Raw genomic sequence first — 72,089 nt, 5'->3', positions numbered from 1 at the left:
TCCACCAGTCGTAGCTGGGATGGATTTGAGCATCTGGCCGAGGGAGTCTTTGTAATGGAGCTAAACACGGAGCAGAGCGGGGCTGATTAGTAAACATGGTGTACACCGTTGGCTGGGACATCTGGAATGCAGTTAGGCAGATGCTGTGATGTACAGTGGGGCCTGTTACTTTCAGGGGGTGAGAGCATCTGGTGCGTGTCACCAAATCATTGGTTTAATTATTTCTTTCTGATCCCTACAACATAAAGATGGGCAAATTCAAACCGACTCTGATCACATCTGACTCCTTCCCACACTTTGAAGAATTTGGACAGTTCCCCAAAAGCTTCCTCCCTCCAAAATGGCAAGAATCATCTCTTCAAGCAGATTCTCAAATATTACAATACAGAAGGACTGACTGGCAGGATCAGGCATTCAGATACCATGGTGATGGGCATAGAATAAGAACCTAAAAATAGTCTAGACTAGAAAAAACTGGGGGATTTTATTAGTGAGGGGGGAAAAGAAACCCCAAAACATATGTATATGAGGAAATCTGAGTTGAGTCGAACACTGACTGAGAGCCCAAACTTATCCTGAGACTTTCAGATATGACTGCGATCGATGTGGTATTAGAAGACACATAGACACAGTGTCCAGTTCTAAAGCATCCGGACCACAGAAAGGCCCACTAAAGCAAAGTATATACAGATGGAAGACTTGCCTCTAGGAGCACAATGTCCTAGACTGCGGGGGGTGTTCAGAACATTCACACTGGACTCAGTTGACAAGATTCTCCATACGTCTCCCATCTGCAATTATCCCAAAGGACTACAGATCTCACAGATATGACAGTTCGCACACCGCACCAGGCCCTTGGCTTTGCTATCCATTCCAGAAATCAGTGATGCCCAATCAAGAGTGCGCCACGTTTTGGCTTCGATCTACTGTCATCGGTGGAAAAACTCTTGTTGATTATGTGCTGGATGAGGCCCTGATCCGCTACCCAGTGAAGCAATGGAAAGAGTGCCGTTGCCTTCAATGAGTGTTGGATCAGGCTTTTACCCAGCTCCCATCATACCTCACTGTGGTGCGTCCTCTCCCCTGCCCAACGCTGACAATGGAGTATCACTGAAGCTGCCAGCAGATTTCCGCCATGGGGCAGCAGTGCTCCAGAATGTTTGTCTATGTTTTCTATTTAACATTCCAGCACAATGCGCTCACAGGCAGCCTTGAGGAAGCAGTGATGACTTCTTCCATGGCATCCATCTGTGCATTCCTGGAAATCACGACTGCCTGTCAAAACACAACCAGGGAAAAGGCTAACTTGGAAATCAGGCACTGCCCATTCTTTAGCGACCGTTCTCCAATCACTATCCAATTTGGCCCAGCTCAGGGAGATTGCTATGGAGTCAGAGGCTACATTCACCTTTACATTGATTGAGTATGGCTTTGGTTTACTAAAGGAGCCGGAGTGAATTAGGCGCACAGCTCTACTGCATTTCAGTGACTCCTCGCATGGAAGCCGTGTAGAAAAGAGTAGCCCTAGCAGTTTGTGACGCTGGCCAGTATTCGCAGTTTAGCATGAAAACCAATGCCGCCTGTGGGTGATGAAGCAGGAGTATGCTGATGATTTTTAAATGCTCACACCGGCTACACAGCAGGCTGGAAAATCATGCAGGGACTGCAAATAGATAGATTCGTGACCTAGAACAAGGAGGGTTTTTTTAACCAGAGAATAGATTCCTAAGGGAAGCTTTTATCTAGGCTGATAATTGGCACCCCGTGGCCCACCCCTGGCACAGCACAAGGATGCAGGTAGTACAGCAAGCTTCTGGTTTGGGTCTCCCTTTGATGCCAGAACAGTCAGCGTGGGAGCCTTTCATTAGCACTTTTTGGGCCCTGGCAAGTTCTCAGCTCTCACACACTGCAAAGGGGTCAGCACCTGCCTCTTGTGAGCGCCCTGTCTCTGGCTGATACGTGCCTGCACTCACTCAGCTTTGCACGGGGTGGCACCCGCCTCTCATGAGCGCCTCCTTCTGGTTGGGTGCAAGCCTGCTTTTCTTTCAGGTCTTCCAATGGGGTGGCACACACCTCTCATGAGCACCTCCCCGGCCAATGGGTCTTTTGGCAGGTCTTCAATAACTCAGCCCTCTGGCCAAGTCACACACACTGTCCCTCCCTTCCAGAGTATACAGTCTCTAGCTCTTTCCCGCAGCCCTGGTTTGGGCCATAGCACCAAGGTTTCTTTCATGGAGGCACTGCCTTCTTTAACAGCCCAGCTGGGGCCCATCTCAGTACCCTCAGTTGGTGTCCTGTCGGCAGCCCTTGCCTGGGTTCAGTCTTCAACCAGACCAGGAGGGCCCATCATGGTACCTCACCTGGTCTGTCTAGGTTCTGGCTCAGTCCCCTAGGCTCAGTCTGCCTATGTCCATGGTCCTGCTGCTCTTCCAGCCACCCAAACACCTAGTCTTTGGCAGCCTTTCCTGAGCTCAGTCCTGCGTGTAATGAGCTGTCCACCGGCCTGTTGCTCTTCCGGCCAGCTACCTAGTCCAACCTCTTCAAGCACCAGGCAGCAACTAACTGCTCTGCCTCTGCTGTGTCCTTTTATATGGCATTTCTGGCCCCCTGACTGGTCGCTCCAGCAGCCCCTCTGATTGGCTTCTTCCCTGCAGCCACTCTAGGCTGCCTGGAGGACTTCTCCTCTGCTCTTTTCTGGGGCGGGGTGAGGCATGGCCATGAGGCCTCCAGCAGGGGGCCTCCAGACCCAGTCCACCCGCTCACACACCCACTCAGACAAAAGTGTATTTTCTAGCCGAGGAAAGTATGTCAGACTATCAATTTCTTGGATCACTACACCACAGAATAAAAAGAGATAAACTCAGTGATGCACTGGGCTGCTGGCTGGAAATCAAACACAAATGAAAAGTGCTTTCAAAGGGAAAGAAAAAGGAGATACAAACCACATTTTGGTTTTCCTGGTACATTTAGAAAATAACCTTTCTGTCCTTCATTCCCGCTCAGTCTTAAATTTCTCCGAAAAAACAGGAGGCTCTGTTTGGCCTTCTCCATCATTGCTTTCCAGAATTCACTTAGGCATTGTCTGAAACTGCAGTGAGTCATGCAAAGAGGGGGGAATTATATTAATATAGCTCTGAAAAAACTTATGGACACTCAGCTCATTAGATCTGACCTTTCAATATGGCATTTTCTCTCTCTCTATACCATTTCCCAGGCAGGAGAGGAACACAAGCCTTGGATGGTGTATCTTCTCAATCTCCATTTCAGCCCTGGGATTTCAAGTCAGTAAGAACTGAAGAATTATTCAAATCAGGTGCATATTTAGGAGCCTGGCCCAATCTAAATCCAACACTATTGCCAAACATCTTCTCTACCACCTGCATGGCACAGGTGTGTGAGTTGCACACAAAGAGACAGTACATCAGGTGTCTCAGGTCCTCAGATGAAAGGTTCTTTAGTAGTGCAAAGCATGATCACTCCTCTCCCAGGGTGAGATTGCGAATGTGCCCTACACACAACCTCCCCTGCACTACTGACTTCGCAGACGGTCAGCCAAACAAATGAGTCCAATTTTCAGCAAAATTGTGCAAGCCACAAGAGGCACGGAATTGTTTGGCATGAAGTGGGGCTGATGTGCACCGCCAGGCAACCAAGTCGGTCAGCTGAAAGGAGTGGGGAAGTCAGCATGTGATCGCTGATATATTTGTCTGTATGAATTTCCAAATCGGCCCACAATGCAGCTATTAAATGCAACTTGTTTTCTTTTGCGATCTGTCTGCAATGCGGTGAAGGCAGAAAAATAGCTAAACAGATCAAAAGTTAGAGCTAAATTTGGGGACGGAGGATCAATGGGGAAGCTTCAAAGTTAATCACTAGCCATAATAATTGATTTCTCTGGTGACGTGCAATGGAAAGGCCAACGCAGAACAATGGTATATTGCTTTCCTTCTCAGCCCCCGCACAGCCAGCTATTTCCCCATCTCCTATAGCACTCTGTTTATGGTAATATGCTTGTAATGATAGTCCACTACTCTGTACTGTCTAATCTGGATGGACCAATATTGTATCTTTTGATTTATGCAGCACTTAATTGTTAGGGGGACGTTGTGTAGCTTCATGTCACATCTGATCAGAGAAAAGGATTTGGCTCTGTTCCTAGCAGCAACACCGTGGATAGCAAATATCAAATGATTTCCCACCTGATCTGTTACCTCTGAATCCTCTCCAGGGCTCCCTGTGTTGTGCTTCGTATGTTTGCTGCATCTCAAAGGATTTTATGTGCTTTTATTGCACTCATGGACAATTTTCCCTCTGGCCTCCTGTGCTTTTGTAAGATTTTGTTGGGGAAAGATTTGCACCCACAAGAAGTAAGATTTGTGCTGCTGTTCTGTCAGTTATACTGTGATTGCCAAATGCCGATGAACCACACACGATTGGTTGGCAAGATGCTGCCATCGGGGGTTTTGTTTTCAACTGGAGGCACCTAAGTGGCATCCATCAAATGTTACAGAACCAATAAACTCCTATTTTCGGCTCAATTTCCAGTATAAATGAAGTAACTGCCTATGAGCAGCTATCTCCATGCACAATGAGCTGATCTGCAGCAGGAATACTTATTTGTATCCAGAAAGGTGAGGGCGGAAGCTACGCTGGCTGCGTGGACCAATTTTGTGGGTGCAACTCGGTTGCTCACCTCAGAAATTCTCGCCTCCAGTAAGAGTGAGCCTGGAGTCTGAATACTTTCACCGGAGAGCCATAAAAAGTAGCTGAGGCCAGGGTGTCTAACTAGAGGCGTGTAAACAGCCAAACTAACTTTGTCAAAGTTTCTCTGGCAGACAGGAGCACAAATGGACTGTGTCTCGCCGGGTCACAGAAGGCAGCTGCTATTTAGCCGATTGGTGAAAGAAACTTTTTGATCGCTCTGAATCCTGAGTCTTGAGGTCAGTGCGGGTGGCGTAGTCGTACAGGAGGCTGGAGATGGTAATAATAAAATGAAGGAAACATTGGATTTGGGCCCTGGCAACATGATCAAAATTGCAGAATCGCAGACATGGATGAGGGGCTTTGGAAAGGAGGGAGGGAGAGTTCATATTCAAGTCCTTTAGAAGACTTGGGTGTTCAAAAACTCACATGTAGGCCAGGTCTTGTCCTAGCCTCTTATCCTTCTTAGCAGAATGGGCAGGGCTGTAATTAAGTCCCTCCATTGAAGGGTTACTGTGTGAAATTCTCCAGCCTGCGTTGCATAGAAGATCAGACCAGATGATCACAGTAGCCCCTGGCCTGCTTTAAAGTCCATTAACCTATGAATCTGTGATGCCACTGCCAGGATTGCTGGGCTTGACGCAGGACTTTCGGGAAAGGTGTTCCAGGATGAGCAGGCTGATTAGGTCACCTCTACCCTGTAGAGACACTACAGTGGATTGCTCAGCTGCTCAGCACTGGGAAATGAGAAGGGAGGATAGATGTTGGCCCTTCCTGCCCTCCAGCTACATAGCCTACTCACCCACAAGTCTTCTTCCCCCTACCATGGGATCATCTCCACCTTGCCCCTTTGTAATGTCTTGGTGGTGCGGAACGGACTAATAGAAAAGTGGCTGTTCCATTTCACACCCATATTTCTCTCTTTCCTTCAGCATCTGGACAGCTGTCGTAATTCTTGAGTTTACCACAAGAATTCAGACAGGAACATGTGACCCTCTGACGTTCCTTCCAACCTTAATAGTCTATTCTATGTGCCTCTTGCGAGATCTCGGTTATACGTCACAGGTAGATGTGTTATGCAGCCGTCTTGTTGTCCTCCCTGTATACAGATTGCTGGACTTGCACGTGAAGGCGTTGGCAGGTGAACAAACATTGCCTTCTCTATCCCAAATAATCAGATTGGGTTTTTTTCCTTTTATGTCCCCTGACCTTCCCCTGTGAGTTTCACCAGGTTATAACCAGCTAGACTTTCACTATAAGCAGCCATGCCAAAGCTGATTCTCTAGCCATACAAAACAGGTCTCTACATGCAAGGCCTTGCATATTAATACACAAAAACACGACATCACATGCGAGTCAAGGTCGCTCTGCACATACCACTCAAGCGAGGAAATGAAGTTACTGTATCTAACTACCTACCTTCTGTTCCTCCTCCCAGAGAAACACAGCTCACCACTACAGCAACCACCATACAACACACCCAATTTTAACTCTGCTCCACTAAGATGCCAGTGGCCCCTTCCCTGAACTCTGCTCCAATGTAAACAGACCAGAGTACCCCTTTACTATTTGCTCAGCACAGTTCTGGAAAATCAGGCTCAAGTCTGGGGAAGACCGGCGACCCTTCTGGGACTGGAACCTTGTCTGTGTATCCTTCTTTTCCTTGGTGATTTGGCTAATTTCCAGGGCTGGCCAGAGCACAGACCAATTGCCAAAGGTAGACCTTGGAGTTCAGCAAGGCAGTGTGCGGTATCCTCATTTTTCACACAGAGGCATGGCATGCAGATCTCAGCATGCCCCGTGCTCTCTTGGGCCAAGTATTCAGATCACCGCACGCTGGACACAGATGGCCTGACCTGCCTCTCACTCATGCTGGTGGATAATGTACTGTAATAGCTGTTTATCTGAGCTACTTATGAGTGTAAACAATTATCTGACCCTAACTATTAAATGAACCGATCAATTACACGTAAAGAGATGAGTAGGAAGTACCAATCTACAGAAATGATTGCAGACACTACAGTGCAGCCCTCTTACATTTATCTGAAAGAAAGAAGGAAAGAAAGAAAGAAAGGAACTGATCTCATGTACAACCTGAGCTAATTTTCTGGACCATTTAACTTTTATTAATACTAATGATAGTGAAATCTTTTTTTTAACTTTTAAAAACAAAGTGCACGTTTAAATAACACTCATAGGAAATATCATTAGGACTAAGAGACACCCCACACAGCGTTTTATTGCAGACATTATTTTCATGCTTCCATTTGCTAGAACTGTGCAAATTATTTTTAAATATCTGAACTACAAAAGAAGGAATGGGAGTTATACGAAAGCTAGGATTGAAATCTATTATTTCTCTTGCAAGACTAGTAATAATACTCTTACCTGGTCCAGAGCACTTTGCATAAATAGAACTCCAAGCGCCCTACAGAGCAAGGTAAGTGCCATAAACACCATTGGACAGATGAGGAAACGGGCTCAGAGAGGAGATGTGACTTTGTCCCCAAGGGCACCAGCAGCTGAGCAGCAGAGCTGAGACACCAGATCCTGACCCTCAGCCCACTGCCTTGTCCACTGCTTCTCTAGTTGCTCTTTCTTGACAGTTTAGGTTTTGTTTTAAGTGAGACGCTTTTGAAATAAGTGACACACCTGGGGATTTGAAAGTCCCAGGGTGCGGGTCCCAGGTTAATACATCCCTCCCATCCTGCTACAGAAGCTGACAGGCATCATATGTGCTTTCACAGAGGAAGGCCCTGGCTTCAACATGTGACTTCAGTGGAACTTGTCAAGCCTTTCAAGTTTGGCCGATGCACAAGTATCTTGCTGAATCGAGGTCTAATCTAGATTGGGGATGGAGGCTGTTGATCTGGCTAAGTCCTCCCCTGATAGAATGGTTTTGCTCTAGTTACTAGACTGTTTCCATTTCAGTCCCTCGGGAGAGGAAAATGCATATAGGAAAATTCACCCATGACCAACCCTTTGCTAAGGTCAAAGGCTGGGACTGGGGAAATAGTGACGCTTCCATTATATGCCACTTCCCTGCAGAATTTCAGGTCAGGAGCTGAGAACAGTGGGTGCAGCAGAACCAGTACAGTTATAAAAGAAAGTCAGAAACAACGATAGGCTGGCCTTGCTCAGGGTGAGACGGGGCATTCCCATCCGGTTCCATCGCGTATTCCAAACTTCACCCGCTTCCCGGTGAATGAATGTATTAATCACTTCAAAGAAACCAGACAGCTTCGCTAAAGCAAGAAGCTACCCCAGGGCTGGCTGTTCCTCATAACATTGCTCAGCCTTAGCTCCCTCTCACCAGAGGTCACTCTCCCGCTTCCTTTATGTATATCTAGGGATGGGTTATGGAGAGGCCCCTCCCAGAGTGCGTCAGCGGGGCTCAGCTTGCAGCTCCTTGCAGAGTCCCAAGAGCAAAACTCAGCCATGCTGTCACACACGTGTATGCCTAAAAGCACTGCACTCCATGACATTCAACTGCATTTTGTAGCTGTTCCATCTCCTGGGATGCCAAAGGTAGGAAATCAGAAGTGTAGAAAGATCTGCTAAAGGGTCAGAGTTATTTCATTGACATGAAAGTATCTAAAAAGGAGGGAGGAGAGCTGGGAAATTAAAAAAAAATAAATAAACCACATGAGAGGTGGTTCAAGAATACTTTTCACAGAAATGTTATATAATGAACACCTGGGGTGGCAGCTTCTTTTATCAACACTTGCTGCAGGTTTAATTATGTGTATTAAATGGCAGATGGATGATGTTAGGGAAATGACACCAGAATAAAGTCAGTAAGTGAATTAATTGCAGCATGTCTGACAGCTCTGCTTCATAGCACAGCTGAATTTCCAGATCTGATATTTACACATTATACAGTATTGATTTCCAAGGATAAATTATTGTATGCAATGACAGCCAATGACAGATGGGGGCCATATCTTACCAAATACCAGTGGATTGCTTTGTCTGAGTAATTTAAATTGAAAAAGAGAGCCTGCTGCAGGAGAGTGATATTTGATTTATGACTGTAAGGGACTTGATTTATTGCATTTCTGTTCATATTTCAGCAAGGTTTCTTTACACAGGGAAATAATGAAGGCTTTTAATGAGGAGGCCTCCATTTCTTCTCCGTTCTTCCGCTGGCGTGAAAAATCAGAAGCCCAGGCTGGCAGTTTGGGGCCCCTCCCAAAAAGTGGAAGCTAAAAGTGGGGAAAGTGAACTTTGACTTGCAAAGCAAAGAGAAGAGAGCTCCATGGGCTCTCCAGCATCGCCTCAGTTTGACTTCATCGGGCGTAATGCAGCAGAGAAACCAATGGAGGCAAGTGACTAGAGAGGCAGGTGCAAATCTGTCAGTTGAGTTCAATGAGAAGGGAACTGCTGTGAAACATCGGTGAGTTGGCAGAGCCCTGATGTGACCCAGGTGCGCTCTGGGGAACAATGACAAGCAGATCTGCTCATGATTGACTTCAGAATCCCTTGATCCAACATAACCATGGCAAGGAGGAGAAAGCAAGACTATCCGGGCTGGGAACACAGCTATGAGCACATCTTTCTGCTGTGGCTCATCAGGATGGCATAGCAATCTAGACAAAGCTAGACATATGCCAGAACTCAAACACCATGTGACCAATTATAGCCTCTAATACACACATGATGCTTCCAGTGATGTGAGGTCAAGTTGCATACCCATGCTGCAAAGCAGAATTAGCTGGAGAAAGGTATCTCAAAGTTCTTTAGAAAGCAATGAGTTAAATACTGGCATTGAGTGAGTCCATGCATTGTATAGGCATTATACACTCAATAATTGGTCATGCTTAACCTAAGGATTTATTTCCCCCGAGGAACAATTGACTGTGGCACTAGGATTACAACCTATGCTTTGCTTTAAAAAAAAATGGCTTCATAGATTCCAAGGCCAGAAAGGACCATTTTGATCACCTCGTCTCCTATATAGTACAGATCAATCACCTGCCTAATTTAAGCATGCAATTGCTATGAATGTGTGTGCAAAAAGGTCACTGCACGTGGAAATGGCCACAGCTGCACAGGCAATTTACAAAACGTCAACCTTGGTTTTTCAAGATGCCATTCGACATGGATATTAAAAAGAGGCACTTTGGCATGCCCCTAGGATTATGTCAAAGTTCCTGTCCTCAAGCATTTTCACAGAAGGCATCATATAACGAGGAAAAGAAAATTAAATCAGTTCAAAACCCAGCATCGACCAAAGGCAAGTCTGCAAATTAGGATCTAAGCTTTATTTTCAAAAGAGTTTTCTAAAATAATTACCCCGAAAGCACATCGAAGCAGCACCCAGGAGGACTTTGATGCTTCCATTAAATCATACAGAAAAAGAACATCATAACACATAAAAATGCACATGTCAACTCATTTTGTTTCTATGGACCCTGAGCCGCACACACTCCAGGGTGGATTTATTCCTATTGAGAGAAATCAAAGAAAACACACGTCGGTCATTTCTTCACTCTCAGCTCTTCTACGGATTCAATTAAGAGTGAGTTTATTGTATTTCTCTTAAGAATAGAGCCTCTAGAACGATCCCTGGCTAACTCCCTTGCAGCTGAATGTGACCTGTCTGGGCAATCAGACGATCTAGAAATAAGCCTGTTTTTTCACATCAAAGTGACTTTCTCTGCTACGTGTGAAGTCATGTCCACAGAGAAATGCCCCCAGCCGTTTTATGAACCACAATTCTGGATCTGACATCCCCTTTTTCACCCCTGCTGGCTCACTTTCTCTTTGATTTTAGACCCATCAGTGCCCGGGAAAGCTCTCTACTTCCAATGGACAGGGAGTAAGACGCCAAAGCAGTTCAGGCTGATCAACTTTCACCAGATTTTCCATCCCACAAGTCTGTCTGCCCAAGATAACACTGCTGGGCCCAGCAATGATGGGACCCTTTCTTCTGGACACCGGTGCCCTCTGAATTCCAAAGTGCTGTGCCAAACCATTAGGGCTTCCACCATTAGACAGGCTATTAGGGTTAGGGTTAAGACTAATTTTAATTAATTGTGCACGTTAAGGCTGCACAAAGAGGCTCCCGGGCCCGTCAGGGATATGAACGAAGGCTCTGGGCCTGCAAAGGCTTATGCACGTGCTTAACTTTATGCGCGATGAGTTGCCCCGTTGACATCAAGTTGTGGAGGAAAGTTAAGCATATGCAATCAAGGAGCTGCGCTAGGGACGTTTTGCCTACGCTAACCAACCCAAATATTGCTCAGCTCAGTTCAGATCAGAGACCGGGCTGAGATTCAGCCTACTTCCAGTTCCAGCAAAATTAGCCCTCATTTTCAGGACCATTAACTTCCCAGTGTGAATAAAACCATCTGATAGGTTAATCACATTCTTGTGCCGCTGGTCTGGGAAGCCCTGCTAAGGCAGAGCTCCCACATAGGGGGCAACATCAGCAAAGGAGCTGCCTGCGTTTGCGCATGCACCCCCGCTTCAGTGAAGTGACACCGGGTTCCACCAGCCACGGAGCTGTGGTTTGTGGACGCAAATAAACCCTGCTGGCACAAAGTCACCCCTGTGCAGAAGGGCAGGGACGCAGACCATCAACAGCTTCGATCCTGCTCTGAAGGCCTGCATGGGACGTCAGTGGTGGTTAGGGTTGGTGCTGGCCCTGCACGCGGGGGCGAATTGCACCCCAGGGGAGTAAAAGGCCTTGTGTGGGACCCACTGTGCAACCAGAACAAGACAAACCCTTAATGGATGTAGGGCTAGCCGGTAGAGGGCACCACGATCCCTGGTCAGGGCACAGAGGGGTTGGTGGTGAGGGTGCAGTGGGACCAGCGGTCGAGACGTTGGTGATCAGGGCCCGGCGGGGTCAGCGGTCAATGCCTCTGAGGAATCTCAATAAGCAGCACTCCACAGCTGCTCCTGGATGCACCTGCCAATGCATCCCAGGGCCACCCCAGGGTTCTTAGCGGCCACAGAACGTGCTGGATATTTGATGAGGCGAGCTCCTGAGTAGCCAGCACGGCCCAGTGCCAGAGCTCAGCCCTTCCTTCACCTCCTCGATGGCGCTGGACGACGTGCGAGGGGTCTGTCAAGAAGGCGGAGTGAGTGGCACCCCAGGCCGGCCGAGCCTGCGTTCGGGCGTGCGTCTCCGGAGGCGTTCCGCGCTGGAACTGACCGCTGCGCTGGCAGAGAACAACGATCCATCTAGGCCAACGCCCTGCGCCTCCAGCGAGCAAACCACGGACGGCAGACGGCCCAGCCCCCGGAACCCGCCTCAGGGTTATCGGAGAGACGGGAAAGCCTCATATGAAACAACCCCACCCCCTTGAGGTCAGAATCTTGCAGCTGCTGCTGTAAGCCACGAGCACACTGAGCCGGCTGGCCAGCGCTCTGTGGTGTCGCCCCCACGGACTCGGAGCTCCCTCCGGGGATCGGGCAGCGGGAGAGCCGTGATGTAATGGCCATTAACAAGTCTCAGGAGGCCTAGGGCCAGATCCTCTAGCTTGGCTGAGCTTCGCTTGGCACAAGAGCAGAGGAAGGGTATAAAAGTGGCTTTAATCAGCCTCTGCACTCCCCGGTTCCGGGGCCGCTGGGCACCATCCTTTTCCCCAGGCTAAGCCAGAGCAGCCAGAGTCAGCCCTACTCTTGGGGGAGTGACATCAGAACTGCTCTGCAGCCTAACAGGCCCTAAAAACTGCCTGCTCAGACACTGCTTTGCTCTCCAGGGGAACTGACTTCCTCCCCACTTCCTCTCCAAAGATCTACCCTGTCAGCCTCCTTGCCTTGACCCTTCCCGCCCGGCCCCCTCTGCTCCCTAGACGCTAGACCCCTGCTGTTCAGACAGTCACATCCCTCAGCAATGCTAATGAGGATGACAAGATGCCCTTTTGTCTCAGGCACAGGAGATTTTTTTTTTTTTTTGAGCCAGAGCAAATTTTCATTGCGTCAGCTCCTGGGGGTCCAGACAGGGCCATCGCCCACAAGGGCAAAGCAGCAGGAAAGGTGTCGGAACAAAATGAGACGGGACAACGGGTGCCATGGTAATTTGAAACAACACTGCTGAACAACCATGTCTCTCTCCCCCAGTGACGGCTAATATTCTCCAGGGACAGCCCGTGCGTTCGGACACCATCCTGGGGTGGAGGACAAATGAACTGCTCAGGAAGCTAAGCAATGATTATTTCAAGACCATGACAGGCATGTAGACATGGGCTCTGTCATACACCCCTGTTGGGGTGCAGCTGCCCACCTTTTACTCAGATCCCACAAAAAGGTCAGCCTTGATCTTTTCCTGGGAGTCAGCAGCAGTGCAAGAGTAACTCAGCCAGAGTGGCAGGTGAATCTGCAATCTTACATGGGATGTTGCCCTGTCATTAAATCCACATCTTCACTGTCTGCCACCTGTACAAATGCACTGCCTAATTACCAAAGCTTTATCGTCACGCTACATCATGCAATAGCCATCATAAAGAAGCAATGAATCTCATGCCAAATTTGCAAAGAGAAGAACCTATTTCAGATCATCAAGGCTGCGTCTAACTCTTGGAGGTTTGTAAGGGGGAGTATCTGGTGGTAGTAACAATACATGGAAATATGAAAGTACCAAACCGGCAGAGGGACTGCAGGGCAGGGAGTATTTTGTTCTCTCTGGGGCCAGATTCTCTGCTGCATTGCAGTTTGTGGAGTCACCGGTGCAAATGGCAAAGATGAGTGTCTACAAGGTTACCCACTGAGAAGCCCCACTCCCCTACAATAGTGGGTGCAACTTATACCCACTTTGCACTGGTGCAAATGACACCACAAAATGCAAGGCAGGATTAGGGCTTTAATAAAGCATTTGATACTGTGGCCCACAAAAGGTGGCTAGAAAAATTCCTCTAGCCTTCCCTGTGGATACAACTAGCTATCGGGCCTTATACATGCCTGAAGTGCCCTGGAGCGACCCCAAAATCCACCAGCTGAGCCTCTGGTATAAACAGCAATCCATGGAGTTGGGGGGAGGTAGCCCATGGGCCGCTTCAAGATCCTTGTAGTGCCCAGTTTTATTTAGCATCTGACCTGGGAGAGCCGGCCAACGTCGCCTCCATTCCACCCACCTCGGATTTAAACGATTAAAGCCATAAAGAGCAAGGACTAAAAGAGACACAGCACACAGAGGCTCCAGGGGGGTTAGAAACAGGGATGGAACATAAACCCAGGTTCAAGCTGCCAACATTCAAGCTACTGCATCTGGGGGAAATCTTCCGGGACATAGATCTTCAATGGGAGGGAGACGGGCTGAAGCTGAAAAAGACGCAGGGCAGTTCTAAAGATTGGGGAAGCCTCTGGATCCTAGGGCCGGTCAGAGAGCTAGAGTTACTCTAAGCAGCTAGAGTGGGGGCTAGAGTCTGGCTCTTAGGGCTGATCATGGACAGCAAATTAGATATGATCTAATGATTTCACACAGCGACCCAAAAGGTCAATGTGCTCTCGGGCTGCCTGGCCCGGATCAGCAAGGAGATACTGCTTCCCAGCAGGACACCTATAATGTTCTAGGTACCTCTGCACCAGACAGATGCTGACACATGGTGCAGAATTCAGAGCCTGAGAACAATGATCAAGGGCCTGTTGTTGATTTCAGGGGGAACTGCGGGTGCTCAGCATCTCACAGGATCTGGCCCTACGGATGGGAACTCAGCTCCCAGAAGTGAAAGGTTCAGGGTGCCATGGATGATACGCACTATGAAGGAGTTCCCTGGGCCTGTGAAACTCAGGTGCTCCGGCACCTTGTTCTAAACACAGACAGGCAGCCTGACTGTTGTATGGATTAAACTCCCTCAGACACTCTCTGCACTTTGCACTCAGGGAGAGAGAACACTCAGATAAAGAGATTTTTGGCTTGGTTAAAGGCTTCCCAGCAGCTCCTTTGTCTGGTACTGACAGCAAATTTCCCCCAGTACCGCACAGGAAGAAATCATTTTGTTTCATATCAGCCAGACTCATAAAAGAGGCTTTAACGACGTCTGATTTCCCATGGGATGCAGGCAGCAGGAGAGAAGCTGTGCATGACATTTCCTTTGCAAGCATAACCCTGCCACTTGCATGCTGTCGTGTGTGTGTGTGTGTGCTCATGCTCTAGTCCCACAGCTCCCAGAGCTTTCCACTGCTGCTTCTCTCGCACCCCTAACATTTTGGGGTGGGTTCTCCTATGTGATTTGTTTCCCAGAATTTCCAACGGCATGGGATGGATTCTCCTCAGCACCCAGGCGGGGCAGAGCCCATTAGCTGAGACTGCTGGACAAAGACACAGCTTCTGGTTCCTTTCCATGCGCCAGCCCCCACTGTACCGGTGCTTGATAGACATGAGACAGAGAGGCTGGGTGCTGTAGTGGGGGTGGTGCGCTGGTCCGGGACTCGGGAGAGCTGGTTCTGCTACTGACCTAGGGAAAGTGACCTCCCCTCCATTTCCCCTCCCACCCTTTGTCTCTCTCATCTAGCTACAGTGTAAACGGTTTGGGGGCAGGAATCGTTTCTGACTCGGTGCATGTAATGCACCTAACACAAGGGGGTCTTGCTCAGTTAAGACCTCCAGGACCACAGCACATAACAACAACACAAAGGGCTATAAAGGGAGACCTGGCATACGTGCAGATAGCAATGCAAAGGCAGTAGGGGACGGTGTGCATAAAGGATTTTATGCGGGAACATTTCTATTTTGTTTTATTCCCGGTCTCCCCAAGGGGCAGCCTCTGTGACAGCTGCCATGCACCGTTCTGTCCCAGCCTAGCTCCCCCAGGACCCCAGTGGAACATGGAACCTATCTCGGATGGGGCGTGTATGTGACATTTTTGTTTCTAGCTTGTAACAGGGGTTTGCCAAGATTAATCCGTATTTATTTTGCACCTCAAATGAAAAACTCTGAGAGACCAGATGCTCCCCTTTGAGGCCAACCTGCTGGAAGCTCTGAGCGTTAATCAGCCACCTGCCATGTTGGGATCGATATGTTCCCGGGTCACGTTTAATGCGACGGAGCTCCGCATTCGGCCCCAGCAGCTCCTGCAGAAGGGACGAGAGGGTTGAACTTAGTATTCATCAGAGAAAAGGGGAAGCAAACGCTCACAGCAGCAGAATATCAATGCAGAGCTGCAGTGCCTCAGATCCTTCTGTGCCAGTGGAAGGTTTTCAGTGGGGAAGGAGGAGAAGATTGCCGAGAGTATCTCCACCGCCAGCATTTCTCCCTCTCGGTCTTGTCATAAGTAGGACGATGCCTCCCATCACTAATTTAGCTCTTAACAAGGTCTAATTAGTTTGGGCAAAGTTCAGAACAATTACAGCTCCATCCAGCTCTGCTATTCCCTTCTGATCGCCTCTCTCCCGCGCTGTCATTCTGTAACAATGATGTGAAGAGCTCCCAGGAGCAAGGGAACGGGAGTCAAAGGATTTGGTGCTTCTTCTCCAGGAGCAGCTTGGAGGCAGGCATCAGAGTGGGCAAAGTCAGCTCTGAGCTATCTTAATGCTCCTCCAATCCCAGAGGCTGCTGCAGGTGACTTTGGACCAGGCTGTAGATTAGAGCAGCCCTGAAGCTGCTCTAAATTCACACTAGCTGGCAATGATCCCGCAAGGCCCGTTGTGCTTTGAGAATCCCTAGCTGGCATATCACTATTCCAGCCATACCCCCTGTCACTGGACACACCCTCGGCTGCCTCTACACCAAGGTCTGCGAGGTAGAGGTGTGGGGCAGATTTCCCCCAGCAACCCATTTAGGACCGTCTAGCCCCCCCCCCCCCACTTTGTACCATCAGAACAGTGCAAAGGGTGGAGGGGGAGAAGGTAGCACTATTAATTGCAAAACTCAGCTTGTCTTTTACTAATGCAGGTGTCAGTCACAGCTCCTCAATATCTGAGCTTACCGCTCTCTTGGGACCTTACACTGTATTTCTGCAGGGGGCGGAGACAGGGCTATCTGGCCCCTGCAGGAGTTCCTCCTCCAACCAGGCATCCCAGATTTCCTCCAGGTGTAGGAATGCCCTCATTGCTACACCCCTTAAAAGGGTGCAGCTTCTACTCCCTCTGACCAGTAGGGGTGGGGGCCTGAGACGTGCTTCCTCCCTGCTCCTCCTGGCCCCCCTTCGGCACAGCTAGCTTGGCTCGCAGCACGAGCTTTTTGCAAGCTATGCACTCGAGCGCGTGCAAACTGGGATGTGCCTCTGAGGTGTCTGCAGAGGAAGCTCCTTGCTCTCGCCCTGCCTTTGCATACCCAGGCAGCTGCCCAGGTGCAACCGGGCACCTTAATGATGAACTTCCCCGGGGCCGGGATCCTGCTCACACCTGTAACACTCTGCAGCCAGTCGATCAGAGCAACAAAGCATTGGCTGGATCGGTGATGATCAGGTACATTACTGGGAAAATAACTGCCACTGGGCACTTGTCCGAAGGGAAATACATGCAGCCCAGGGCCCTGTTTAAAGGGCCTAGCTGAGGGAGCCTGCTGAGTCACAGATGGAGATGCAGGAGCAGAAGCTTTCATAGGGAGAGGCTTTAGGAAAGCAAGTCCCGGGTGTCAGAAAGGAGCTACAGAGATTTGTGTTGAATCGAGCTACCCTGGAGCTGTTTAGCTGAAACCCTGAAGAAAGGGACTGAAATTTGGTCGCTGTCGGGAGCTTTATTTGATGGCCTGGCCAGGGATCTGACCCGACTGGTTTGCAACAACCAGAGATGCCTTTATTCCTACCGCAGCTGCTCACTTTTGGGTACCCGGGTCTCCAGAGTCAAGGCAATAAACTGCATCGCCTTTTTGCACTTCCTCTTTCTAAGGACCCGGTTTCTCTGGCAGGCTGCGTTACCTTGGAAGCTGCTGAGACGTTCGAGAAGCCTGGGAGTGCCGTGGGGTGACGTCAATGAGCAGAGCGCAAGTAGGACAGCCAAAGGCTCGTGATTAATGACATTTCCGAGCATGGCTGCCCTGCCTCCCCCCGGCGAGCGGCGTGATTATAAACACTCTGATCACTAGCACTTTGCCCTCAGACACTTTATTCCGCTCATTTCAGCCTTCCTCGGAAGACATGGAAATTCACTGGCATCACAGCCATTTCCATCTTGGCCTCTCATCGAACGTGATGAAATACACGGCAGTCGAACCGCAGGCAGGCTGCACGCTGCGTGGAGCCAATCCCCTCTTCATGCCACAAGCATCGCTGTCTCTTCACCGCTCCTGCCCCCACGTGCCAATATGCAACAGCTGCATCTGGAGCTCAGGTTCCACTGCACGGTCCCAGCCAGAGGGGTAAGACACCATCCTCCAGGAGCTCCAGAGTCACCTGGACGTTTCTTGCCTTGTCATCTTCAAATGCAACAGCAGTTGCAAGGAGATCGCCTCGGTGAGCTCCTGCACTCTCTGTAGGGCGTATTAAAACCCCGCATCTCCGCTCCATGCACTGTGTTCTTTCACAAGCCCTCCCAGAGGGGAGCAGCTGATGTTTAGAAGCAATGGGGTTTTGCAGTCGGCTCCATTCTCTCGTAGCCAGGCTGCAATCATTTCACAGGGCAGGACAATCTGAGCTCTCTTATTAGTACTAGTGACCATAGTAGACCGAGGTGGCCCAGACAGGAGCAGGGCACCTTGGGGCTGGACAGTCACAGAGTAAAAGACAGCGCCTTGCAATCTAAATAGACAAGACAGACAAACGGAAACAGACAGACGCTAGCAGCCGAACAAATTCTGCGCGACATGGCAGAAGCACAGAGCCGGCTTGTTGCAATCCCAGCCCACGTGCGATTTTCTAATGTCACCAACCCAACTGCCCCACGTTCCCTTCTGTCCACCTGCCTCGTCTTCCCCAAAACGCCCTCCTCCCGTCGGCCCCATTCCACACATGCAGGCTGGGGAGGCGGTGACATCAAGGCTGCTTTGTCCATTGAGGACTGGGCCCTTCCCCATGCTGAGTGTTGTCCAGAGCCCGCACGCCACCAGTCCCTACTCTGGACGCACCAGCATGGGCATTCAGGGGAGCCTTGCTACTGGGGCCCACAGACCTTCTGGGAGCAGAGAAGGGGTTAAACAGCCGAAATCCTGCCCTTTGCAAAACTATGGCACTGCAAAGCCACTTGGAGCAAACAGATCTAAGGTCCTGAGCACCCCCAGCTCTTACTAAAGTCAAGGGACTTGGGGAATGGGGGGCAAGAAGTCAAGCCCTCCCTGCCAGAAACAGCCAGCACTCCCTGGCACAGCCATGCAAGATCCCAGAGATAAGTTCCCCGTTGGCTCCATTTTCCGGCACCGGCTGTGCACTTTTCATTCCCCTGCCCTCTGGGTATGCAGGGAAAGACGTGAGTTCCTGCAGGGCCTGAGCCAAGGCAGCGGGCACGTGTCTGTGCCAGGGATGGCCCTTTATTGTCTCAGTGGATGTCTTTGTTTCTACACCAGGTGCTCCGCAAATCACAATGCGGAGGAGAGTTCCTGAGCAAGAAGCACGGTCTGCTCTCGCCGTGCCCTGGATATGCCTGGGCCAAAGCTTGCTCACTGCGCCTGATTCACTCCCCCGTCCCGCACCCTGAATCATCACTGGCATCTGTGCAAGGCGAGTGGCAAACATCCCCATTCTGATCTGGCAGCACTGCACACCTGTTTTGCACAGGTGTAAATGGAGCTGATGAGACACAATCTCCTCCCTCTCCCTTCGCCCGTGCGCCTGCTGGGCCATCGGCTCAGGCCTTGCTTTCAGGAGAACAGTGCACTAGTTTTTAAACTGATTTAGTTAAACTGGTGCAAACTCCTGCACGGACACTTGGATTTCCGTTTTAAAGTGACTTATTTTGGTTTAGCTAAAACCGATTCCTAATCGACTTAAACCAAACTGATATAAGCCTGGTTTAAACCAAAATAAGACCAAGATCTGGACCAATTGAACATAACACCTTGAATTAGATCAGTACAACTTCCTTGTGTTTACACGTCCTCAGCACCGCAGTCTAACCCTCTGCCTCTTTTCTCTGGGCATGTCTGCATGTGAATGGTTAATTGTGTTTCAACCCATTTTACCTAACACGGTTGTAAATTCCAGTGTAGACAGAACATATGCTATTTTTCCAAGACAGAAGCGTTGGCTGCTAGTCATGTTTATTCCCAGTCTGCAGCAACAAGCCTTTGCATCCTGTCCATACTGGAATTTATAAACGTCAACGTGTCCAAACACAAGTCAAAATTCAAGTGTAGACACTTGCCATCGCAACCAGTTCTCCACTTCCAGTTCAGCCAGTGACCTGAGACCAGCTCCCTGCACCCCACTAAGGATATCCCACGTTAGTATATAGAGAGCTCCCACTTCCCTCCAGAATTAATCTCCAGTCACCGTGGCAAGGGTCATGCCTTCAGATACTTCATACCATGGAGATGGGTGATCACAGACATGACCTTCTCCCGAAGCAAACCAACTGACAATGTAGCGAGCTAAAGGACGGCAGCTCGAGAGGAAGAGATGCAAGATCCAGAAGAAACAACCTGACACTGTACAAAGAAGATGAGAGAATTCTCTATTTCTGGAGCATCTAGGTTTCATCTCCAGGACTGTAGGTGAATTTTCCCTTAGCTGTGCCCACATGTGTTAATAGAGCAGTTGCTTCAATTTACTAAACTCAGCCTGAGACCCTGCACAGTTCTACCGACAGCTCTCCTCTTTTCTTTTCTTCTCTTTTCATGCTCTGCCAAGTGTAATTAAAAGCCCTAAACCCCACTAATTCTTCTGTTTAGTGTATTATCTGCCTTATGTTCCTCTGCCTGCATCTTCTCAAGCTCAATTCATTAAAAATCCTTCTACCAATTAATGGATCCATGTTTAGGACGTATTACCATTCCAGCATTGTTGTTTTAATGGATGCATGAATCACATTGACACAGGAAATATGTTCAAAGCAGGAGAGATTCTCAATGCTTCTAAATATAAACAGGGTCTCTGGTTCAAGGTGCGTCATTCGTCTTAATTTTGGTGTTTATGTTTAGTAAAATCACGACATGACTGCAAAGAGTAAATTAAGGTCAGAGTGTCGGAAACTTTAGGAGCACAACTGCACACGTGCAATCTGCATGTCCACTTGTCACACTAAGGTATTTGCAGAGCCCTCGTTATCATAGCATCTACATGGCTCCCACTGCCATAGTATCGGAGCACCTCACAATCTTTACTGCATTTGTCCTTCCAGCACCCCAGTGAGGCAGGGCAGTGCTACTCTCCGCATTTTACAGATGGGAAACTGAGGCACAGAGAGGCTTGCCCATGGTCACATCAGAAGCCTGGAGCTGAACAGGGAACTAATCCCAGGATTCCCAAGTCCCAAGCTCGTTCCCTGACCACTGGATCATCCTTCCACTCTGTTCTCTGTAGACACCAAAATTCAAATCTGAATTAGATCACGTGCAATTTGACCTTGGTGGTCTCAGTGTAATCCCTCATCTCATTCAGAAGAGGCTCAGAAAATTAAGCTGGAAACCAAATTAATTTAGAAAGCTAAGTTATTATTTTCAGTGGGAAAGTTACTGGGGCGTAGGATCACTCTATCTGCATATATGTAAATCGTTACTAGATAAAGTGCCAGCAGATGGTGCTCAGGAATATTTAGCATACGCAGCCCTGGATTTTGGTAGGACCAATACACTTGTGCACTGCAAATGGCTTCTTCCTCTGTGCAGTTATTACATCAGCTCTTATCTGGATGCGGGATAAAGATCCCAACCTTAAAAATAACAAAACTTCTGCATCACCCAATGCTCACAGTCTCAGCTCGAGGGAGATTACTTGGGCAGCAGAGCCTGGAAAATGCTGTCACCGGACCAGGAAGCAAACCCATCTTGCTGATCATTGTGAGCTGGGCTGAGGACTCCTGATGGCCCATCCCATCATCCTGAGCTGCAGAAGAGTACTGACAAAGCAAGGCTGATAGGAGGGAGGGACTTTAAAGTGGGGGCACATTGGTTCTGTGAGAGACCCCGTGGGAGAGAGAAATCGCTTCTCTGCAGAAGTCTGAGTACTGCTACTTGCCCTACAATTCCAGCTGCTCTTTTTAAATGGCACTGGAGGGGCCGGGGCGCAGATTAAGTGAAGTGGGCAGCCTGTCCCGAACTAGCCCGTGAGAGATATCACAGCTGATGAAAGTGCAGACGCTGGTGAGCCAAATCAGACTGTGTATCCTGTGTGGACCAGACTGTGAGCTCACTTATCTTCGTCTAAATCTGGAGTAGCTACATTCACTGGCCTGCATGATGCTGGCTTTACACCAGTGTCAAGGAGATCACGATCTGGCCCTTTGCTCCAGGAACCTGCCTCCCCTGCCTCTCTGTTGAAGCCAGCTCGCCCTGTAGAAGCAGCAGCAATCCTGACTTTGCAGCTTCTCCTGTTTCTCTCCTCACCCAGAGGAACCATCGCGGAAATGCAGCGGCAGAGAGTCAGCGTATGAAATGGGACCAGCTTGCCTCCTGCAGACACCCAGAGGCACTGCAGGGAAGCTGGGCTGACATCTAGGGTGACCACATGTCCCAATTGTATAGGGACAGTCCTGATATTCCAGGCTTTGGCTTTGTCTCTGTCTTATATAGGTGCCTATGACCCTGCAGCCTCCGTGCCTGATTTTTCACCCTTGCTATCTGGTCACCCTCGCTGACACTCCACGTGGGCACAGCCACGGTCACAGCACGAGCTTCGCTCTGCAAACCTGACAATCCTCTCCTCACTACAGCCACATGACAGCAGAAAGCCTCCCGAAGCCTGGCTTAACGCCCAGGCTGGGTGACCCCGGAAGGCAGGGATCCTCACCAGAGCTAGGTGTTTCCAGAACGCTGCCACCAGCACGGCAGGGAGCAGCTAATGAACCAGGGGTGCTTGCAGCCTGGAACAAGACACAGTCAGGTGAAGGCTCAGAGAGTCGGGTTTATTCATCCATCTGCCAGCTTTTCTAGCTAGAGCCTTAAGACAAAACATCTGGAGCCACTTTCCTTACAGAAAAACAAATCTGACAAATAATTTATATATAAAAATGTGCGAAAAGAGAGAGGATTGGGATTTCCAGGGCTGATGAAAAGTGCAAGGGTTGACAGCCTGGGGGGCTGGAGCGTGCTATTTATAGCTATGGATTAGCTAGATAGCTTTCCCATCGCACACCACCACTGGGCTCTCTGCGGCCCTAGGTCAGAGGGAAGGCACGCTGTTCGTTGGGCAGGGCAGGGCTGTCTGGGTAGCCAGAACTAGATCCCACCCGGGATGCTGCAGTTCAAGACAGCAGCTGACAGTTCCATCAGTGACATTTGCTCCCTGACCTGCAGCACGTCTGTTTACCTGGGTCCAGCGTGTTTTGCAGAACTGAGTGAGTGCCCATGACTGGAACAGCAGGGATGCAGCACGCTGCATCTGTGCAGCTATGGAGGTGACATTTGAAATCTCTTGGGGACACAGATGCCGCCGCAGGTCGGGATTGCAGTCCGTTGGCAAGGTCAGGCGAGGGCTCAGGATTGACACAGCAGGGGTGCAGCATCTCACCTGGACTGCCTGGACTGAGGTGGGTGGCAGAAAGATCTTACACTGCAGAAACAAAGCGAAACCAGCACACCAAACGTCACACCTGGAACTGCTGTGAATAACCTGGACAGGGCAGCATGCTGTCTTCTCCTAACTGCCAGAGAAGTAGAGTCTCCAGGGGCCGAGAGAGAAACACTCAAGTGGGACAACTGCTCACTGTCCTCAATGGATCAGGAGGAAGGAGGGGGAGGGAGACCAGGGCAGCGGAGCAGGAGCCAAGCAATGAAATCTGAACAGTCTTAGAGAGTAAATAATATCCTCATTACGCACCCTCACCTGCAGCTCCCCACAGACCCCCAGGCACCGTCACTGCTCCATAAACACTAGCCAGCAGCTTTGCTGACATGAGCTGCCGCACCAGCAGCTGGAAGAGCTTGGCTAACTAGCACATCCCCTTCACGCTCGGTGCATTGTAATAGCACGTTAGGACTCAGCCGAAGCAGCCACCGGGCCAGCCCAGGCTTGATCCCATCCCTCTAACCCTTGTCACCAGGCTGCCTCTTTCAGACCGCCCTGCTTGTGGACACGTGCACAGGTTTGCTCCCGGGATTCCTTGACATGCAGCTGCCCTCGCTCCGCTTCCAGCCAGAAGCCAGTGACGTGCCCTGGAAGCAAAGGGAAGATGCTCAGGGACTGCATGAGAGAGACGATACTTCTGCACGCTCAGCACGTTTTGCTACACAGCCTTCCTCCTCCCTCGGCTCTGGAGCCCTGCCTGGCTGTCCTGTCACCCTCTCCTCAATGACCCTGGGCTTACTGGGAAATGACGCTACACAGGCCTCAAATTCCTCTCACCCACCCCCGGGGGGGGGGGAGGAACCCTTGCAATTTGCAACCCTTGCCACGCACCGTTCAGCCTTTGGCGCCTGCCCCTATGAGCACACAGAAGGACATTTCTCTGACCTACCCAGACCCTCCGTATAGACCTGATCTGACGCCCCTCCCCAGAGCACTATCAAACACCTTTAAGGAGAGGATGGTTTGCCTACTCCTGGCTCTCATGCCTCAGTAACTTGTTCTCTTTTGGGCCATTTGTTGCTTGTTTCTCCTCCAGCACATTCCTTTCTATTTAGAGCTGTTGTCAGCAAAGCCCTGGCAATCAAATGTTTGTTATTTCTAGGGTATTCCGAGCCAAAATAAAAGGCAGCGCTGTTTAGTCTTTTCTTTTTATTTCCTTTCTCGTCATCACTGAAATATGACAGCTGATTCAGCATATTGCATTACAAAGCGGGTTGCATTTCCCCAGGGACAGATGGTAAACTCTAACTCCCTAGTTCTTAGATATTTTTGCTGCCTATTGAATTTCATTTCTGTTTATTTTTCAGGCAGCGGGTGAGAAGATACCCTAAACACTATCACATCAGAGAATGGAGTCGCACAAAAACTCCTGTAAGGAAAATTTCGGGGGAGACTGCAAGGCCTTTACTTTCTGCCAGTGTAACATCAGCAGAGTTTGGACATGAAAACTACAGCTCCACAGCACAGATCTCCTACCACTTAAGCTAAAGGAATAACTCCATCAGCTGCAACCAATAGCAAGCTATTATCCTCTAGTAGACCAGCCATTAGAGGGAGACATGACACACGCTGCCATGTTTGTTACACCAGCATAATCTAAACTAGTAGATTCCAGGAGAAAGTATCTCATCTGTGTAGAGACACAGAGGTGGTATATGTGGCATGCACTAAATGTGTTATTTATAAGCACCAGTAACTTTGGAGTCTGTAAAAATAGTTAGTGGGGAATATAGATTATTCCTGAATGTGACAAAAAACAAAGCAGGTGTATGTTGAGATGACTTAACAAAAGCAGCATGCAAGTGGACATCACAATTAATGGACAAGCCACAGAGGCAGTAGATTAATTTAATTATCTGGGTTCATATGTATCCGACCAAGGAGGCTGTTCCAAAGACATCGGAAAAAGACTAGGGATGGAATGTGGCCTCCCTTAAGGAAGTGTACAAAAACCATGTCACCCTGAAATGTAAGAAGGTGCAACTGGTGAAAAGCCTAGTTTTTTCCATAGTAATTATGGATGTGAATCATGGGAAGTTAATGCCCCTGACCAGAAGAAAACTGAAGCTTCTGAAATGTGGTGCTGCTGAAGACTCTTGCATATCTTTTGTACAGAAAAATTGATGAATGCCTATGTTGGAAATGTTATTAGAGAGAAGCAGCCCCTGACGTTGGAAATCAACAGATGCAAAGTTATGTTCTTTAGTCACATTAGGCATGGAAATGGAAATAACCTTGAGAAAATTATCGTGGAGGCTCATCATAATAGGGGATAATCAGTGAGGAGATGGATGGATGGTGTGCAGCAGATCACTGGAAGGTCAGTTGCTGAGTGCTCGAAGCTGGTGATGGATTGTAAAGGCTTCTAAAAATGTTGCTATGACGTTACTGATATTCAGAAAAAAATAAGTGGATTTATTTACTTACTATTTTTCAGAATCTGCTAGATACAGTGTTGTGCCTTCAGTTTATGATCAGCTAATGTTGGCTCCGATTATATAAAATGTCTTACCCCCAGCTCAATTTCTCATCTTTAGGATTGGCTTCAAACTATTTTTGTATTTAATACACATTTTCAAACCAGTAGGTTGTGCACAAAGCACATGGCAATTAGGCGCCTGCTTTGCATGTATAATTGCTTTGACTTTATATGCAGATCAATTAAGTCCACCTACGAACTGAATAGTTTGTCCATGTAATCATGGGAAATTGGGTGAGCAAATTTAGACAGGCAGTTATTTGAAAATCCAGTCCATTAATTTCTTTATTGCAGTACTGGACTTTGCTGTACTTTCCATCCATAAAGATCTAACCAAGAGGCATTTCCACTTGTCAGTCAGTTGCTTGATGTTGCTTTTGGTTTCACGAGATCTTTCATATTTACTTAGGAGCATAGTAACTCCTTGGGCTGAAGGAGGTTGTACTATCTGACTCAATCCTTTCATCTACCTACCTATTTATTCTTAAATACCCCAAAGTTCCTGTTTGATACGATGAGAAAGAAAGCTATCCTACTAAATGACTGAGTGATTAAACTAATGGCAAAGTTATCCCTCTCTTTTAATACAGGTTTATATTCATGAAAACTACAGAGAAGGATTCTGCTTATTATTGCAGCCTAGTTTGCTGGAAGATCATGCAACGTTTAATGAAGAACCTAGCATTTTGCTTTTATAAAATTAACTGTCTGTCAGAGCCGTAATGTTTTCTTTCAATACTAATACAGTAATAATAATATCTAGCTCTTATTATGATGGAATATGTCTGACACCCTGTTTAATTTCTGTCAAGGAAGTGCTAAAACTGAAAAATAATACCCTGGAGTAATTAGTAACTTAGAGAGCATAACAGAACCTGCCTCATTGGGAGACTAGAGGCTCTGAGAACTAGGAAGAGCCAGGAATGCAGCCATCAGCTGAAAACTGGAATACAGGTAGCAGGCCACTGGACTTTGTCTTCCCCTGCCCAAGAAGCCAAAAGGTAAGGGAGACATGCCTGCTAGAAAGAGCAGAAGGGGTAGATTTTGGGGGGAAGATCAGGGAATCTAGCTGATTCAGATAATCATTCATATTTCAAGATGCTTAGACCTTCAGGGGAACATTTTCAGAACTCCTGCAACAGCCGCCCTCTGCTTTGAAAACCCTCTTACATTCTGGAGCATCCAAAACCCCTGTATGTCCCAATGGCCCCCTTTTGGAAATTTCCCTCCATGTGACTTCCCAAGGTCACACAGGGCTGCGTAGCAGAGTTAGGAACAGAATCTGGTGCCTACTGAGTCAGTCCTGTGCACGTAACAACCCCACCTTTTGTAAAGAACGTTGAGACACTTGGATGGAAGCTGCTCTGCAAGCATCATTATTATCTACAAACCGGATGGAACCCTGCCCCATGGCGACTACTGCATGGGGCTGAATCCGAGCAAATCTAAACAGGAAACTTTCAAATGAGAATATGTCAAGGGGCGCTTTAATCCTCCATGTCCCTCTTGCCTATGGGATTTGTGTAGACACATGGGGTTGGTGCCCTGGAAATGTATCCTTTAAGCAGCTCTGGTAGGGTTTACTTGAGAACATTTCGCCTCGTGTCTGAGCCGTGAACCATGCAGGCAAGTCAGCATTGCAGCAGAAAGGCACAGTTGGTCTTTATATGCAAGAAGACATGAAAGCCAAGGCCACGAGGATAGCGTCACGGGCCGTCCCAGAACTGCCACTTCACTTACAGCTGGTGGTCCCATTTCTAATGCGGTATGAATGACGGTTGGATCGGACAAGTGGCTGTTTGGTTCTCAAACCACCGCACCACCTAGACAAAGATAGCTCCACAGCCTTAAATTAAACTCATTTTTTTCCCACCTGGACTAGATTTTCAAAAGCCTTCACAAAAAGGATGTTAGGTGGGCTTCCCAACCACACAGGCATGTTCCACATGCATGAACAAATGGGCAAGATCCCCTCTACATGCACCTGTGAGAATAAAATGTCAAACCAGCTCCACGGCCTTTGTAAATATACTGAACCAGTTAGGCTTGGCCAATGACATGAGCCTTGTAATGTGACTGTAATGTGAACAAATTTAGGTTGTACTGCACTGCTGGAGGGAGGGAGCTACCACAAACTGTCTCCAGACCTGCAGTGATGGCCAGCAAAAGCATCCCACCTGTCACAGAGGGTGAGAGGGTGGCCAGGACTTAAGACTACAAAGGCGTTGTGAGCTAAAATCAACACCTTGCGTTGCACCTGGAAGCCAGTGCAATAAACAGAATGAATTCCAACGTGCTTACATCGACCCAATCCAGTAAGCAGGGAGAACACCACATTCTCATCACCATCACGGCAAATCCCAAGGGCTGATTCTGAGCAAATTCAAACAGGAAACTTTCAAATGAAAAATATCTCAAAGTGTGCTGCTTTATCCTCCATGTCTCTCTTGCCTAGACATGGAGGATAAAGCTGGATCAAGCGCCAGCCAGATCAATCTTTAGCTTGGTATGTAAGACAGTCTGGCTGGATATTCGTCTATGTCCGTCATTGGGAGTCTCATTACGCCATTGAAGCATTTGGTGCCCACGTAATCTCTGGCTGTGTAGCGGCATTCCTTGGTAAACACACCTTGGAATTCATTGGTTTTCCATTCTAATAATATCTCTGTACCACGATAGCTGCGGAAACTGAACCCATGCTTGTCAACAGATTCATAGATTTCCAGGCCAGAAGGGACCACTGTCTGACCTCCTGTATAACACAGGCCAGAGAACTGCCCCAAAATAATTCCTGAAGCAGATCTTTTAGAAAACAGCCAATCTTGATTTAAAAACTGCCAGTGATGGAGAATCCACCACAACCCTTAGTAAATTGTCCCAGTGATTAATTACTCTCACTATTAAAAATGTATGCCTTATTTCCTGTCTGAATTTGTCTAGCTTCAAATTCTAGCCATTCGACTGTGTTCTCCCTTTCTCTGATGGAGGTGGTTGCTGGGTTCGGCTATGAATATCCTCACTGCAGATCCTGTCCTGTCACTTAATACAGAGCAGCTGATGAAGACAATGAGAAAGTGTCAGTCCGCTACTCTTCAGCCTTCGTCAGCATTCGTATTTCACTGCTGTACAACAGAGTTGGCAGAGTCATGGTTCTATAGATGCACAGCTCCGTACCCAGCTTGATGTCATGACATCTCCACAGAGGCCATTGAAGGGTCTGGAACACCATGTTCTGTACTGGATTAAGCTTCCAAGTTGTCTTCCAGGGTATAGCCAAGTAAAGAACATTGCAATAATCCCAGCCTGAAGTGACAGAGGTAGGGTTGATGTTAACTCATTGTATGGTTTTCTCCCAGGCAGACTTCTTGTACCATTGCTGCTAATCCTTTATTTTGTTACCAGTGACTAATGCCCTGCAAAACTGTATTCTATGGAAAACTAAGAATGTAGCACGACAGAGTCATGGACACTCGCCTCTAGTTCCCTGCCAGAGTCCCGGTCGTGCATTGGTGCCGTTCACTGGGAAAATGCTTTTTCCTCATTTATCAGGAGCTTGGGAGCAGAACAATCTATGCCCAGACAACCTCTCAGTGTAAAAAACACTCTGCTGGGGTCAATGGTTTTCTGCTTTTGTTTACTTTGCGGTTACAGTGCTATTTGTGCACTTCTTTATACCACCTCCTAATGACATTTCTCCAGCAGGCACCTACTTGACTGATCACTAAGTGAATTGCAGCCTTGGCTGATTCAGAAAAGCACTGAGAGTACGTCTACACCAGAGCTGGAGGTGTCATTTCCAGCTCAGATAAACGTCCGCAGGTGGCAGGACAGGTTAACCATCCCAAGTATGGACTTAGGTTAGGGTCTAGGACAGGATTGTGCTCAGGGCAGCCAGCCCGACCCACAGCCCACACTGCCATGGCCCCAGGGCTATTTTTAGCACACTATCTAGATGACAGCTAGAGCATTTGTCTACCCGCGCTGGAAAGTACATCTCCCAGACGCCGTGTGGATGTAGCCTTAGGCACGTCCTCAACTTGAAGCGCATGTTTAAGTCTCATGGAAACCTCTGACACGTAAACCCTTTCCTGAACTGGCAGTGACAGGCGCAGGAAGCGTGGATGTGATGATCATTTTTCATCCACACTAAAATCATTTCTTCTTCCATTTCCGAGGCTGGTTGCGGAATCCCAGCTGTTGTGAGTGCCTCAATAAGACATTCCACATGATGTGCACAGACAAAAGAGAAGTGCCATGCACATCAGATGTGAGCACATTTTAAAACAATGGTATGTTTCATATGCCACTCACCTCAAGATGAGTGGGTAAACCTGTGTATTTTTTCAGAGCAGGATCTGTGACATTTCTCTATATAAAACTCGTGATGACTTTCCCCTGCCTTATTCATATCAGAACAGAGAAATTTGCTTCTTTTATCATTCTGAATGCAGGAAATAATGACTGTATCCCACAGGGCACTTCAGATTCACAATAAGTTAAATTCTTTTGACTTTGGTCAAACTTATTGTCGGTTCTCTTCCCCCCACTCTCCATCTCCTAATCAGAGCCCTTTGTTATTACCAAAAAATAAATAAATCCACTTGGGACGGAAAAAAATTGCAGCACAGACCCCATTGACGACTTTCCTAGAGTCTGGAAATAAAGCAGAAGCTGCTTAACTGGGCGATTTGCCCCGTTTCTGTGCTGTGCCGTTTTAAACTGGTTTCTCTAAATGTTACTTCACCACTTCTCTGCAGCACATTTCATTCAAAAACCCACTTTGTCAGATGTAAGGAATAGAAATCACATAGAAGGTATATATACACATAACAATACCGCCTGCCACTACATATATACCTCCTATGTGATTTCCATTCCTTACATCAGATGAAGTGGGTTACAGCCTGCAGAAATTAAATTTGTTAGTCTTTAAGGTGCTACAGGACTCTGGTTGTTTTTGCTGTATACAGACTAACACGGCTACCCCGCTGGAACATTTCATTCAGATTCATTCACACTGGTTATCACCTGCAATTGTAACTGACGGGACAATTTCCTGATTGCTCATGATGCGAGACGGACAGAACCTGAGACATCTGTGACCTTTGATCATTCCTTGGGTTTTTTTTAACACCTACCTGTAATTCAGCCAAAAACCATCCCATCAAAGCGGCTTGAGCAATGGTGATTATCCCGACAAAGTGACAAAATGCTCATTCAGTTCATGAGGGGAAGACTGGCTACCCTGAATCTCACTGAAGCACTATCCCCAGTTGTTAGCATCACATTTAGTGGCTTTGATCTTATTCTTTTCTTACAGCTTCCATGTGTAAATTGCTCTGAGGTCTTGTTTGGATTTAGGAATTCTAGTGTAGGCTATAAATTGTTATTTGTGCCAGGAAAGTTTTCCCCTGCTTGAAACCAGGGTACTATTTTATTATTATTATTATTATTTGTAATAGCAGAGTGACAAAGAGAGCAAAAATGACAATCCCTGCCCCAGAGATTTTATAATCTAAATATAAAACAAGAGATTACATTTGGACACAGACAAATGGGGCAGGATAAGGAAACAATGAGACAATATTGGCCAGCCTGGTCCCAGCACACCAGCAGCCTAATGTCAAGTTTTTTGTAGGCATGACAGCAAAAGAGAGTTTTGAGGAGGGATTTGAAGGAGAATAATGATCATAGAATCATAGAAGATTAGAGTTGGCAGGGACCTCAGGAGGTCATCTAGTCCAACCCCCTGCTCAAAGCAGGACTAACCTCAGTTAAATCATCCCAGCCAGGGCTTTGTCATGCCAGGCCTTAAAAATCTCTAAGAATGGAGATTTCACCACCTCCCTAGGTAACCCATTCCAGTGCTTCACCACCCTCCTGGGGAAAAACTTTCTCCTAATGTCCAACCTAGACCTCCCCCACTGCAACCTGAGACCATTGCTCCTTGTTCTGTCATCTACTATCACTGAGAACAGCCTAGCTCCATCCTCCCTGGAACCCGCTTTCAGGTAGTTGAAGGCTGCCATCAAATCCCCCCTCATTCTTCTCTTCTGCAGACTAAACAAGCCCAGTTCATATAGCCAGAGCGTATAGGATGGAAATGGAGGAGAGGAACTCCAGCCAGCAATTATAAACAACACATATAATGAATTTAGAGGTGAAAGGGAGGAGGGAGACGTGGTGGTAGTTGGAGAGGCAAGTGGAGTCAAGGGTGGGTCCTTTTAAGAGGAGAGAGACTAGCGCGTGTTTGTATTGTGAGGGAAAGGCGCCAAAGGAGAGAGAGAGTTTACGGCGAAGAGTCAGGGAGGAGAGGAGAGTGGACTCAAGGAAGATCAGAAGATGACATCGCTGGGGCACGTGGAGGGGTTAGAGGAGGAGAACAGCCAAGAAACTTCTGCAGCTGTGCTAGGGGAGAAGGAGGAAAGAGTTGTATGAAGGGAAGTGGAAATGCACGGATACAAATCATGGCTTTCAGCAGCTCACACTATCTGCCCTAGAGATCTGCATAAGTGCAGCTATACCAGTGGCCCACAGTTGGCTGAAACGAGGGCAAAGTCCCAGTGCAGACAAGGCCTTAGACACAAGAAAATAGCCACTTGACTACCATGTGTTTGCTTTCCTGGCTAGCAAGCCATGATGAACGTGGAAGGAAGATTCAGTGTTCTACTCGGGAGACCTGGGTTCAATCCCCTGCCTCATCACAGACACCCTTTGAGTCCTTGGCATCTTACCTAGGCTAGATGTTTTAGACATTTCAACACCTAAACATGCAGACAGAGGTCTAAACACCTTTAAAAATCCGCCTCTTAGCCTCTCTGTGCCTCAGTTCCCCATCTGTAAAATGGGGATAATAGCACTGCCCTACCTGTGAGGAGAAAGGCAATGAAGACTGTGAGGCGCTCAGATACAAGAGTGACGGGAGAGAGATAGATAGATAGATAGATAGATAGATAGATATCAGAGTGGCACTAAGGAGGCGGCAGGGTGTGGACAGTGGATGTGGAGCTAGCTACCCAGCAGGTGCCACTCTTGTGTTGCTTTTCAGGGTAGCCCTTGCAAACAGCAGCCATAGCATTTCGGTTTCCCCTTTAATTTTCACCGGCCATGAGGATAGGGCCGGATGGGAGGAGTGGGGAAGGCTCCTCATTGGCCCAGCACTAGTTTATCTTGGAGTATTTGACCACCAGGTGGCGGACAAGACTCATTTATAAATGGCTCTTTCGTTTGAGTGTCTGGCATGGTGAATAAATTTCCTGGTACCCTGAATGCTAACCTATCTCCTCAAAAAGAAGCCAAAGCATCAGCACTCTGGAGGAAGAGGAGAAAAGAGACCATTTGTGCTTCTCTGAAAAGCAACCCAATCTTGGAGAACGATTTCTATAATCAAGACCAACATGTATCACCTGAACCATTGGCTGTGGGATGACAGGGCTAGCATATTTACAACACTTTTCCACTCCGCTAACCTTTTGAATAAATAACAGTGAAGAGAATATATGGAAGAGGTACACATATCTGCATTTCAAATCATCCACGGTGCTGTTCCAGACCCTGGGAGATAGTTTTGGAAACTGCATATGCCATAATTCAAAGTGACGCTTCCAACAGGGAAACATGCAAAAGGTTGACTTCCTGTTTAATAACATTTTGACCAGTTTAGCATGATATATTTTAATTGTGCATGGGGCTTTGGTTGTGCAACATCAAGTGGAATGATGAGATTTCTCCCACTTCCGTGGGAGTGGAAGATACTCACTACCTTTTAGGATTAGTCCTTATGTATGTATATCCCCTGACACTGAAAATGATTCATAGAGGCCAGATGAGACCACTGTGATCATCTGGTCTGATCTCCTACAAGACACAGGCCTTCCAATAAAGCTCCTAGCCAAGCATTAGCGTTCCACACAAGTAAACATTCACAACATACAACAAAATAGCCTATGTCCAATCTCCAAGATAATCTCTATGTCCAATCTCCAAGATAATCATAATGCTTTACCGCTGTAAAGAAGCTTTTATTCAAGGCTCTTCAAACACTGTGATGCTTCATCAATTTCCTTCTGAGGTACTGGAGGTATTATACTAAACCTATTCTTTCAAATGGACAGAACTGAGGTATCACTAAAAATGACTTGACCAAGGTCACACAATGAGTCAATAGCAGAGCTGGGATTCTCACCCTATTCTAATAGCTATGTTCTCTTCTCTAATCACAAATAAAGCAAATGGTTTCTCCTCTACCCTGCTCTTTTTACAGATCCATAAATTTAAGGTGAAAAGAGATCATTAGATCGTCTAGTCTGACATCCTGTAGAACACAGGTTATAGGCTTTCATTCAGTTACTCCTGTACTGAGCCCAATAACTAGTGTTTTACTAATGTATGTCTTCCAGAAAGATCTTGATTGGAAGACTTCAAGAGAGAGAGAATCCACCACTTCCCTGGGTAGTTTGTGCCAGTGGTTAATCATCCTGTTAAAAATGTATGCCTTTTTTTTCTCATTTTGGATTTGTCTCTGACTTTAACTTCCAGCCATTGGTTCTCCTTCTGCCTTTCTCTTTTGGATTAAAGAGCCATTTAGTACCCAGTATTTTCTCCCCAGGAAGGTACTTATACACTTGAATCAAGTCACCTCGTGATCTTTTTCTTTCTTTTCAAGGATGTCACTGGCACTTTGAATTGCACCAAGAAGTGAACAAAGAGCCAGTGCAGAGCTCTGAGCAGGTGCAAGGGATCAGCACAGCAGGCAGCTCAGGTACATTCTGCACCGGCGAGGGCCTGCGGTTAATCCTCCACGGTGTCCCTAAGCAGAGCAAATTAGTGATCAAAGCCATGAGGGAGAGCTGCACATTACACTGGCCTGTATTTTAAAAAAGGCCATCAGATGTTTAACTTCCACCTGAACACCTAATGTTGCATTTCAGCATCAAGTCCGTTTTGTGTATGAACTAAAGCCCTTGGTTGTGAGCGGTGAAGCTTTTGGCCCAAAGATAACACGGCAACAGCATTCCCAGCAGAGAAGCAACCGCTAGAAGATGATCACCCTTTCAATCACTTTTACTAACTTTGCTGGGGTGCTGTGCTCAGACGGAACGAAGATGAAGAATGAACATATTTTATCCAAACCCACCAACTCTTGCTCTTCGTGCGTTGCAGAAGGATGCACGTCTTAAAGGGACACTATCACAGTTTTAGATTCCAAACTGTTACCTAACCATTTTGTAATCTGATGGGAAAAGGCTTCCAGCTTCTAAATATTTATTCTGTAAAGGATATCATCTCCCTGCTAGGTATTTTTGTTAAATTGTCCTTATTTTTGTAAGATCATGTTTTGTGCACTGTCTTCCGGCTTTGCATTAACAGTTAGCAAACAATATTGTCATATGAAGGAGGAAAATCCAGGTTCCTGACTGGCTGAAAAAAGTCATGTGAAGAGTCAGTGAGCTTCTACAAAGTGTTTCCCTCACCGAAGACTGATAATTCTGAGTAAAATAATGCTAACCAATCAGATCGCAACTATCTGATTGCAGCTGTGTTAAGTGAAAATATTACTCACTTCCTAGTTTCCCAGGCTCTCTAACTACCATTTAAAAGAAGCAACTGTTAATTTTAAAGGGTAATTTTTACTTTAAAATGGAAAATTGTTGCACATACTATTCAAGTCCATAATGAAGAGATGTCTGCATTTTTTTGAGGAAGGCTTTGAGCCCCATTTTTAAAGGGGTCTCCTCCACTTGCCCTCTAGTTTTCCAATAGTAATGTTGCAGAGCTAATAATGGCATCTACAGCTAGTTGTGGGCACAAAGTTGTGAGCAGTTCATGAAAATCTGGCATCTGGATCAAGCTTCAATGTAAGAAAATCCAAGATAAAAAGAAAACGAAAAAAGACACTTTGTTCTTCCATATCCTTGTCTTTGTTGGTTGCCAAAACTTGGATCCTGCAAATGATAAACTCTAAGACGAATACATTTGAGCAGCCTGGACCGAATCACGCCTTCATCTCCACTGAATCCAGACATAACTAAGAGCAGAATTCAACCCAAGAAGATACTTGAATTGTATCAAGCAACTGACAAGAATATTGGAGGCTGGTTTCCGGCGCCAAAGTGATGCAATGAAAACCTAGATGTGCAGCATGGCTGATTCCAAACACCGCTTTGTTTCACTGTTTCTTGTGCTCTCCCTGTCTGTTGGGTGTGTCCATCTGCTGTCTTTTGTCTTACACTGAGCTCCTCCAGGCAGGAAGTCTTTTTTTGTTCTGTTTGTGCAGAACGGGACCTGGTCCGAGCTGGAGGTGGGGTCCCTGCAATACAAATAATCAATAATCTCTTGTTCTCTAGACAAGCAGGATCTGGGATTGCTACAGAGGAAGCACACTCATTCCAGGGCTAGGGCCCGTATCTTACAACAGCAGCTCCTTTGGGAGGGAGGAACCCATAACATGTTAAACAACCTGTGGTTTACCTTCTGTAGTTTCAACTCGATCAGTTATTCTTTGCCACCTAGGCTAAACAGCTGGGTGATATTGTTGGCACTGTTCCACCACAGAGGTGGCTGCATCTCACTTGTTGGATGAAGTGATCCCTGTGTACAAATATTTAGTACAGACACAATGAAATCCTGGACCCACTTGTGTCAATGGCAAAACTCGCATTGACTTCAGGGGGGCCTGGATTCCACCCATATTCTATAAAACTCCTGAGGGACCTACTCTTCTGGACGAAAGGCACTATATAAATGTAAGCTGTTATAACTGCTATAAACAGAGGCAATAATGAGTGTGTCCAAAGATTTGGTGGCCGTGATCTCGGACCTCCAAGCTGGACAGGGTGAAAATGGAGTCCTTCAGAAATGCAAAATATTCTTTAGAACCTGGGAATGGGAGGGGGCGGAGAACTGAGAAGACAGGAATGGAATGGTAAAACCATTTATGGTGAGATGAGGAAGTTCCTGCCAGCATTATGCAGATTCAGTGCTGCTTGAATTTCAGTCACATAAGAACCAAGTTATGTTCATTACAGACTGTAATAAATGTTTGTCAGTTTTAGACAAGTGTTTTAGATGTGGATGTTTTCCCACCCTGAATAAATTGGCTATTAAGAATAAAGGTTTTAAGAATTAAAATAAAGTAATAAGAATTAATCTAACTCCTTGGGGAAGCATGCAGATATTAAACACCTAGCCATACTGCTGACTCTTCTGACTGGAACAGTTTTCTTTCTGAAACATTCCCCTGTGCAAGTCACTTTCGCAAGTGACAGGTACTTTATAGCACAGAAAGGGAGTCGTTTCCAGAGTCATTAATTTAGTTGGGCATCAAAGTAAATCTCAGCAGTAGAAGGAGAAGTAATGTGTAAGTGGTACCTTCATGAAATAAAACAACAAATAACAGCCCCTTTCATCTGTCAAACAGAATCAAGTGGCAACTCTGAAACACTTCCCCTTTGTGATTAGGTCAAAATGTTAATCTGGAAACCTCAGTGCTTTTTCGTTCACTAATAAACTGTTTGCAGCCACCTCCTGCTCCATTACTAACTGCCGTCTATCTCATTCCTCTGTTCAGGCAGGAGCACACATTCAAGGTTGATTCTCAATGGCCTTGAAAATTGCAAGCACTAGCTTTGTTTTGCAGACAAAATGCATGTTGCTCATGCAATTGCCTGTGCTCAACATTTTGCAGGTTCCCATTGAAAATCTGGCCCTCACTACTTAACTAGCTGTAGAAAAATGATGGCCTAACTGCATGTAGTGCCTTGAGAATCCTGCTATATCTGTTAGATAGTGCTTCCCGGACGGTTCCGGTTCCAGGTTATAGGATGGAGAGAAGTTAACAGGTGAGGGCAGAAATGGATCGAGTGGGGGTCAGTCACCACTGGAGTAACTCCACATTTACTCAAGGGGCAAATGACTCCTAGCGAGCATGGGGGTTGCATCCCTGACCATCTTGCTTAACAGTCCTTGTTGGATCTGTCATCCATGAACTTATCTAATTCTTTTTTGAACACAGCTATACTTTGGGCCTTCACAACATCCCTTGGCAACAAGTTCCACAGGTTGGCTGTGTGAAGAAGTACTTTCTTATGTTTGTTTTAAACCTGCTGCCTAGTCATTTCATTGGGTGACTCCTAGTTTTTGTATTATATGAAAGGGAAAATAACATTTTCCTATTCACTTTCTTCACACCATTCATGATTTTATAGATCTCTATCCTACTCCCCCTTAATCATCTCTTCTCTAACTGAACAGTCCCAATATTTTTAATCTCTCCTCTAATGGAAGCTGTTCTATACCCTTAATCTTTTTTCTTGCCTTTCTCTGTACTTTTTCCAATTCTAATATATCTTTTTTTAGATAATGTGACCAGAACTGCATGCAGTATTTCAAGATGGATTTATATAGTGTCATTATGATATTTTCTGTCTTATTATCTTTCCCTTTCCTAATGGTTACTAACAGTTTGTTAGCTTTTTTGACTGCTTCCGTACATTAAGGACATGTTTTGAGAGAATTAGGCATGATGACTCCAAGATCTCTTTTGTGAGCGGTAACAGCTATTTTGTGTGCAGTTGGGATTATTTTTCCAAATGTGCATTACTTTGTATTTATCAACATTGAAGTTCAGCTGCTATTTTGTTGCCCAATCACCCCGTTTTGTGATCCCTTTGTGATATGATTCAGAGACGCTTGTGGTTTTGCAGGAAAACAATCTCCTAAGAACTTTTAGTATGAGACATTCATAAAGGGCTGCCAATCATCTCTAATACCCTAAAGAGGAGCAGAGACACAGCTACAAGCATGAGTCTTCTTAAGCATAGCACCAGAAAACACACTGCAAAACTGGATTTTAAGGATTTGAACATTATTTATGTTCAGATTTGTTATTACACTATTCTGTGCACATGATCAAAAGAGTACATGTCTGTGATGACACAGCCTAGAAGTCACTTCCCAAAGCTGTAAGTCATGAATGTAACATGCCTCTCACTTCACTGGCATACATTACATGTGACACAAAATGTGACAACCCCATATCGGAAAGTGTTGCAGTACATAACAATCACACAACCTGACTTGCTCATCTGAACATTTCAGTGTTTGGAAGCTAGTGTTGAAAACACTGATGGGGCACTAAATTGTTTTGGGGGTCAAAATCTGTGCAACTGTTAGATCCATAACATTCTGCTGTCCTAAAAATTACAACACCCCGGGCAGCCTTCTCATTATGTACTGCTGGCTCACATTTTCTGAGACATTTTTACTGAATGCTGGTCCAAGAAAATCCATTATGGAACAATAAATTCAGAAGACACCTGTTAATAAATGAGGAGTTGCTGTCAACAGACAACATGTACTCCCTCCTTTCCAGAAGCTGAATAAATGAGACATGAACCCAGATGTCTTGCACAACAGTTCGAAGTCTACCTTTATCATCAGGTCATCACAAAAGAAAAATTTTGACTGGTGTTAATATGACACAGTAGCCAAGTCACTAACCTAGAATGAGGGGAATTTTTCATTAAATCTATTCAGTGGGATATGTGAAAATGGTAAGAATGCTCTTGAAATCATTTGAATAAAGGCAAGATATTCTCCTACACAGGCTATTTCTTGATAAAAACTATTGATAAGCATATCACATCAGTCTCTGAAGGTCAAAGCAATCTCTTCATGAACTGAAGCACTTGCAAAGTTTTCTAGGACTGCATTTTACACATAAATGTGCTCCTTTAATTTTACATCTGCTCAGGCAAAACTAGTTGTTCTACATTTGCCTTCTACAGTGGTTTATTATATATATTGGCATTCGGCAGAAGGCACCCAGCAAGAAAGGAAACACGGGGAATAAAAATGGAGTTCCTGAATGCATTTTTCTTTACAGTAAAAATGAAGGGCTCATGAAGCAATGTTCTTCATTACTTGTTTTCTGAAGTCTCACTGCATCACTTTTCCTATTATAAAAATGCATGTAGCTGATATAAGAAATGCAATTCCCCTGCCACGCACCTCATTTGTCTGCAATTGTAATAGGTATAGGAAAAATAAAAGGACTGGAAACAGAACAAAGGGACACAGTCACTATCATAAATACTATGAGCCACATTCATTCTGGATATAATTTCATTGATGTTAATGGAGTGAGATATTACCATATATTAATGTGGTTCCACGTTCCTATCAGATGACCAGAAATGCTGTACACAGCCAACTCCAGTAAGTGAGAGCTGCTAATGGATCCCAGAAGATTCTAATACCCATTTCATTCTTGATTAGCTTGTTGTGTATCTCCATCAGTGGAAAAAAGTAGAATGACCCCCAAGAGATGACCAAGAAAATACTGCATCTTTGTGAAAAATCATTATTGCTGCCGCAGCGTGAAGACCTTAGTGAAGAATGGGGCCCCATTGTGCTAGGGCTGGTGCTGTATAGACCGACACAGTCATAGGAGACCATCCCTTCCCTAAAGAGTTAGTCTAGTTTAATACTAGAGGTGAAAATAGTAGAACATGAAGCAGAAGGGATGGAAGGAGAAGGGCAAGGATTGCAAAACTAAGATGGCCAGACTAGATATGCACACAATTAGCCTTTTTGATATATAATTGAATTGTAGCAGTGACTCTCAGCCCCAATCAGGCATCAGGGCCTCACTGTGCTAGGCACTGTATCAATACACAACTAAAGGAGCATCCCTGCCCCCCAAAGAACTTACAGAGGCCGTGAATTAATAAACTTCTAGCACTGGCTGGGAACAGGCACACTGCGAGCAGAAGCAGTGCAAGCTCCCCATGTGGCCCTGCCAAAGTCCCTCAGACTGGACCAGCAATGCCTTTATTATTTCAGCCCTAGGCCTCCAGGGAGCAACGCCACTATCGCGCAGTCCTGGCCTGCACCCTCCCACATTGCAATCCCCGGTCCCATCCTGCTCTGCACATGCCCCCATCTAAAGTTTGCAGGGCCTGGCTCAGTCTCAGGCTTCTCCGCCCCCCACTACCAGCCTGCAGGCGTACACCCCCGGCTATTGCAATCCCAGGCCCTGTACTGCTCGGCTCCCACCCGACTCCTCCTACGGGACAGACCCTCCTCCTATTGCAATCCAAGGCCCCAGATTGCTGCGCGCTTCTGCCCCCACATTGCAGCCCGGCTGCTATTGCAAACCGGGCCAGGTCTCGTTCTGTCCCTCCCCGAGCGGCGACCGTGCAACCAGCCAAGCGAGGGAAAAAGCAAAGCAGGGGAGCTGAAGCAAACGCTCCTTCCTGCCCGCGCGCGCCCCGCCTCTCTCTCTCTGTCTCGTGCCCCGGGGCTGGAGCAGCTGCAGCCCGCCCACACACACCAAGCCCCGCCCCCGCGGCGCGCCTCGGCCTGTCACGGGGTTCCCCGAGCCAGGAGCGGGCTGCAGGGGCGGAGCCGCGTGCCCGGGTTGCCCGGTAACGCCGTGTCCATGGTAACGTTTGTACAGCCCGGGGCCTGGAGGGAGGAAAGTCGGGGCCCGGCCCGGCCCGGCCCCGAGGAGCAGCGGAGACGCGGCGGGAGGAGGCGGGGGAAGGGTAAGAGCGGGCTCGGCCGGGCTGGGGGGACGGAATGGATCCGCCCCCAGGACCCCCCCCCGGCACCCCCACACGATCCACCACCTCCCCCCCCCCCCCCCGCGCTGGGCCTAGCAAGAACCCCGAGCCGCCCTCCCAGCAAGGGCCCCGCACCCCACCCCCAGCGTCAAGTGCAGCCCCCCTCCCCCGCCCTGCTGAACTCACCCCCTCCATCGCTGCATGTGGCTCCCCCCTCCCCCCGCCCTGCTGAACTCACCCCCCCATGTCTGCATGTGGCTCCCCCCCTCCCCCGCGCTGCTGAACTCACCCCCCCCTCCATCGCTGCATGTGGCTCCCCCCCTCCCCCGCCCTGCTGAACTCACCCCCCCCCTCCATCGCTGCATGTGGCTCCCCCCCCCCCCCCGCCCTGCTGAAATCACCCCCCTCCATCGCTGCATGTGGCTCCCCCGCTCCCCCGCCCTGCTGAACTCACCCCCCCCCATCTCTGCATGGGGCTCCCCCCCCCCCCCGCTGCCCTGCTGCCCTAGTGCCCAGATGCCACGGCGACGGGCACGGCACAGCTAGGGCGCCAGACAGACAGGGGGGTTGGCATAGGCCTGCCAGCGGCTGCCCCTCCCTGGGGGCCCTGTTTTGCCCAGAGATTGCGGCTCCCGCTATTCTGCGCCAGCCAGCCCGCCGCCGGTCTCCCCGCCTGCCCCAAACGGGCGTGCATCCCTGGCGCGTGTCACAACCCGTCCCCGTCCCAAACCGCTCCCGTCTGGAGATCCGGCTGCAAGTCAGCCGGGGCCCAGGTGGCTCAGACGTGGGGTTGGGCTGGCTGACCTCCCGAGGTCCCTGCCACCCCTCATCTTCTATGATTCTATTAAACCGATTCTTGTTATTTATCCTGTTTCATCAACACAAGATTAACTCTTATGGGTTTGGTGTTTTTCTTAAAGCTCCAGCAGCTGGATTTACGTATGTGATTACCTGAGAATCTCAGCTTTCATTTTTTAAAAGAGTAAGTTTATAACTCACAATTGAAGATATAAACTCTAAAGGCTTTAAACTCCGAAGGCAAATAAAAAGAATCCAAATGTTATTATTTTTAAAAATCTAATAGAAATCATAAACCTGTAGGGCTGTAAGGGACCTCCTTAGGTCTTGTAGTCCATCCCTCTGCGCTAAGGTGGGATTTTTAATTATCTTTAAGTGAATCTTATGCATTTTGAAGGCCTGACTCATGATTTTTGAATGCTTGGATTTGACAATTCCATACTGAGGCAAAGAAAGCATCCTTAAAGGCAACAACAGGTGAATTCTCCAAAACCTCAAACTGCATCCCACACAGACAACTAAACACGGCTTTTCAGGACTTTGTGGACTGCTATAGAATTGCACAGAACTTTTGCACAACATTTGCCACATTTCATTTAACAGCTGTGCTCATCCTACAGGTTCCCTATACTGAAAAGGGGCCTTTTGCTATATGGAGTCAGGGGGATTGTTTCAGAAAAATAGAACTTTTACATTTTACTTCTAATTTGTATTACAATTTTATTAATAATAATTCATTCTGTATTGGAAACAAGTGTAGTAAGTACTTCACAGATGACTAAGAAAGACTTTATCTCTGCCCCAATGAGCTTATAGTCTAACCTGTGGAAATGACAGAATGAGTGAGGGAGACAAACAGAGATGGGGTGGGGATAAAAAGGATTTATGAGTCAGTCACTTTAATGAATATCTGCTAGCCGGTTTCAGGTTTTGCCCAGATCTGTTGTAGAAAAGTTTCCAGAGATAAAATGAGCCAGATTTTCAAGGGCTCGGTATTCAGCAGCTGTCATTATGATACTTCTGGAAATATTTTCACATCCAAAGTGCTGAGTTCTTTTCAAAATCTGGACGCTTGTTTTGGTGCCTAAATGGGAGCTGAGCTCTTTAGAAAATCTGGCCCTATACGTATAGGGCTAGAATTGGAGACGTGCTGAGGATACACAACTCCCACTGAGCCACTGCTCAGCATATCTGAGTCAGATTATAAAAGAGGAGTTTACAAAAATAACCCCAACAGAAGATCTTTCTCTTGCAATTTAATTTGGTGACTGTGAGTGATGTTTTATACCTCCAGAAAGAGGGACTAGACTTGCTATCTAATTTTTACAAATAGGAAAACCAATGTTATCTTATCTAGGACCACAAAAATATACACCTCTGACCAAGCCTGACTTCCTCTTAAGAAAGTGGCTAAGCATTAAACCACACAGTGAAGCCATGATATAGGTAGAGAAAATATGTGTTTTAACTCTCACTATGCCTATGTCAGAAAGTAGAAACCTTGAACCTAAAATGGAGAATTGCAATTGATGTTTGTTTATTGAACTACGTTACCTTTCTTTAGCAGATTTTGCATGTAGTTATATTTTATTAGGTGCCCAGAGGCCTTAGAAAGAAAAATGTATTTCACCATCGAAGATCTCAAAGCACATTCTTGCTTGTGCTACATACGAGTCACTTCACTGAAATATAACTCCTTTGGAATGGAGGACAGAAGCTTGGCAGACAGCTGGCATGCAGCACACTCCACAGCAAGCATGGGCAGGGACAGCAAGCATTTGGACCAGTGACATTGGAGCGACCTGTTACTCTTTTGAAAAAGATCATGGAATCTTTAGAGCTACAACATTGAGCACAATCATAGTTTATTCTATAGGACCCTGGAAACATCCCTCCAGCATGCAGGCATTCTTAGAGGACAGATATATTTCAGTCTTATAGCAAAGGTTGAGAATTGGCACATATGTATCATTGTGATTGGCACATTACAATACATAAACAAATAGATTTGTACCACCTCCAGCTACATTACATCTTGTGGATTCAGTTTCCTGAATTTCTATTTGATGGGACCAGTGACCTGGGAAGTCTTTGTCACAGGCCACATAAACCACCCAGATCCACCATCCTAAATTTTTAATTAACAATTTATGCTTGGTGCTTGTATTTTCAGGGTACTTCTGTGATCAAAATGAGTGTGACTTTATTTAAGGGAATTGACAGAAATTAAGATTTTATACATTTGAATAGATATAGTCAAGAACATTAATATTGTGAACTAAAACTGCTTATATTAAATAATTTTATACATTAAATATAAGTGGAGAGAAATTAGCTAGATAGTAAAACAGCTTGGAAAATAAAATCTGTACTGACACCTACATAATTTGATTAAAAAATACATAAGTATGTGCGTGCATCTGCATGTATAAATCGTGTGCATCTTGCTGTCAGTGTATATACAACTACAGTCATTGACGACACAAATTACCAGTTAAGTCTGAAACCAATTGTTTGCATGTGCAGTTACTGCAGTTACATATCCAATCATGGTAATTTGCATGCACTTATGTGTACTGTCGTCTTAGAATCTAGCTCACAATATTCTAAACATTCAGAGCTTTAAAAACAGAGGTTTAGCCTGCAACTTCCACTAAGGCAAATACATGAGGTACAGCAACCATTGAACCTGCACATCATACTGATAATGCATGGGAAAGAAACAAGCCAACTACCTCTGGGAAAATGGATAATCTTGTTAAATGTTATTTCTTAATAATGCAAAGGGAAATGTTTGGATTCCGAAGGATTTGTGAACTCTGCCCTTTTTCACAAGAGTTCCTGCCTTCTCTTTATTTTCTATGTTTCACACATTGAGTATTGCGTATAGTTAACCAAATTCAAAGTGGGTGGGTTCTTCACCAAATTTCTCAGCTAGACTTCAAAAGTTTCAGTTCCTGAACAGGGTTTTGTAAGAGCAACACCCTGAAGAAATATATTATAACTCAGCTTGTGTGGATTTGGCCATAAGCCATAAAGTCTTCAAACAACAAACAGTTCATCATAACATGCAATAGCTCTTCTGGCATCAGAAGCTGAAGAAAGCATTGGAAGTAATGATATATTAACAAAAAAAAGACATACACTTGTATGTGTCTAAAATCCCATTTGCAGCATCCAGTACCATCCTTAAAACCACTTCCTCTTTCTTGTCAGTAGCATCCTGTGTGATTTCCTGCTATGGTTTTGTAAGAGCAGTACAAATGAAAGGAATCTTCCTCTAGAGAAGTTCATTTTGTTATATTTTCTTAACTTCTTATTTTATTATCTATTAAAGAAAAATAAGACTTTCTGAGCAATCTCCAGTGGAGTCAGGCTGGTTTCTCTGTATAGTCAAAATCTTTCCCCCTAATTTTCTATTGTATGACTAAGTTCAGCATACATAGGATACAAGAAGTATAGTAAAAATACATTGTTCCTGTTACAGAATATATAGCATGTGATACAGCATATGTTGTTACTACATGAATAAGAACTAATTTTCAAAATTAAATAATTCAGTGGTTTTACTGGCTGTAACAATATTGGGTTTTATTTTACCAAGGAATTCTCTTTCCACCTTTTGCTACTACAAAATTCCCACCCCTCACCCCAAAATCACAGGGAAGAACCAATTAATACAAAGTAATTTGCATCCATCATATAACTACTGCTAGGACACAAATCCTGTATACAGGAACGGTAGGCTGCCCCCTCGAAACCCAGGGCCAAATTCTGAGGTGAGTTTATTCACCTAAATTGGAGTAACTTGACTCCTTTTGGTTCCCTAAAGAATATTTGTTACTCACACTTAGACTCCCTTAATTAGATTCCCTTGGACTTACTTATTGATTTAAACTCCCACGCATGTTACATCCCCAAACCATAACTGAGGCCCATTTAATTTGAGTATATTTAGCCTTCTTCATCTGAAAAGTGTGGCAGTTCTAAGCCAAGAATCGTAGCACAGCACCTCCAACTGCTCCTGTTATTACTACAAACAACTGACGTAAAATAAATAAGAAAAGTAGCCCCCACTCCACTGTAACTTACACCTCTTTAAACATTCTTCCAGCTTGTTAGCATGGAAGTTAAAACATTTTACCTTCCTTACACTCTCTTTGCACATTAGCATCTGGGTATAGGGAAATTAAGGGAGTGCAGCAGAGTCTATTATACCTATAGTTACCTTATACCTATGGATATGCCTCTTGTTCTCAATATAATGGGGGTTGTCTTGTTTGCTTGTTTGTTTAAGTCAAAACAAAGTTTATTGAAAATGCATCTTCTGAAATAAACTTCTGGATCTGCATACAGGGGGTGGAGTCTAAGGGTCGTTACATTCTAAGTCACACAGCTGTCCACACCAGAAGCAGACTTGCTCCTTACCAACATGATTTCCTGTGACAAGAATAGCTTCTGGTTACCGCAGACTAGCACAAATTGCTGGAAAAATTCCAGTTTCTGAGAAATAAATGAGCACTAATTAACACAGCCCTTTTTTTCTTCATTATAAAGCCGTGTGGTAGTTTTGGTTCACATGGGTTCGTGCAAAACATTTTGCACTTCTGGTTCACAAGTGGGTTCATGGTCACACCTCCCCTTTTTTCCATGCCTGCCCCAGTTTCACTGTGTGTTTCACCCAAAACTGCCACGTTCTGTCTGGTTTCAGCTCAAAGCCATAGAAAATCACTGCATTTGATATGATTCTCACGTGGAATCATAAACTGGCCCAGATTAGCTCCACACTCAACTAGATTTTATATAAAAACTGAAACTAGGAGAGTTCCATTATAAAATATTTGCACAACTTTAGTGAATAAGGTTTGGTAGTTATGGGTTAATTTAACATTTAAGAGCTTCTGTTTGATTCAAATTGTATTCAGAAGTTGAAATACCCCAACTTCTCTGAACTTCTTTTTCAACACACTGAATGTGAAAATCTCTCCTTCATGGTACCTTCTTTGAGAAGTCTGGGGTCTCTAAATCAAGTATACTAGCACAGAATCTCTACCGGCTCCTATTAATACCATGGATACATATCAGACAGCTAGTGATTAGAGTAGAGACTACTGAGTTCTAATCCCAACTCCACTTTTGATTTGTATAATCTTGAGCAAGTCAATTAACTTCTGGGATAAGAGGGATAATGATGCTTGCCTACCTCACAGGGCTGTTTAAAGGATCAATCTGATAATGTTTGGGGAATGGTTTGAATATGCATGGTGTTTGATGAGTGATATTATTATCACAGGTAGATGTATTGTAGGTTTCATATTCACAACTGCATTTGGTGTCTAATGTCTTGTGCTTTAGTCTTTGCATTTAATCTACAGGATTATCTAAATCCTGATTTGTATGTTTTAGATGTAATTACCGCCTTTTGAGGCTTTGACTCATGCGTTTGGTTCACACTGCAATCTAGATGACTGTTGTTTACCTCAGTGCTTAGATTGAAACTGAAGTTCCAGAAAACCTTCTTAGGCCAGATCCTCTGCTGATGTAAATTGGCGTAGCTCCATTGCTTCAGTGAAGCTATCCTGATTTACATCAAGCTGAGGATATGATGCCCTATATCCATCCATAGACACAAGCTTATTCAGACTGCAGAGTGCTAATGAAGTAGAGAGGAAAGCCATCAGGTTGCACCTGACAAGCTGATTCAAACCAGGACATGAACTAGTAAAATAAATATTTTAAATGTTTTCTCCCAGGAATCCGTAGATCCTTCACCATCATCCCATTTTCCTGCCCAGTTTACACCCCCAAATTCAGATAAGACCCCTTTTGCAGCCACCATCCTTCCAGCCTAAGGAGAACTCACTTCATAGGTTGAAAACTTCTGTCCTTAGTCGACCAAGGGGATCAATGAGTGACGTGAGTCACAGATGCTAAGTACATGTCTTTGTAGTGCTGCCAAGTTCCATGTGTCTCCTACATAGTAGTGCAGAGCACAGCCATTGGGCCTTTGGGCTGGTCTAAAAATGTTTCTAAGATTGCATGTTACACTCCAGTTAAATATTGGAAAACAAAAGGAACTGACCTGACCCCAGAATTGGCTCTCTTGGTACAACAGCAATGATATGCAACTGTCTGAGCATTTCTAAACAACACTCAAATACAGTTTTTTAAGAGCTGCCAAGGAAATTTGAGATGCATGTGTAGCTTAGATGGATGGTTTTCTTTTATAGGAGAGAGGGGGCCTTTAACAACTGTGGTACCCACGCAAAAGACAGATCAGGCAGTTGGACATTTACAGCACGAGTAGCCATAAATAGCTTGGAGTGGCCAACACTGATTAAAGAAAGATGTGCAAAAAGTAGGGCTAGATTATTACAATGATGTATTTTGCAGTAGTGCGTAGAGACCCCAGCTGAGATCAGTGCCCCATGGTGCTAGGTGCTATACTGACACAGAAAAAGAGACAGTCCCTACTCCAAGGATATTGCTATCCTAGCAGAGAAGACAGACATAAGGGGAAAGAGAGGCAAAGATAACTTACCCCAGGGTCAAAGAGCAGGTCAGCAACAGAACCAGGAATAGACCCCAGATCTTCTGAGTACTAGTCCAGTGCGCTATTCACTGGACCCTACTGAGTAACGTACTGATCCCATTATACAGTACCAACTGAGAAACCTGAGTTTGAATCCTGCCCTCAGCCTGACACTTCCTGGGCCAGATGGGGCTTTCAGCAGCTTCCTCACTTGAGTGTAGGATTTCCCAAAGCACCAAGTACTCCTGACCTCACATTGTTACAACTGTAGATTGTTTTCTTCTTTTCCAGTCTTAACAGAACAAAGATGACTGCAAGAGAAACACCTACGCGCAAAGGGACAATTATTCCTAAATCCTGGAAGAGTTTACTTCCATTTGATGTAAATGCAATGTCTCCACAACAGAAAGAGAGGTATCTGGCATTTGCTGAACCCACTGAGGAACCAGTGAAATCCATGCTGGCCTCAGACATCTTTATGATGGATACAATTTCCCATGAGCACTCCAAGCATGAAAGAGAGACAGAGCAAAAGAAGCAGGCAAGAGTCATTGGGCTACTCAAGGCTGCAGAAGCCCGGAACCGCCTTCATAACGTGAGGCTCCGGTTTCAGAACTTGAGAGTAAGTTAACCTCAAAGACCTTCCATCAACAGGCCAGGTTGATAGTGTTGTGCAAGATGGGACTGAGGAATTGTGTGCAGTAAAGATCGTTTCTTTATCCTACACTGAAATGTCGCTTTTCAAATTCAGACAAAATATTATATTTTGAAGTGAGCAAGGGAAAAACAAAATATTAGTTTTTCTCCTTACTGTTGAAAAAGAGTACATTTTTATCCCGTTGCACCTTCAAACCTGTTCCATGAAACAACCTGATATGCATGCGGAAAATTCTTAACAGTCAGTGTCCATGTTTTCAGCTGAAAATCTTTCCTTATCCTAAAATAGAGAAGAGGTGAACGGCAAGATTATAATGGAACCTTGGTTGCAGTCTTAACCATGGAGAGATGGCTCTTTCTCCACAATGCCTTCTCTTATAGGGTTTGTCTACACTGGGGCTGGAGGGGTAACTTCCAGCTCAGGTAGAAATACCCCTGCTAGCTCAATGAGCACAAGCAGTGGCATGGGCTAGCCATGCTAAGTACAACCCCACACGAGACTCTAAATACAGAAGCTGACATAAGCTGCTGTGCCATTGCAACCACACTGCTGTTTTTAGCATGCTACCTTGCTTAGAGCTAGTGCAGGTATGTCTACCTGAGCTGGAAATTACACCTCCATCTCAGGTGTAGCCATAACCCATAGAAGCTTTAACCACTAAAATGAGCCCATTTTCTCTTCTGTGGTCCCTGTGATACTCCATTACATTTAAGTGCAGGAGAGCATGCATTTAGGATCCATTTGCAAAATGAAAACAATCCTTTTTGCTGATTTTGGCCAGGACCTGTTGAATTATGCATGCATTTGCATGTCCAGTTTTAGAATACAGCTACCACGGCTGTGCACGAAGCCATGACGATTATGAATGCAAATAACCAGCTATTATAACGAGCTAGCTGGTTATTTGTGTGTGCAGTTTCCACTGTAGTGCATGCAAACACGGTAATTGTCTGCACAATTGTCTTTCTAATCGTCATTAGAGGATTCTAACTCCTAAAAGGAGGAGGATTTATGTGTTTCTCCATATAACAAATTCATGCTGGAAAAGATCACGTCAGCACACTGTCATTCACTAAGGGTGGAATTTTCTATGTACCTAAGTGATTTAGGAACACATGTACCATTGAAAGTCAACAGGGCATTGTGCTCCTAACTTGCTTGGGCGCCTTTGAAAATCCTATCCTAAAAGCCTACCATACCACCCAATACATCTCACCTCATCAAGTGCACTAAAGTAACCCTTCCAGTTTACAAGTGCAGACTGGAGTTTCTCTGTTTATTCCCTAGGAGAAAACCAATTCTGGAAATGTTGCTTATTTTAGACCCTACAGCCTCAAGGAAGATATTTTCCCCTAATCCCAAACTAAATTATATCATACTTGGCTAGCAGTGTAACCATGGTACTGAAGTTATTTATGACTCTGAAATTAATATATGCTATAGTTAGCAACAGTGGAACAGGGTTTCTTCTATACTATAGTCCAACTGCCTTCCTTGCCCAGCCCCAGGCTACTCTGGAAAACAAGACAGACTGTCTCCAGAGGGTCTTCAGTTTGCAGTGACCGATGTCAGTTTTTGCTGATCTCCAAAACTTGGCAACACTCAACTGCATATGTGCAAAGATGCATCTTCTAAACATAGGAAAGGGCTTGGCCTTGTTTTTATTGATCATCATTTTGCTGGGAGATTTGTTTGCTTTTGTGTAGATTTTTTAAAGTGAATGTTAATGTCCATGAATGGTCCTGGAATGATGGAACACAACACAAGGATTGGCAGCAGCCCTGCAAGTTTTCCTGCACACGACTCCTCTACCCTGACCTGGAGGGACTCCTGCAGGGCAAAAAGGGGAGTTCAAGGGATCCATTGGGGAGGACATCTGAGAACTGGATCAACATCTCCCAAACTGATTCCTCTGCAGAGGCACCAGACAAGCCCAAGCAGAACACAGCAAAGTGCAGAGGAGCAGAGAAAGCTGCACGATCCTAAATGCTACTGATGGAGGTCAAGTATCAGGCAGCTCCCTGCTTCCACAGTGACCCCTACTGCAGACAGCCAGAAGAACAGCTCATGTTCAAATCTGCAGACTCAGGCAGCAGCCCATTGGCCAAGCCACTTCTCTCTGCTCCCAAGGCACTCAGCTCAGCAGCAGTAGCTCATCCGTGCAGCCTTCTCCTGAGAGAGAGAATGGGGTGGAGGAGTCACCACAGGAGGAGGAATATAAAACAAGGGAAAGGGCAACAGCAGCAATAGAAGGGAAAGTCGAGAGGGCAGAGCAATTGGGCAGCACAAAGGAGCCATGATGGGCCACTTTGCTGGCCTGGGACACATCATGTGGGGGACAAGGGCTGCCCAGTTCTTCCGTCCTCTCCTTACGGGCCAGTTTGAGCAGCCTTGGGGGTTACCTGTAACACAGTAGGCAAGACACCCTCCGTTCTCAAGGACAGTTTTTGGATCGTGATCTGATTGGCTGGACATAGCGGATCATTTTTCAATACTCACTGCATGTGCACTCTTTCATTTGGGGTAGCACACTCATTTCATTGCAGTTCTGCAGCACAATAAACCTTTTACTGCATTTGACTGAAATTCCTAAAAGCCAATCTATACCGCAATAGGATTCTGCTTCCCAACATCAATTATATTGCCCCAAGAATAACAGGAAATGAAATCCCTACCCATATTTGGGGGCTTTTCAACCAGGCTGGCTTTGGGCCCAGTCCTACTCCCACTTGAAATCAATATAAAGACTCTCGGGGACTTCAGTGGGAGTTAGATCAGGCTTTTTGAAGGGGGATGTGGCAAGTATTGAGAGGTTTGCTTATTTGTTTAATTTAGGTTTGTTTTACAGTCTGAAGATCAGTTCCCTTAGCCCCCAGGGCCAAATTCATCCCATGGGATTATCCTACGGATTTATTTGGCCCATTTTGGTCAAACATGATTGCTTTCTTTATCTTTTGGTCTTTTGTTTTTTTTAACCACAGGCTCAGGAAATAAACCATCTGATATCCTGCCAGAAAACTGCCAGAGGCGCTGTGAGACTGGAGGTGTTTCTCCCACCCCGAAAGAACATTCAGAAACTAGCAGATAACTTGGACAGAGTTCAGGTATGTCTGAGCACATGCCAGCAGTTAAACTGATTTCTTCCACTATCTTATCTGTCCATTTCTAGTTTTAAAGGAGAGGAGGGCTTAGCAGGCAAGTTACTCTTGGAATGTGTTCAGTAAACCACGGACAGTTGAACTGTAGATTGTAAATAGAAATAGCCATAGGTAGAGACATGGTATTTAACTAAGCTTAGCACCAAATAAGTTATATTGGTTAGAGCAGAGAACTAGGAGTCAGGACATCTGGGATCTGTTGTGAGCTTTGCCAGTGTCTTAATATGTGACCTTGGGCAAATCACTTAACTGCTCTTTGTCTCAGTTTCCCCACATGTAAAACACCTATTTCACAGGCTGTCCAAGGCAGATGAACTGAGTTCCATGCAACTCTCCATCTGAAAGTCTCTTGGATGAAAATTTAAAACTTAGGTCCTGTCTGCTCTCTTTTAACACGAATGATCTCTGTGCGTTTTTATAAGACTCAGCAGTGTGGTTCATTGTCCTTGGCCCGGATGCTCTCCCCTATCTCCCACACAACTATTTTTAAGTGTACTAAGCACAACTTGTTTGCCTGAACAGCATTCACCACCCTAGGGATGGGTGCAACTTAGGTGGGTGTGTGTATATATATATATAGAGAGAGAGAGAGAGAGTTTGTGAATCACTTTGGGATGCCTTAGGAGGCAAGGTGCTATATGAATGTTACTCGTGGCAGCATAATACATTATAGTTCTGTGTAAAATTAGCTATCAGACAAATTAATTATAAATGATCTTTGCCCAGTTCCCTGCCTGATAATAGTGGCAAAAGCATTGGAGCACTGAGCAAAGTGTATTTGCTGCTTGCTGTCTGTGACTTTTTATTAAAGGCCATTTCCTTTAGAGTGACAGCTAAAATACAGGTTCTTATACTGGATTTCCCTCTGACTTTCCTGCCTGCACTTCCCTCCCCACTCAGCCAGCATTTGTAAACATATCTTTCTGCTTTACTCCTGACTGCCTCGAGCAGATTCCTGGGATGTTAATGCCAGATACAGCAGAGGCCTTGGAGTGCTGAGAAGGGCAGACAGTCCCACAGCTGTAACAAGATGGAACCAGATTACAGCGCAGAGAGCATGTGAACACAATGGAACAGTCTGCTAGAAAAGCCCGCCCCAACCTTTCCAGGAAACCATACCAATTTATTAGTCTAAGGCCTTAGCCGTCCCAGGTAGTACCTACCACCTCTCATTCAGTTGTGAGCAGCGACCTGCAGTGTATGTAAGACTGAGCTTTGCAAAAAAAAGCCAGGTTCCTCTGCAGGCTGAAGTACACACAGCTGACTTGGAGATTGGTATATGTTCACAGTGCACCATTGCTGCCAATACTCATCATTAACACTGGGAGGGGAAACCAGGAGTAACAGGCACAAAAGCATGAAGCACTGCACAGTGCTCGAATGTGTATGTGTCTCAGGGAAGCACAGTCTGAGGACATTCTGAATCAATGTAACTTCTGCACACAACCAGGAAACCGCCCCTCCCTTCATCAGAACAGAGGAAGAGGCAGCATGCCCACATCTGTATCAGAACTGTGTCAGGGAAACTGGGTAATGGTTCCAAGCACCAAGTAAAGGGGCAGGGTCAGGAGCAAATTAGCCATTTCACCTTCACCTGAAACATGCAGTTGCAGTTAAAGAAGAGATAGGAGGGCTCTGAGTTTTTACTACAGCACCATCTCTAGGAACACTTCAAACTAGCCTGGACAAAGCTCTCAAAAAATAGACACCTAAGAGGGATGGACCACATGACCCAAAACATCTTTTCCATCTCTAATTTCATCCTGGGCCCATTGAAGTCAATGGGAATTTTGCCATTGTCTTCAATGTGGCCACGATTTCACCCGATGAGTCTGTGGAATACAGGCACGTTCACTCTAGGTCTGTGGTTTGAATTCAGCTCAGGCTGGTAACAACTGACCAGTTGCCATCTGACAGCGGTTTAGTGATCTATAGGAAATGAGTTCCCACACACCTCTCCTCCACATTCGCGCCTTTGTTGGCAGTCGCAGCAGGGAAGCCTATGATTAAATCTGTGTTGAGACTGAATAACCTCCTCTCAGCTAGAAATGGTTCCTCCAGAAAAGGACTGAGGCACTCTGGTGGGATAGTGAGCAGAGCCTTCATTGCTATTGTCTGAATTTGACTTTTTCTTTGGATACAGAGAGGACCTCTACTGTCAGAATAGCCCCTTCTGAGTGCTACATTCATTACAAATAGAGAGAAATGAAGCTTCTGTATTTTTCTATTAGCTTCTTTCCCACCTATCTCCCTTCTCCCCAATCTGGCATTTCTCTTGCTTGCAGGTGTAACTTTTGAAATAGCATTTGATCATACATTGCTGCAGTGGACAGCTTTATGCTATTGTTCAGTCTTTCACCTTTTTGTTTTTGTTTTACAGCGGAGTAGAGTTGAAGCAATACTAGAAGATGAAAATGGCGAAATATTCATTAGAAGAACCTGAAACCTTGGAGGAACTAGTTAGAATAGTGTGCCATAGTGGCTGAACTGGGAATGAGCCCTAGGAGAGCTACAAGTTGTCTCAGCTACTGATCATTACTGTTAAATAAACCACTCCAGTTTCTTCTCATGTGCATCCAAAGATGTGCAACAATTTAAAGTAGGACAGGCAGATCCACAAAACTTACCAAGAAACTGCTAAAGGAATGGAAGATTCAGTGTGGTGGGCCAGATTCCAACTTCTCTTACACAGTTATAAACCCAGAGTTACTTGATTGATTGACATCAGCTTACTCTGGATTTATCCCAGCATTTCTGAGGTCAGAATTTGACCCTGTGGCCTTTCTCAGTAAGATACTCACTTGATTTGTTGGAAATAGGGATTCTAGTGTTAAGCCAAATTGTGTGTATAACAGTGACTTCAGCCTTTACCATACATGGTTGAGAAACCTCTGTGCCATTACCAGCCTTTCCTTGTGATGAGTGCTTGGCCTTGTAATCTTAAAACTCTGAAATATTGAAATGCTGCTTGCTTATATAATCAGACCTGTAATGTCCCTTAGCCTGTTGCCTCCACAACTGATAGACAGCAGGACATCCCTGCATATGTTGAGCTGTGTCCAAATGTCACCCTGTAGAAATCTGGACTGCAATAAAGGTAACAATGGATGCAACACAGGAGATGTGGTTTCATTATTATGGCTCTATACCGAGATCCCATTGAAAAGTAACGCCAGCTTAGAAAAGTCTTGATTTCAATAGAAGTGAAGGAATGGAAAGACTGTGGTTAGTAACATTTACTATCAAGCAGGGATGGATATTTTAGAGAAATAAAAAAGTCACCAAATGGAAAAAAACGGCTAAAGATGAGGAAGTGATGCTGAGAGATTTTCTTTTCATTGAAGTAAAATAAAAAACAAAGCACACTGCAACAAGTTATGTATTCGCTGGTCTATGCAAACCAGACTTCCTGCTCCCTCCCTGCTTGTGCGGGAGAATTCCTTCTCTTGAAATTTTTGATGGGCTCCTCTCTCTGATTCGTCAGAAGACTTCACCCCCAGATATTTCCCCCACACACCAATATTTTATGTCATCTTCCTGCTCCCACGGAGGCACAGAGACCTCCGATACTCCCTTTTTCCCTCCTCCATACCCACTGAAGCCATGCACGGAGACACTAGCTGAAAATACCATACCTTACTACAGAAACCAGACCAAAAATCTCCTGATTGTAAGAGTGCCAAGACGCCCAGAGCAGCGTTCCTCCTTCATCTGGTTATGCGGGTCAGCAGGGGGCTGTTGTAGCTGACATAGGTGAGAGCAGTGGTTCTCAACTAGGGGTACACATACTTCTGGGAGCACGCAGAGGTCTTCCAGGGAGTACATCAACTCATCTAGATATTTGCCTAGTTTTACAGCAGGCTACATAAAAAGCACTAGCGAAGTCAGTACAAACTAAAATCTCATACAGACACAATGAGAAAGTAAGCAATCTTTCAGTAATAATGTGCTATTACATTTTTGTATTTTTATGTCTGATTTTGCAAGCAAGTAGTTTTTAAGGGAAATTTGGGGTACACAAGACAAATAAGACTTTTTAAAAGGGTACAGTAGTCTGGAAAGGTTGAGAAACACTAGGTTAGAGCAGCTGTGAAGTTTCTCCATATTTTGCCAGGGGCTGAGCTGGTCCCTATCTGCCTCAAAAATTGGGGAAGCACAAAGATGTCTTTAAGTCACCTTTGCCTCCCTCTTGACTGGGGTCCTGCTCAAAGAGCATTTTTGCTATGCCCAAAGATCAGGCCCCTGGGTTTTATCCCCATCTCTGCCATTCACAACTTCATTTATTCCCAACTCACTGTGTGATCTTGGGTCACTCACTTAACCTCTGTGCTTTAATTGCCCTAGTTGTAAAACAATGCTAAGGACACCTGCCTTTGTGAATCCCTTTGAGATCCTCCGGGAAAAGATACCATGGACACGCAGAGCGTTATTCACCACCGGCACTGCTAGCAATAAAATCAACTAAATTCTGAAAAGTACTATTGTGATTTGGAAGAAAGCGTTTGCCCTACTTCTATTCCTGACGTTGACTCTCCAGTGTCACTTCTGCTGGATTTTGTTTTGCAAAAACAGAGTCCATTTTGGAAGATCCCCAACACAGAGAGCAATGCTTAGGCGGAGTCACAATATATAAATAATTCTCTTGCGAACACATCATGGGCTTGATTGTGCTACTGCTACGCACAGCTGATAATCTTGTTTCTGCAGTGCCAAACACAGTTCTTTGTGGCCGTCTGGTCTTAATCCCATTCCTGGCACAAAACGACCGGCTCTTCCGTCTCTCTGCCACTTTTGCTATACCTATTTTTTGCAAGGCTCCAAAAACATTGAAGAAAAAAAAACCTTGGTAATGTTTGTAAGTCTCCACTGGATTTACCAGAGGCCTCCAGAGACAAAGCCTACTTTCTTACAAAAAACCAGACATAAAAATACAAAAGTGTCACAGCATACTATTAAGGAAAAATTGCTTTCTTTCTCATTTTTACCATATAATTGTAAAATAAATCAATTGGAATATAAATATTGTACTTACATTTCAAAGTATTGTATATAGAGGGGTATAAACAAGTCATTGTCCGTGTGAATTTTTACTTTGTACTGACTTCACTAGTGCTTTTCGGGTAGCCTGTTGTAAAAGTAGGTGAATATCTAAATGAGTTGATGTACCCCCTGGAAGACCTCTGCGTACCCCTAGGGATACGTTTACCCCTGGTTGAGAATCACTGATCTACACCAAATTTCAGCTCTGTTCCTAGGATGCTGTCCTGAGAAAAGGATGGATTGTCCTGAGCCATACGTTATCTGTGTCTGCATCAAAAGGAAAAAGGGGTATGAGGCCCGGCCAAACCTGGGTGCAAACATCCAACGCTAAGTCACATCAGGAAAAGGCAGACAGAAGGAATCTATTTGAGTATAAGTAAATAGAATCATGGATGATAAGGGTTGGAAGGGACCTCAGGAGGTCATCTGGTCCAACCTCCTGCTCAAAGCAGGACCAACCCCAACTAAATCATCCCAGCCAGGGCATTATCAAATGTCACCTTCATAGGAATAACTCTGCTTCTTAGCATCCACCCAAGTAGTGGCCTAGGAGTTGCCTGTTTTTATCCATCTGACAGCTAAATCAGAGCCCCAAGTGCCTAGCATTGCACTCGGCAGCTTTCTGTGGGTTTCTGATACTCCCTAGCGGACTCTGGACACATAAGACGAGGAATGGGTTATGAAGAGATGTCCAGATAGTATCCTCCAAACAAACGGCTATGGCCGAACTACACGGAGCAATTCGGGTAGTCTGCAAAGCTGCCTCCCCTGCACTGAGTGAATCTCAGACACAGAGACACAGGGAAGAATCTGACTCTCAAAGCCTCAGTCCCTGAGATTTCATCTACCATTTAATTCTTTTAACATGTTATGAAAAATCTATGCACACTTCTCCTGTCTATAACTTCCACTACAGTTGCATTAACTCAACTGAGGTGCTACCATCAAAGGGGCAAATCCTGAAACCTTTATTCAATTTTTTTCTCCCCTCAGGCCTTATCTCAGGCCAAATTTAAATTGGCTCCCGGAGAGTAAGGAGTAAGCAGAGATTGTCTAAACGAGGGAGGGCTGTTTCCTCTCAAGGTGATAAGAGCCTCCATCCCCCGCAGGCATGCAGTCAGCAGGAAAAACCTTACTGGGTCCATGCAGGCTATGTAAATGTAAGGGGAAGGAGGTTCTTTCAACAAATACCATAGAGAACAGAGCAAAGCACTCTGTATAATTAACTCTTTAATCCTTGTGTGATGCACAATCTAGAAACAAAGATGTTTGTTTGACATTGCAGTGCTTCTCCTGGAGATGTATCTGGAGCAACCAGACTTATTTCTCCATCACATATGGTTTGCAGACGCTGGGGGAAAGGATTCAATAGGGAGTGGTGCCATCCAATTCAGCCTTGAGACTGGCTGAGTCCGTTCTCAAGTATTCACTGGAAGAGGCTTCTCTGCCCGTAGACGTTCTGCCTGGCGTTATTGGAATTCTTTCTATGAAAGAAGTCAAAGATTCATATGCTCTTTCTGCGAGCAGTTATTGTTCTGATAACATGGTGTGCTTCTCGAGCAAGCCTGTCTCGGAGGATCTCAAAGCACGTTACAAATAGTAAAGGCCAGCTTCCAGCCTCAGTTAAAAAATGCATTGTGATTCTGGAGTAGCTCCAGGGACACTCCACTGAAGAAGAGTGACCGAGGACAAAATTAGACCCTGTCAGAGGCCTCACAACACTCCTGTGGGGAGATAAGAGATTTCTTCAGACAGCGAGTCTCTCATGAGGCACAGACCGTCCCTTCTTAAATGTCTACAGAGTGCCTAGAACATTGTGGGTGCAACTCAAATAATAACGGGCTCACTTCCTCCATCATGGAAATGCAGCTGCCTATGGGGCCGGTCTCTGTAGCTGTTAACAAGTACAGCAACGCTACACTTCACTGTGCTTTCCCCAGATATTCCTTGCAAGCTTTTGTTTCCTTTTGCCTTTTCCTAGGCAAGGTCATGGGTGTCTAGGGTAGTGGGTACAACAGCCTGCAAGATGGTAGAATCTAAACAACACAACCTGCAAAACGGTACGGCTGCAGTGAGGACTCTCATTGTGAATGTTGTTTTAAAGAACAGGGAAGTTAAACCAACAGCTATCGATCAGAAATCGCCAGCTACCCAACCCGACCTGCCGATGCGGTGCAGAGCAGAGGATAAAGCTGTAATCTCCAATGGCATCAGGAAACCCCTCCCAGGGATCTTGGCTGATACAATGGAAGACCCTTCTAGTGGTGGAGTTGGGCGACACCTACTGGATGTACCAAATTTACAAATGTTATTAAAGCTAATGTCATAAAATAATCAAACACCGAGTTTTTGAAGGAAAGAGTTTCTGTACATCTGGGAATAATGCGTAGATTATCCATAAGGTACCAGGTTTGTTTATGATACAGCCCACAGCAAACCAATCATGGAATGCGTCCCCCTCCATCCATGGTGTGGCATAGAGATAGTGGTGGGTATTTATTTCAGTTAATATGCAATTCCTCACCTAACCCCCCAGGTGAACCAAATGCACTGAGCAACTTTATTGCAACTATGGCAGACTCGTGTCTAAAAATACAGGTAACAAAACAGAGTACATTTTTTTTTTACGTCTTTACACTTGATTTGTGTAAAATTAGCCATACACCAGGCTTGAAAAGATTAGTTTTTAGACACACTCAAAGCTGAGTAGATACAGCTGATCACTACTTGAGTCATGGAAAGTGCCTAAACTACAATAAACTATTGCAACCAGTTGCAAAACCTACTCAGGTGAGATGTCCCCTTCTCCTTTCTTGATTCCAGTTCAAAATCCTTGTCAGATTAAGTGTGGCCGGCCCAGAAGTTACTACTAATTGGTAGAATTGCATCGAATTGGTGTTGTATTCATCTAAGGGTGGAAGGATTAATTTATTTCTTTATAGTTAGGGGCGGGGAGGGGAAATGGCCAGCAAAATATCTCAGGCTCAAATCAGGGCTTCTGATTATTCAACATGGAGTTTGTAAGTTACTTTCCTTCGCCAGACTGTATCTATGTTTAAGCAGCAGATAATAAAGGCAAGCTGTCCATGGTGTAAAAAGGACAGACTACCGTTTAGTTTAGCTATTCAAACACAATGCTGCATTGTATGTAAATGGAGAGCCACTCCCATTGTCTGTCTAGAGCCTTTTTTAACAAGAAATTATTTTTAAACCACTTATTATTCCTTTTTACCAGTATTTCAACTGGGGGGGTCTGAGGAAGGTCTGCCCCCCTGCTCCCCACAAGCTGCTAAGGGAACCTTGGAGCAGGCTTGTCATAGCTTCCAGCTGAAATTAAATCCTAAAGCAAATCCAGCTACTCCGAACTGAATTGCAGAGGGACAGACAGACAGTCTGACAGCTGCCTCATTTAAATGGGTGATGTGGGTTGACGGACTGGGAAAGTTTATGTTGGAAAGAGCCCAATCCTGCCCCCACTGAGGTCAAAGGGCTTTGCTACTGATTGCAGAATTGGGTCCCCAAGGGAGCAAAGGTTCTCCAAGTGTGAGTGAATGGGTGAAAGGGGGAATCTTGTCGATCCTACTGGGAACACGCGTCAAAAATAGCCTGAGACCTTGTCCATAAACCGTGCATAACATCTGAGTGTCTAGTGCCTGTGTATGCTCTGCGAGTCCTATTACCCAAACGAGGGGGCTGTTTTGTTCCCGATTTTCTCTTAAGCAGGCACATAAAGGCCTATTTCAAATGTTCTTCCAGCGCATCTAAGTGCATCTCTTCAGGACTGAAATCAGCCGTGGTCCGTACAGAGCTCCTCCAAGGGAAATGGGTTTAAAGGAGGATTTGGACAATTAAATGGGATAATTTCTCTACTTTTTTTCTCCAGGAGTTTTATTATTCGTGACAAATACTCCCCATTAAACAAACAAAACCCTACTGATGTCAGGGAACCACTCTTCATCACCGTACCCCCCCCCCTTCATCACCGTACCACCCCCCTCTTCACTTCCAGCCATTGCTGCCCCCACAGACATTAACTCAGGGGTTCTCAAAACTTTTTTTTTCCCAGGACCCCCTTTGAAAATATTTCAAGCTGTGATGACCCACCCCAGAAAACTGATGAGCCCCCCCGCCCCATGCCATGCCATGCCATGCCATGCCACCCTTATTTTTGCTGGGGGTGGCGCTGCCTTCAGACCATCCAGCCGGCAGCCGCTGCTCTCTGGCCACCCAGCTCTGAAGGGCTCGGGCTAGGTGGCTGACAGTTGCCACCACGGCATGAGCAGGGGCTGACAGCTCGTGACCCACCCCCCAAAAAATAACCTTCTGACCCCTTGAGGGTGCACGTGAGGTTGGAGACCCTTGGCACTAACTAGGGCCCGGCGACCCCCGCCCTTTGCAAGGCGTGCAATGGAAGGAGAAGGGGAAGCCACACGTCGCTCCACACCTTCGCAGGGCAGGGAGGGAGGGAGGGGGAAGGCCGCGTGGTCCAGCCGGAGGTGAGTTGCCCCCAGCGGCTCGCAGCCAGGGATGCAGGGATGCTCCGGCCAGCTGTTGCTCTTGCAGCCGGAGCAGGCAGGGCGCGCCGGGGGGGGGGGGGCGGGGGAGGAGCGGAGCGGAGCGGGGGGCTCGCCCCGGCCCCAGGCAGCGCCCGGGTGTTTCTCGACGTGAGGAAGTGCCCAAAAGCTGCAGTTGCTTTTAGGAAGTCAATCGCTGGGGCCGGGGCACGCCTGCGCAGTGCTGCGCCCCTGCCCGCCGCCGCTCCGGGCTCGTCTCTCTCTCTCTCTCTGGCTCGGGGTGCAGATTCTGGAGGGGGCGGCGGCGGTGCTGGTGGGGGGGGGGGAGGGGGGTGGAAGCGGATGTGCCTCGGCTGCCCTGCGCTGCTGCGGGGGGGACTCGGATGCACAGATTGTGAGTAGCCCCCCCCCCGTCCCGTCCCCCCCCCCTTTTGCACCCTGTCTCTGCTGCTGGGAACGTGAGAGCAGGGATGCAAACCTCTCCGGGCTTGGCTGGCGTGTGTGTGTGTGTGTGTGTGCAGGAGCCGGGGGAAAGAGGGGCTTGCTCCGGGAGCACGAGACAGCTGCAGATGGGGCGGCGTAGCGACCCCCCCCTTGCATTCCCCCCCCCCCCCCCCCGCCGCCCTTCTCCCCTTTGCACTGAATTCACTGCAAATCCTCCATGCCCGGAGAGAGACACCAACCCCCCCCCTCCGACCCCCCCTTTGCGTTGTCTCCCAGCCTTTCCCCCAGCCGTATATTTACTGGGCTCCTCCTTGCCGCTGCCCCCTTTTTATCTCCCCCCCCCCCCCGCCAAGAAATGCATCAAGTGCCCCCCGTCGCATTGCAAACTGCTGCTAAGGGAGGGAGTGTGTCTGTCCCGTTTGGGGGATGCGGGGGGGGGGGCGAGGAATAAGCCCCCGAGAGCTGGGCAGCAGCATTCCAGCTGCGCCCCTCTGCATCCTTTCTAATCAAACCCATGTGCGACGGATTGCAACCGATCCGAGGGGGCGGGGGGGGGGGAGCCGGGAGATGCAGGCAGAGAGTGTGGGGGGGGGTGTCACCGAATTGCATGCGGACTCAAGAGGTGGGGGAAGCCCCAACAGGGAGGAGGCAGAGATCGGGGGTGAGGCTGTCCCCCTCCTCCCCCGTGCCTGGCTGGCTGGCTGTCTGTCTGACCCGGGGATTTGCCATGCGTGTCGCGTGGCAGCGCTGACAGACCGCGCGAGGCGGGGAGAGGCCGGGCTCCGGGCAGCTGCCGCAGACTTCTCCAGGCAGGGTCTGCTGGGTGCTCGGCGCTGCCCTCTAGACGTGCAAAGCCAAGGGGGCGGGGCGGGGCGGGGCGGGTCCTCTCCTGGCTGCTAGGAGGGTTCCCCCTGGAATGGCTGTGACAGCCTCAGGCAGTGCTGGGAGGAGGGGGGGGGGGTCTCAGTGAATAACCTCCCCTCAGGACTCCTGGGTTCCCTTCCTGCTGATTGGCTGTGTGACCTTTGTGTAAATCACTGAAGTGCTCCGTGCCTCAGTTTCCCCGGCTGTCAAGCAGGGGTAGGGCTACCTAGGGCATGGGGGAGGGGTAACCCAGTGGGGCCCTGACCTTTGACTGGGGCTCTGGGCGCGATGGGTGTGTAAATAATGTATCAAGGAGCTGTGTGGATCTCGGATGGGTTAGAGAAGCGCAGGCCGGTCGTTGTAGCTTCATCCCCGCGTGAGGGATCCCGGGGCGAGGTGCCTTGGGAACGGGCAGGTTCCTCCAGGAAGCTTCTTCGGGGCTGCTGGCTTAGCACAGAGCCGGGCCCTTTATTAAGAAACTAAACAAAAAGCGAGTGTGGGTGTGCGGGGGGGATTTCCCTTTCTGAATACAACCGAGTTCCCTCTCGGGAGTGGCCCTTAATCGCCATCTAATGTGTGAAGAGTTGGGTGCTGCTGCTTTCCGCCCAGAGAGTGCGGTGCACCAAATGGCAGGTATTTTCCAGCTATTTTCTCGGGGGTGGATGCTGCATGAGAGTTCCCTACACGGCCTTTTGCTCATTATCCCCTCCCCACAAATGACTTGAGCGGCATGCTAATAAAAACCAGCGTGCCCTGCTCGTCCGTCATTGACCAAACTCCTCTCCCTAGGACTGCTGGAAGAGGCAGCGACCTGGGTGGTTGCTGTCATGTATTTCGGTAAAGACCTGGCTGTTTCCATGCTATTTTTCTAGAACCCAGGGCAGGAAAGCAGGTGCTGCTCCTCTGGCCTGGAGAGGGTGGGAGTGAAAAATATAATGGAGCAGTTTTTAAGGCCCGGTTTGACAAAGCCCTGGCTGGGATGATTTAGTTGGGGTTGGTCCTGCTTTGAGCAGGGGGTGGGAGTAGATGACTTCCTGAGGTCCCTTCCAACCCTCATCTTCTAGGATTCTACAGTAAGGCCTGTCTCGATTGTAGGCCCATCTGTGCCTCTCTCCGCTCCTGGTCTGTGAGAGCACCCCCTTGGGTCTAAAGCCTCTTGTCTTTGCCTGTCCCGGGACAGAACCACACCATTCTCCTGTGCTGAGACCATGCTTGGGCTAGGGTCCCCTGTGAATCAGTTGTGCTTATCCAGCAGATCCAACTGAGTTTGGGTACCAGTGGATCTTTCCCATGGGAGTCCGTGACCAGTGGTATTCAGTGACCAAAACAGCCTTCTTAAAACCCCAGTGGTGGCGTTTTGACAACAGGAACAAGGCATTTAGAGAAAAGGGGTTTTGAAACAACGGACAGTCTACACACATCTGTCTTACCGAGAGGTGTACCGGCCCCTTGATAGCAGCTTAGGCAGGCCTAATTTCTTCAGACGCCCCGAGCAGCTGCTCCTCGAACAACTCCTCCTCTTGAGAGAAACCCATTTTAAACTGCATTTCCGGACTTGGGCCCTTCTGGACAAAGCTAGTTTTGTAGGTTGACTGGGAAGGAGGTAACATCTTCAAAGCCAACAATCTGGGCATTGTCCCTTCACTTTCAAATGTTTGCCGAAGGGTGGCTGATCTTGAGTCTTTCTTTTCCCTTCCTGCTTATTTTTCCTATTAAGCTAAACCAATGTGTCTATGCAGTGAACATGCCAATAACCCGGTCAACATACACTCTTCATGAATTATTACAGAGCAGCTCCAGATCTGTCACAAGGCCCATGAAGAGGATTGTGGGAGGCAGTGCAGTTTATTATCACCATTGCACTCTCTTTCTCCTAGGGTTCAGAGCATCTTTCTATCCTACTGTAACCCTGTATGCTCCTGAGTTTATTCCCGGTCCACGATATTCTTTGAGGTTTCCTTTCACTTGTTTTGTTTCCTTACTTGGCTTTGCATATGCACTTGCGTTCTTAGAACTGTTTACAGGAAGTATTTTAAAGCGAGTTATTTAGATACTTCAGTAAATAATTTTTGTTTTAAAAAAATGTTGGATGGTGCCAGTAATTACTGAGAAAGAGGATGAGCAAAGGATAAAGCTGGGTGAAAATTCCCCAAACGTTTCATGGTGGTGTAAAATTGGAAGCTGGGTTGTGCACCAAGGAACACTATAGAAGTTCTAGCGAGCTTTCCAAAGTTAGTGGAGGCCAGTTACGAGGAGACTTGACATCTGAAATATCTTAGCCACCTGCCTGCCCCAAATAATTATAAACCACCCCACCCTGGCCAAAGACTTTTTAAAAATTCTGAACTGCAAAATCCTTTTTCAGATTAAATTGCACGCACAATTGTAACACTTATGAACCACACCAGGGCCCCTCCTACTTCTAGTTACATGCTTAAATTATTTGTCTCAGCCAATGAAATTCTTTTCTTGATTGCTTAGCGCTCTCCATCAGGGTGTTGTCACTGCATTGTATTTCATTCCAGTCCATTCTCCTTCCTTTTCTCTTCTGAGTGGCAACAGAAGTATTTTATTCTGCTCATTTTTTGTCAGGTCTTTCTTAATTTTTTAAATCCAAGCCTGATGGGCCATCATAGTGGTGCCCTTGGGAGTTCTTGTGCTTTTGCAAAGGCTCAGTACCAATGGGCCCCCTCTCTTACGGCACTGAGTGTCACCAGAAACCCTAGACCCTAGCGGTTCCCAACCTGTGGTCCGCGCACCCTGATACAGGGGGTCTGCCGACAAGAAAAATAATAACATCCTCACCAAGGAAATGTACAATTTCAAATACAACTAGGAGCATGCGGTGGTCCGCAAAATGTTTGGAGGTTGAAAAGGGGTCCACACACTCGAGAAGGTTGGGAACTGCTACCCTGGAGGCTTCGTGCCACAGGTCATGCTGATGGCTGCTGCATTCTGATGAGTCTTGCACACAAGCCGTCGTGTTTCATTAGCAGTAAGTGATGAGGCAGACAGAGTTGTAGGAAAGAGATCTTTTATTGAGCATGCAGAGCGGCCAATGGGAAATGCTGAGACTTTGGAATTTGGGAGCTAGCAGTCTGGGCGCAGTCCGACTCAGTATGTGTTACTAATGCTGAATTCCTGGAGGGCATCTAAGTAGGTTCCTCCAGAAACCTGACCCTCTTTCTCCAGTTCCAGTCAACAAACGACATGCAGCATGATTTCTTTTTTTCCAGCCCAGAAATTTCACACTTTCGGGAAGATAAACTTTTGGCTGTAAAAACATGGAGAAATTATGATATGTCACTTGTTTTCATGGACAAAGCAGGAAAAATCAGGGCCCATTTCTCCTTAAAACTAACTGGAAGCGACTTACTGTGAAAATGGTGTGAAAGTGGGGGCCAATTTCCAATTAAGAATAAAAAGCAACAATTCTGACCAATTCAAATTCACTATCAAATTCACATGCCTGTCTACTAGACCGGCCTATGCCCCAATCCTGCAGAGACTTACGCATACACGTAACCTTTTTGCATGTGAGTAATCCCACTGAAATCAATTATGCGTGGACTTAGATTTTGCAAGGTCAGGGCATTAATGTGGAAGCCAAATACATTTATGCCGCTTCTGAAGTTGTTAGCTTAGGCTATCAAACGTAACTCACTATCTAGCAATGCTATGTCAGATTCAGTAATATGCAGTCAAATGGGACTGGGGAGGACAGAATTGTTGTCCAAAACAAAACTGCACTGATGAAAAATGTTTGGTAATGAAAACACTCCGCCGCTTGCAGTCAGTAAAAAGCCATCTCTGAACTTGGGCTTAGTCTGCCGCCTCATGATTCCCATGGAGCGGTGCGGGATAGGTCTTTCCTCCACTTGGGTTCCGCTAGAAATCCATTCTTTCCCCTCTTCCTCCTGATTTAGGACAGAGCAATAGAAACGCATCAAATGTGGTAGGGGGATTTCCCGTCCTCCCTGCTGTATCTGAAAAAGAAGGCCTGGTTGTTCGATTGGATTCTGTCCTACATAATTAAAGACTATATATGTGGCTGTGTAATACAGATCTGGTTCAGAAAGAGGCATTTTCCTCTGGGAAAGACAGAGGAGAACGGTGATTCCACGGGGACTGTGAACTGAGAATTTTAAGCCTGTTCTCCTTCGTTTCCTAGGTGCTTTCTCTCTCCCTCCAGCCCCAGCAGGAGATGCCTTTAACTGCGGGCTTGAATGGTACAGATGCTTCACAGCCGGACTGTTATTTCAATGCAGCGGTGATTCTGCTGCTGTCTAAGGGTTATGGGCATTCTGGAGAGTGAAACCTTCTCACTCAGTGTGATTGGATCATAGTAAATGGGTCCTGTCATGGTTACTGATGGTAATGGGCTTAGCCCTAAATGGCAGAGAACTGTCTGAGTCCTCACCTGCTCCTTTGGACATTTTGTGAAATCAAGGGATTTAGCATGAACAAAAAATTTTACTGAGACCTTTGGAGATGAAAACGGGGGTTCCTGACATTGGGGAAAATGCGTATTAGCGGTTACAGAACAGCTCGCCCCTCCGATTCTCCAGCCATCCTCCTCCTCTCAGAGAAGGCGTGGGCTGGCCCTTGGAAGGTGCTTCGTTCGTTAACGTGCCGCCTGCGCCGCGCGAGTTCTTTTTGTGCATGTGAAAGGTTTTGCACAAAGTATTTCATGCAAAGTTTTAAATATAAAGTTGTATTGTTTGCAGCATTGGTGACAGTTTGCTGCCTTGGTGCTCCAGGGCGGTAATTATATTGCGAGTGGGAAGTCAAAGAATGAGACACCCCCCACGCCCCGGCTGTGTGAGGCTCCAAAATCTGTGTTAACGACAATAGCTCTGAGGAAAGGAAAGCAGCTGGCCGGTTGTGTGTGTGTGTGTGTGTGTTAGCAAAGCCTGTGTAGACAGTCCAATCTGTGGAAGCTGAGCGTTGCTGTTCATGCGGTGTATCAGAGGGGAAGTCAGACAAGCCAAACAAGAAGGGTTTGTTTTTTTTCCCCCCTTCCCTGTCTCATGTACGGACACGAAACTGACTCATTCTTAAACAGTTTCCTCCAGCAGAAAGCACGTGTCCAAGCAATATTTTGGATTGACGTGCAGAAGAACAGCAAACGGGTACATATCCCCCAACGTACAGCATACACTAGCAAGGGAAGCTGAGGCCAGTTCTCAAGAAAAGAACGCCGTGATACGGGTGCAGCTCCCAAGGCAGGGAACTTTCTTTTGCTTCCTTTCAAAGTGACTGGTGCTAGCGAGAGGCGTTTTAGTGACAGTCCTGGGAACTTGAACTCCTCTCTCCTGCACAGGCAGTCCCAGCTCCTCAAGAATACTCTGCCAGCTGGCCTCTCCCCTGGCCTAGCCCCTCTCAGTGCTTCGTGAAGAGACCTTCACGACTTATCAAATCCTGGGTCTCTATTGAAGACTGACCGCAAAGACTGCAACTGTAATGGGACACCCCCCCCCCAATCCACTAGGAACATGGGCTGAGACCCGTGCAGCACAGAGCACGGCTCGTTGTATTGACTCTTGGTCACACTGAGATCATTTCCTCAGTCGTCTCGCAACAGCAGCTTCCAGATGTTATGGGCTGGAGGTAGATTGAGGCAGAAGTCCCTCGGGGTCAGCAGCTCACCGTGCCGCTAATCACCCATCCCCTGAGCCATCCACTTCCATGTTTGCAAAAAGCTTCAAGATCCGAAGGAAAGGGACTGGACAGGGCCCATTTCCCACCCCCCTGCTCTGCTTTGTCATCGCCTTCGGGAAGACACCGGAGGGATGTGACGGGTGCGGCCTTCCTCTTCTGGAGGCTGGAGCCTGGTGCCTTTGTAGCACTTCCAACTCCTGCTACCTTGGGGAGGCCTGGAGAGCAACCACTGAACCCAGGTGCCTCTTCCCACTACTAGCATTTTAAACGCAGCGTAGCGTGTGACAAGCTGCCTAGCTCAAAGGTGCAAGCTGAGGGCAGGGTCCTCAGCTGCCCCATGGATATGTGTCTGTGGGCAAGGCAAGAAGAGGTGGAGATGTTCCCACTTGCTTTCAATACTTGAGAGGGGCTCAGAAACCACGGCGATGTGGAGGGCACAGGAGCAGTCTAGATAGACGGTCTTGTATGGAGAGCCTGGCCCCATCAAACGTGAGGAAGAATAGCCTGTGGTCTTCTGGCTCTACCTCAGAGCCTGCGTGAGCATGGGCAAGTCACTGGATCTCTGTACCTTTGTTTCCTTGTCTGTAAAATGTGGATAATGCTTCCCTGTCTTCCACTATCTGTGAGGTGCTCATGTGCTCTGGTGATGGGCATCATGGAAGTGTCTAGATAGAAAATGAATGAGGGGAGAGCTGGAAGTCAGGCTGCTTGGCTTGCTGTATGGTTGCTGTAGGTATTTACCATGGGAGGTTAGCTCTCGCATCCTCCTGAAACCTGCTATGTGCAGATTGTGTGTGTTCTGCAGAAAACCAAGAGATTCATCCATAGCGAATAACTCATTAAACCAGCTGAGCTTTTCTTTCTAGGAACGTAGCAGTTGCCAGGCGAAATGAGGCCACCTTGTTCAGTGTCCTGTCTCTGACATTGGCCAGCCCCAGCTGCGTCAGAGGAAGAAGCCTTGCAGATGAGATGAACCTAGGAGATAATCTTCCTTTGCACTCCCAGAGCTAGAAGTTGGTTTCTGCCCCGAGTGTGAGGTTTCACAGACCTTCCAAAACTTTTGTTTGTTTCATTAATATTTGCTATTAACTCTGGATACTGGCGCTGTCCATGTAAATGTCTAGTCTTTTCCTGAAATAGGCTGAGCTCTTGGCAGTGAGTTCCACAGGCTGATTTTGTGGTGTTTGGAAAACTGTCGCCTTTTATCAGTTATTAATTTGCCACCTTTCAATTTCCTTGACTGCCCCTTTGTTCTTGTGTTAGAGGAGAGCTCCCAATCTGCTTTCTCTAAGCCATTCCTTACATTGCGATTGGACTGAACATAACTGAGAACCAGGTTTTTTTCTGCTGTGAATTCTGATGCTTACAAGTTCACATTTCACTGTGCTTGTCTGCTCCAATATTCACTTCAAATCTTGTTCTGTCTGGGAATGTTCCTAATAGTTTGTTTTCTAGAAAATTCACAGGCCGCAGTCGCAAGAGGAAAAGGTGTGTCATGTTGGGGAATAGTGAGCTGGGCATTAATTGAAGGACTGGAGAACAGGAGCGCTCCTCTCCAGCCAGCACTCAAAGCTTTTGATGATATCTGGTTCCTTCTCCTTTGCAAGGAGTCTGGGGTTGCCACCTGGTCATTTTTTTGTTTTTGTTTTGTTTTTTCCATACTGACTCAGTGCTTTGTTTAGGCTTTTTTGTGGTCAGAAAGCCTTTTAAATGCTAACCAGACACAAGTGGTTTTTAAATAGGTGATCCTCCGTAGCATGAAACATGGAGGATGTTTTCCTGGATGTTTACAAAAAGTTTCCAGAACATCTCCCGTGTGTTAGTCAAAGTGAATGGAACTAAAATTTCCATGGAAAGCACCACGCCGGGAAAGGAGGCAACGTTTAATAACTTGTCGGTGTGCAAAGAATGACTGCTCCACAGCCATTCCCTCCCACCCACGGCTCTGACTTCTTACAAGAGGGGAAATGGAACAAGATTGCTTCCCCCTCCCACGCCCCTTTGGAACACATGGGTGCTGCCTCGTGCGAGAAGGGTCATTATTTCATCCTTGCCCCTGGAAGCTGGACTGATGGGAGTTGGACACGCATCTGCGTGTGCTGGGGGTAGTGAAGAGATTCCGGTGGTGGCGACTGGTGAGCTGTAACAGTGACTCTCATCCCGGCCTTTAGGTTAATCGAGAGAGGTGCTGCCGTGGGCCTGGCACTTCCGACTCTGGGTGTGGGTGGAGGGGGGTGAGGAGGTTCTTAAGCCGGTGGCTGGCACTTCTGATTTCCCTTCACCTTGTGCTGATGAAAGGGAAACGCTTTGAAGGAGTCTCTTTTCTCCTGAGCATTGGGGCTTAGAGGCGTTGCAGGAGCCTTTGCTTTCTCAGCATCTGGGCCCAGGTCTTACCCGTCTGTCCCGCCTCTGCGCCCCCATTGGAGTTGGAGGGCAGATCCTTGGAGTCTGCAGACCTGTCCAGGGGTAAACTGGGGCCAGAATTCCACCCCGGGCGTTGACAGTTGCTGGTGCTACCAGGATCCAGATGGGGAAGAGATAAAGAAGGGAGGGCTCCTGTTATTGAAGGGCTGGGAGCACATTCCTAACATTCCCAGAGGCAGAGCTGGTCCTAACTGCCAAGGAAACTTTCCCTCACTCACTCTTTGGAAGGGTGGAGAGAGATGCCAGGCCTGGGCCGCTGGATGCAGCCTTGCCTCGTAGGGAGCATTTCATGTAGTTTATTTCCAGAAGTGAGACGGTTGGATTCACTTAACGCCACCAATGCTCTGAGGCTGCCTCTGAAGTCAGAGAGCAATAGGAAATAAATCCAGATGACGGAGGTTGGCTCTATTGATTCAGGTTCAGCAAGGTTCTCCCGAACACGGCGCTATTACTAGGATCTTGCCAGTTCAGCGCTAATCCCAGCCCTTTAACAGAGTAGCTGGTGTCTCCTGGGAAAAGGCACGGTGGAGCTCAAAGCCATGGGGCATATCTTCCGTGCTTTGCTTCTCTTGTTCCGAGTTACAAAGAATCAGTTAATCAGCTTCCGCTCCTCAGAGTTACAATCTTTGTGTTTCCGGCATTGCTGCTGCTCTCCGTGGAGGCCACAGTGGTGGCAAAAGCAGAGGGTTCGACTTCAGGTGGGGA

General features: G+C 46.7%; 1 protein-coding gene across 2 annotated transcripts; it reads left to right on the top strand.

Moving 5' to 3' along the window:
* Positions 1 to 41,118: 41,118 nt before the first annotated feature.
* On the top strand, positions 41,119 to 55,557 carry LKAAEAR1 (LKAAEAR motif containing 1). 2 transcript variants are annotated; one of them, XM_067554597.1, is made up of 5 exons: positions 41,120 to 41,273; positions 42,212 to 42,273; positions 48,913 to 49,243; positions 52,261 to 52,383; positions 54,818 to 55,557. In XM_067554597.1, the coding sequence occupies exons 3-5, from the start codon at positions 48,929 to 48,931 to the stop codon at positions 54,878 to 54,880; spliced, it is 501 nt and encodes a 166-aa protein (XP_067410698.1). In that variant the 5' UTR covers positions 41,120 to 41,273; positions 42,212 to 42,273; positions 48,913 to 48,928; the 3' UTR covers positions 54,881 to 55,557. The 2 variants fall into 2 exon arrangements, with proteins under 2 accessions (XP_067410700.1, XP_067410698.1); XM_067554599.1 differs by lacking the exon at positions 42,212 to 42,273 and having other exon boundaries at positions 41,119 to 41,273.
* The last annotated feature ends 16,532 nt before the right edge of the window (positions 55,558 to 72,089 follow it).

The sequence above is a fragment of the Emydura macquarii genome, unplaced genomic scaffold (assembly GCF_026122565.2).
Source record: "Emydura macquarii macquarii isolate MOO-44397 ecotype Brisbane River unplaced genomic scaffold, CSIRO-AGI_Emac_v2 contig_1483, whole genome shotgun sequence".
Classification (NCBI taxonomy): domain Eukaryota; kingdom Metazoa; phylum Chordata; order Testudines; family Chelidae; genus Emydura; species Emydura macquarii.
The sequence above is the reverse complement of the archived record's forward strand: the minus strand, read 5'-3'. Positions and strand labels throughout refer to the sequence as shown.

Coding starts and splice junctions, on each gene's coding strand:
- LKAAEAR1 (XM_067554599.1), top strand. CDS start 48,929: ATGACTGCAAGAGAAACACCTACGCGCAAAGGGACAATTATTCCTAAA. Junction 49,244..52,260: donor TCCGGTTTCAGAACTTGAGA/GTAAGTTAACCT, acceptor TTTTAACCACAG/GCTCAGGAAATAAACCATCT. Junction 52,384..54,817: donor ATAACTTGGACAGAGTTCAG/GTATGTCTGAGC, acceptor TTTGTTTTACAG/CGGAGTAGAGTTGAAGCAAT.